General features: G+C 37.9%; 2 protein-coding genes across 2 annotated transcripts; one reads left to right on the plus strand and one right to left on the minus strand.

Moving 5' to 3' along the window:
• Positions 1 to 11,165: 11,165 nt before the first annotated feature.
• Positions 11,166 to 36,918, minus strand: LOC115231271 (polycystic kidney disease protein 1-like 3). The gene is made up of 2 exons (XM_029801332.2): positions 35,817 to 36,918; positions 11,166 to 12,307 (listed from the first exon to the last, which is right to left on the minus strand). The coding sequence occupies exons 1-2, from the start codon at positions 36,916 to 36,918 to the stop codon at positions 11,166 to 11,168; spliced, it is 2,244 nt and encodes a 747-aa protein (XP_029657192.2).
• A 1,617-nt stretch (positions 36,919 to 38,535) lies between these two features.
• LOC115231272 (general transcription factor II-I repeat domain-containing protein 2-like) lies at positions 38,536 to 38,946 on the plus strand. The gene has a single exon (XM_029801333.1). It carries the CDS (start codon positions 38,536 to 38,538, stop codon positions 38,944 to 38,946), a length of 411 nt encoding a protein of 136 aa, XP_029657193.1.
• Positions 38,947 to 72,089: the final 33,143 nt, after the last annotated feature.

Consider the following 72,089-nt stretch of genomic DNA (forward strand, 5'->3'; position numbering starts at 1 on the left):
GATAAGTCATATGACGACTGCCTTTCCAAAAACACATTAATGCAGTACATTGAAAAAGACCAAATTATGTCATTTCATACTTTACTGAGGTTTTAGATTAAGTTGATCTGATTACTTAGAGGCATTACTAGGGCCGATGCATTGATCACGTATTTGAAAATCGCTGAAAAGCTTCCGCACTATGGAACAACTTTCTATCCTGCAATAGTTTCGTATTTTCAGACTAAAATTAAAGATTTCAAAAATGACGGGAAAAATTGGCGTAAATTCAACTGGAATTTTAGTTTATGTTCAAAATATCCGTCTTTTTCGTTTTCTATGGCCTGCAATATTAAAATTTGAAGCACGGGGAAATAAATTTTTCATTAAAACAAGAACATATAATTTGAATAACATTGTTCATATTTTTGAACTTCAAAATTGGTCTAATGCAAATAAACTAATGAAGTATACGAAAAATATCCATCAATTTTTCAGGTATTATACAATGATTATTTTAGATTGTATCGAACTGCAGATTCGTGGGAACATTCAAAATCATTTTTCACCATGAAGTCATCGGCTCCGACGTTAGGTGGGACTATGACAACAAAAAGTAAACAAAAAAATGAAGAAAATAAATACAGTATGTAAAAATATAATACATTATAGAAAATTCCTACTTTTCTTTAAACAAGACGTGGCTGGTAAATATTATTTATGACACCTGATTTAGAGCAAAATGTCATTAAATAAAAGTTTGAATAAAAAATCGGTTTCTCCATTCATCTCAAGTGAAAACAAAAATGAGTATTCGCAAGTTGATGAAACAACTACCGAAAACAATTATGAACATGTTGAAATACCATATTATTCAAATTTGAAACTGGACAGTTCATCATATAACACCAAGGTATTAGAATGTTTAATAATGAATATAGAAATTAATTGAAGCCGTAAAAAAAGCTTGTAATTGTCTTAGTACCGCATGTGTCACTAAGATATTTGAATAAATACATTATGTCTCAATTAAAATGGAAAATGTAATTTACTAACAAAATTTTCAAATATTTATTTTTGACTAAACTAGCTTAGCAGTAATCGTGATTAGTATTGGAAATTTAATTTATTAATATTCGGATGTCGGATTTCTGTTGTGTCCAAAAGATAATATTTTCAAACGATTAAATAAGAACAGGGCGTATAATAACACACATTTTTAAGAAACCAAAAGTTTAACACCGCCCGCTAAGAACCGCCTTAAAATAATCGATTGTATGTTTCACAGTCCTAAACATTCGGCCTCTGTATTTGAGACCCATCCAGGTGGCGGAAATGTATTCCTTTCGCACTTTATTGTGAACAAGATAACAAATAACAGCTCGGCATGGATTGTCTTTTAATAAACTTAGTCCATAAGGAATTCTAGATGATTATACTGGACTAACCTCGCAGGCTGCTTCTTCTTCTCTACCAACAAGTACCTCTCCATCTGACGATCATCCCCATCCAAGTAATATTGGAAATTAACAATCTCCCGAATATAAATCGCAATCGACTGCACATATCGAGCTATTATTTCGTCCAAGTCCTCAAATACCTGAAAGATCACTACACAAAAAACCTCTCCGTCTATTTTAAGTACTTTCCCTAATCCCAAGTCCGAACTGTTCTTTTCAGATTCCACAATATCAACATGCGAATATATATCGTCAGCCACTTTCCAGGACAGTGTCAGATGATCGACTCCCTTCGAACATTACCAAGCTTAACTCTACTTTGCTACTAGGCCGAAAAATGCAATCCCCGTTGTCCATATTCTTGAGTAACTGGCAACACATTTTGTACGCAACGTGCTTATAATTTGGGTGCATTATCGGGCGGGGGACGTATGTCTCTACACGTCAATAAACCAGACCAACTCCCAACAGTCTTCTTTCTACGTTCGGCTCGTCTATTCCTATCAATCCTCTCTGACTCATAATCGAAATGCTCGTCTTTCCTAACTTTGTACTTTCCAGACAAGTCATTAAGGTCAGAAGACCTACAAACCAACTCACATTGGAGTTTGAAATAATCCAATTTGGATATTCTAGCAGACAACACAGAACCAATCTTGAAATAGTATTATTCAGTACCTGAATCGTCTCCAAAGTGTCATACTTCTTATCACTCACGTATCTGCCGTGGATAAAACCTGTGAGTCCATTGTCAAATGCCACTCGCAGACCAATAGCAGTTCCCGGACACTTGTCCTGATCGAAGTGAGACCACACGTCATCAATTGCTTCAAATGTACTCTTCAGGCAATATGGGCATTCCCATAGACCCGTCTCCTGATTCCTCCGTGGGTGAGCTCCTTCTATCTGCTGAGAAGTCGGCCTCCGTCTTGCATATCCAATCACACGACATACCACCAGTTTTCCTACCGTTTATTATAAAACACTCCAACCAATGTGCAATGTTTCGGGAGTCTCCTTTAATAATGTAAAAAACCGCTCTTTGGTCGAAATTGGGTCAAATGACATTTTTGAGAGTTCTACACTCAACTGTTCCCTAATATCAAGTAGGGTGTTGATTTTGTTGCCAAAATTCTAGAATATAATAAAATTTGAACTTGTTTGGCTAATTCGTCACTGAATGCTTCCAAATCAAGATCCTTAAGCTTGTCTTTGGCCGTAATAAGTTCATCAATGATGACAGAACTGTCCATATCGCTGGCATCTTCATAGTCCAATGCATCAATCGCCATCTTTCTCGCCCAGTGATATACTTCCGGGTGTATCCTAAAGTAATCCAGCGGTTCAAATTGAGTGGAATAAACACTAATCATAATCCCCATTAACACCACCGATTGCTCACACAGTAGTACTGATCCACCAATAAGAACCCAGCACAGTTCACAAACACAATGGGACCAATACGGTAGTTAGTCACCAGTTCAATTCGTGAGATTATATCTTTGTACTCATCCTTGTGCATTACACTCCTTGCAATACCTTCATTATAACCTGGGCCTTTATTGGACCAAGCCCTGACACGAATTGGAGAATATTTTTAGTATGTGGGTAATGACGGACCCGGTTTACATCAACACCAGTCAAACTCACCGCATCAATTACTTCACGTTGTAATTCTCGACTCAGAATATCCGACTCGACATTATTCTGCAGTGGGTCGTAACAGAATGATAGGAAATCGTCGTTCTTGTTGATTAATTGAGCATATTCGGCCAGTGGATCAACCAACAATCTGCCCATTGAGATAGCCTCTCTCAGAAGAATGGGATATTCAGGATAATCAGTCTATTTACATCACAAGTTTTGCTTATACAGCCCCCTTCGTTGATTTGGAATATATCTTTGCCAATTCGTTACTAAATAGTTCCACGTCAACTGAATGTTCGCTATCCAGTACTAATGAATGGATATCCTCCACCACGAATGTTGCCAGTCTAAAATAAGCCACTCTCATACACCTGTCCTCAGTCGACACTATTATCAGAGATGGCTTGTGCTTGTCGATAAAACTGCGTAATTTGACCAATGAAGCTTTCTACAAATTAATGATCACTATTACTTTATGAGACAGAAATAGACTATTTCTGCCTCCACTAGACTCGCCAGTTTAATATACTCCTCCACTTCACCGTCCATGTTTATGATCACCCCAAATGATGCCATGCCACTACATTAAGAACAACACAACCAACCGAGATGATGAATAAGACACTGATAACACATTCTGGTCTGTCTTTCTATTTGGACGGTACCCGAAATACGGGCATTTCCCAATAATCGACCTCAGTCTGCTTCGACATTTCTAAATATTAGCAACAGTCAAACTGAGATCATTGCGTTGGATGCTTCACTTAAAAGGCGATCCTTAACTTCTTTCACTATGAGGGGATATATGCTCTTATAGAATGAGCCGAGTATGTCATTTATCATGCTTTTATCACCCTTCACTCTCCCCTGTTGAGATTATAGTCACTCACCAACTTTAATAAAACACGAAATCCAGTCGTTGGAGCAATTCAAATCATCAATGTTGAAAGATATCGACATTTTTAAAAGCCCGTCCTTCTCTGCTGTCAGTAAATGGAGATAACAATCGTCCACCAATTCACACACGGGCTTGTCTTTCAAATACATCATCGAATAACAGGCATGTCCTTCATCCAGCTCCTACAATATATTCCCATTTGTTACCTTTAATCCAGCATTTGTCGGTCGGACAGTCAAAGTAGCACAGCTGTGGAGAATTTTTCTCAAATAATCAGTCAAATCTGGTTCGACCGACATCTCCATTGCAACCATGTAAGCCAACGCCTCCATTACTTGCTTTGTCGACTCATAACGATTTCCGACAAAGCGTTCAGCCATTTCGACCATAGTCTGAGTGTCAGGATCACGTTGGAGAGGAAGACAGTTAATAATATCAGAAGATAATTTTGTACAAGACATTTCACAAGCCAAAAGAATGCTTCCTAAATGAGAGTAAGTTGAATACACCACCAAGTCCATCGTCTACACAAATACGATAACAACTGCGGGATAGAGCAGGCTTGTGGAGTGGCGTGTCTCCACTCGAAAAATACTCCTTCATCGACTCCAACTCATGTCCGTAATAAAACATGAAATATCGATGATAATCTTTCAACACCAACTCACTGTCGGCCTTCTCCAGACTCACGATTAATGACATAATATACCCATCAAGCACATTTTCTGTGATTTTCTGATAGTAATGGGAAGAACCAGCATATTTGAACTCCCCAAATTCCTTCATTCTCTTAAAAAGTGAAAGAAGCGACTCTTTGAATGAGCGGAAGTGACACCACTACAATAAACAAACCACAACACCTTCTCATCCCAGTCATAAATCAACCACAAATCGGCAACTTCAAGGACTGGCAAAAAGTACTCCTTTCTGAACGTTGCAATGAAGGGAACCTAATACTTAAAAATCACTCAAAACTTCTGATTTGTCATTTCTAATCAATTGTAGGCAAGCCTGTATTTTCGCAGTCACTTCCTCGCTTGGATACGAACAAATCCGACTAAGCGAGGCTTTTTTGATTGTCTACTCATATTCCAAGATAAAATGACCTGAGAAGAAAGAGGACGGACACAAAACGAGTTTCTATAAATCCAGCCTGCTTCTGACTCCAATTCTTCGGGGGTGGCGTCGGACACAGGAACTGACCTCGCCTAAAAATATCAGGAAATCTCAAACTTGGAATCTTTCTGGCATGTCCATATTCCGAATTGTGTGTTCTTTGGTCGATTTATAAACCATTTCCTTCTCTTCGTTACAAAACTAACAAAACTAGAGAAAACAAACCAAACCGTGTCTCTCTCATCATCGGAGTAATAATCCACGGCAAAAATCTTCTGAGCCTCGTCTAGAGCACTAAAAGTCACAAAATCACGAATCAACGGATCGTCCGTGTAGATTCTCCGTGAATTCGACTTTCCGCGATCATCGTCGACAATAAAGTCGTCCATTTCTACGGAAATGAGTACAACACAGACCATCTAGTTCGGAATCACATTCATTTGGTCGAGATTTTCGATCGTTTGTGGATTTTTCTGATTTTCGAATATGTCTTTGATCTCCTTCTTCGTCTTCTGAGACAAATTTGACTCTTTTGAGCCTTTTCTACGAATTTGGCTGGGTTGACAAGACGAACTTTTCGATTGAACTTTTTGCCAGTGTTTTGTTCGATTATTTCAATATCATCGTCGTCGATTGAGTCCAACAAGTCGTCGCTGGACAATTCTTGTGATTGAGACTCGTATTCTTCAATTTCGTCGTCGTTTATTAGATCTTTCATCTCTTCGCGGATTTTCTCGTCGTCTATTGATGTCTAGTTATCTGATTACCCTCCTCCTCTTCTTCGCTGCTTGAATAAACTCTTCTTCGTTTGCCACTTTGAGAGTATGTCTCACTTTGTTCATCGTAGGATTCTGAAGCTTCTGCGTCGATAAAATCTTCGATTCTTGAAATTTAACAAATTCAAGCACCTCATCAATATTAGCAAATCAAAGCCTAGAATTTATTATTTATTTAGAATCATTTATTATAAATTTAATACAATTTATATTAAAAAATGACTTTAATGGATTTTTAATTCTTTTCTGTTAAAATTTTATGGCGTTAAGTTCGACATCGAGATTTTGAAAGCATTTGTTAGAACACTTACGAATTCCACTATTACTCTGTTTTCTTGATTTTAACGCGCAATCGAAAATAACACGCAAATAAATTTTGGTCCAAAAACATTCGGTAAAACGCAGTATTGCGCATCTTAACTTTCCCGCTGACGAAATTCAGAAATTTTATCTTTTTTTCGTCGCTTCACGATTGTTTTGTTCAGAACCGGATTGAGAAATCTTAGATAGAAAGGGTATGCTTATGATGTTTTATGCTGTTAAAGAAAAAATATTTTTTTTTTGAAACAAGAAAATTAGAGAAGAGAAGTTAACTAAACTAGATGAGTCGCCGAGCGGATGGACAGGCAATTTCCACGTAATATCGCGAACGATATCCGCTGAAAAAGCCAGCTCGTTTCACGACTGTCGTGGCTCCTCCTCGAGATGATTGAACCAATCTCTGAGAGGAGTTTGAGGGCTTTGGGTCCAATTATCCCACTGGTCTCGAAAGCCAGGGGAATGAAGCAGCAGGTATCGGTCAAAGAGGCATATTTAGCGGCAAGGCTAGATGCAGATCCAGGACGAGAAGCGGAGTCGACCAACGATGAAGGAGAAAATGAGTCTACGCAGGTAACATCCCACACGAGTGCCATTCCCTTCCTGAACGGGAATAAGGTCGACCCGTCAGGGCGTTTTCCATCTCCACGGTCTAGTCCTATCGGTTCTAACATCGAGGGAAATCCAGCGGCGTTAAGCGCGCGCTTCACAACGTCATTTAATGAGGCGTGCCTGGGGATCCTGCCGGCACTGAGGCGACAAGAGAGAGGGTGTAAACCTCTCCTGTCAATGAGTTGTCCACATCTGCAATGGTGCGGCTGGCAAATCTCTATGCCAAGCCGTAAACAGATTCCGATGCGGACAGATTCGTCGTCCAGCAACATTCCAGCAGAGGAAATCGGCAAAGCGTCAAGCCAATCGCCCGAGTGGGGTTGACAGGCACAATTGATGCTTGCCAACTGAAATTGGTCAGCACGTAGGCGGATATCTTCGAGTACATGGGAGCAATGTATATCATCCCAGTTCTTTTGAACTGAAGGGACGTCCGGGATTTTAAGCCCACGAGAAATCCACATGTTGACACCCGCCGTATATTCCACCAACTCGGGCTGTTCAGGGGAGGGGAAGAGAACAGAGTTGAAGGAACTGGCAGAAGCAGACAATGAGGAAAAGTAACAGGGGAGGGATAAATCAACACAGGAACGAATGCCGATGCCCCCGTAACGAATAGGTAAATTAACCCGTCGCATGTCTGAAGGTTTGAATTTGATGTTTACGAGAAGCTCAAGAGCTTTGGAGACCATGTTGTCGAGACAAGACAAGTGATTTTGTTCAAGAAAGCAGGGCGATGAGCGCATGAGATAAGTTAGCTTCGGTATAAAGAGATAGTTCTTGAGCAAGAAAAGGCCTAAATGGGACTCAAGTTTGGAAATGCGGGAGATTAGACTTTCCAATTCTTCGAGCCTGTCACATAAAGCCTTCTTAGTAGCCTTGCTATTGATTGGGGAACCCAGAATGATAAGGTCATCAAGCTGGGTGATGCCCAGGCCTTCAATATGGTGAGATAAGGTGGAAAAAATAAGTTTGAATTCCGAAGGGCTCGCAGACAAGCATATCAGCTCGGATTTAGATCCATTCAAAGCGAGCCCAATGGAGGCAAAACCAGAAATAATTTTTTCTATATCATTCCTGACGGTCTCCAAAGCCCCGCCGAGAGTAACATCATCGAGGTACCAAATGTTTACCTCGGAGGACAATTGGCGGGCAATGTGATCAACACCGAGAGAGAATAAAAGGGGCCCAAGAGGGTCGCCTTGTTGAATGCCAGTTTCGGACATAATAACATTGTCGGCAAACAAGAGACAGCTGGGGGAGGCGTAAGACAGATGGACAATCGGGTATAAGGCAGGGAAACGACATCGGACAGTTTCAAGGATATGATCGCGCCGAATCGAGTTGAACGCGTTTTTGACATCAATTTTAAGGAGGAATGGGATTTCAGTACATTTTGCAGAAGACAGCTGCCGTATGCCATGGGCGGCTGCTTCGCAGGCTCCTTTCACGCCCACGCCCAGTTGAATTGGCATAAGCTTTGCACTTGCTTCCGGAACCACTGATTGACAAATAATTTTAGCAGCAAGGCGTCTGAAGATGTTGCCCACAGCGATAGGCCGTACGCCACCATCACTTTTGTTAAGAGCAGTCAGATTTGCAGAAAAGAGTACGTCCCTAGCGAACGGAGGGATCGTACCAGAGATGATTCTTAAGCAGAGGGAAGTGATGGCCAACAATAAACGTCTTCCACCCTCTGCAGTCACAGGGGAAATCAGATCTTTTATATGAATCGGTTTCAAGCCATCGATACCCCCACTGCTACTGAATGGGAAAGAGCCGAGGGCGGCAGTTACTTCCGTCGAAGAGACGGGATATATAGAATCAGTCTCCGGATCTGGGATTTCTGGTAAGTCATCCGGGGCGCCGGGGTGTTTAGAGCGCAATTGGTCGAGAATTTTGTCAGAAGGGGGGGCAATTGTGGTGTTCGAGGAAATAACACGTACTGCACTCCGAACGTCGCCTTGCATAAGCTTGCTGCGAACCATTCGAGAAATGTCCTGAGTGCTCAGAATTGGACGAGGGATCCTTTCAGAAGCATCAAGGGAAAAATAGCTCATATCAAATTCTGAATTGTTGAAAAACTCGCAGTTTGTTTTAATTTGCTGCGAGACGGACAAGCGGTCACCACGAAGAGTGCCGTTTAAAGGGCTGCCCAGACAGACAGGGACAAATGAGAGAAACTTGAGCCAATCGCTCCAAGAATTCGAGGCCAGAGCCCGCTCAATAGCCAGAGCCAAGGAGTTAGCAACTTGGATCCTGGCCGATTTAGGAATGCGTGACGGGATAAACTTCGATTTCCGGAAACGAGACAAAAGTACGAGGAATTCGCTAGCTTTGGAACAAGACAGGTCCTTGGGTATTTTGGGAAGAGTTGGGGCCTCGATGTACAGAGGAGTAGAAGAGCAGCGAAAACATTTCCAGTTTGCGATGCTTGCCGAGCTGATCTTCGATAAGCCGACACAGGAGAGGTGGAAGTAGAGTTGGCACGAAGAACAATACCTTCCCTTTTTCCGAGGGCACGTAAGTTCGCACTTGCTGCAGGGAGACATAGGATCAGAAAAAGAATAAACAGAGAATAATTATTAGATAGATGACAATTACAACAATGGATTATTGAATACCAAATTACAAAAGAACAAATGAAAAGAAAAAGTGCACCACCACAACAACGTGCCAAAAATTCTGTTCTTGAGAAAAAATATTGGCCTTGACCATTTTTCTTCATTGCCATTCCACTTTCCAGCTTATTAATGCAGGATTGTAATGTTGGTGAAGCTTAAAGATCTTCAATTTTTATGTATTTTGAATTAAAAGTTGAAAATTGCACAATTTTCGTGCGTCAAAGTGAGTTTGACAAACTTTTTCACTCGAAAATTTTAATTTAGGAAAGAAGAGAAATATTTATTTAAACAATTTTAGGTTCATTTGAGGAAATTTACTCTATTTATAAATGTAACAAATCGTGGATATTTCTATATACAGTGAACAAAAATAAAAACTAAACATGCTTTTTCTTATAAATTTACAATGGGACAACATTGCAAATATGTCTCAAATTTATTCTTTACATAAATTACAGTATTTTACATTTTTTAGTTTTTTTGATAAATATATATGCCCTTTTTATGAAATCGAAAATTCAAAACTAAAAAAAAACTGCGTATTGGTTGAGCAACATGATTAGAGCCACTTTGAATAAGAGGTCAGAACAACATTTTTAGCGGGGTATTGAATTCTCATTAGAACCTCTGACATCGTGACTTTCTCGTCAGGAAATAGTTCATAGATCGTAGTCTTTAATACCCTGTTGAGATTACAAATAAAGAAGCAAGTTATTCTAGACATTATAATTGTATTTAACATAATTATGGATATGTTCTGGGAATGATTACCAAATATTTAACTGCAGCATTCCATACAAATTCTTATTTAAATAAATATAACAAAATGAATATGATGCAACTCGATCTTTGTTTCCATGATAAAAAACAGAATCTCTTAGCTAACGAGACTTCAAAAAGTATATGTATTTCATAGGAAATTTATGGCTGTTTAAAAACCAACGTAATTTGTAAAATATGCATCCAAAAATAAAATTTGTTCAATATGTATTAAACCATCCAAAACAATAATTTTCTATAAAAACTTACAAAATAACAATTTTATGAAAAAATCATTAAGAGAAAATACGAGCTTCCCGACTGTTCAACGACCGAAAGCACCTGGAAATCCTCGCCTCAGTGGATGCTAATATAAAGAGCACACAACATACCAATACTATTATCAATCCAATCCATCGACCTGATCAAGGCAGATAAAACCTTCCTCACATTAAAATCCTACAAATCAAAAAACAGGTCCAAACCACACTGTCGGGGCAATCATTGTCATTTATCCTCATCACATTCTCAATATGATCGACATCCTTGGAGTAACCCCCAATCTTATTCTCAATGTCCTCCATCATTTGATACCTACATCACCTCACTCAACTACAAATATGTCTTGGATGTGCTCGACTTGTTCATTTTGGACACACTCACTTCGATCGAGTCCATCAACCTCTCCAGCATTTCCTGAGTATTCGAAACAAATTTGAGTTCGCTGTTTATATCCACCACACAATTCTCAATTTCACTCAACTTGGTCTCCATTTCAGTCAACTTGGATATTACATAATCACACAATACTTTTTCGTCATCCTCAATCAACTGGAAGTCAATCTCATTCAGTCGCTTTAATTTTTCATCAAAGATCTGCTTTTTCGAACTCAATTGCCTTATTCTCGTCTCCAAATATGCCTCCAGTTGATAATAATTCATGTTTTCGAAACTAAAATCCCTCACAAAACTCACCTCATTTGTGTTTGGCCTGGACTATCTGAATGAATTTGCCTATAATTGTATCAAACCTCACAATACGTTTGAAAATCGGCAGTGGAACATGATTTAGCCATATTAGGCTCAATATTTGGTAAGGAGGTAGGCAAAGTCGATGATTGAGGGACTCCACTCTCACCAGAAGCTGGGAAGGAGGCCAAATTTGATTCAAATGTAACAGTTGATTGAACTGGGACAGAAATTGGAGCTGCAGTGGTTGAAGGCTCCGAACTTTGGCCTGATTGTTGTGAATATATAAAGACATACTGAAAGGTTGAGAATAATTAGAGACAGATGGAATAATCGAGATTGGTTGTGTGGCTGAAGTAGTGAACATTGCTGATGTCTGGAGGGAAGGAATTTGAGATGAAGGAGTAGAAGAAAGAAAAGTTGTTTGGGTAATTCCAGGGGAATTCGAGTGCTGGGTAGAAAACAATGGAGCATTTGAAATGCCTTGTGAGGTGATATTTTCTGATATATTTGGAATTCCTTGTTGGGAGGTCACAGCTGATGGAATATTGAATAGACCTTGTTGTGTGGTCACAGTTGATGGAATGTTGAATAGGCCCTGTTGGGATGTCACAGCTGATGGAATATTGAATAGACCTTGTTGGGAGGTCACAGTTGATGGAGTGTTAAATAGACCTTGTTGGGAGGTCACAGTTGATGGAATGTTAAATAGACCTTGTTGGGAGGCCCCAATTGTTGGAATATTCGAAAATCCCAGTTGTTGAGAGGTCACAATTGATGGAATGTTGAATAAACCTTGCTGGGAAGTCACAGTTGATGGAGTGTTAAATAGGCCTTGCTGTGAGGTCGTAGTAGATGGAATGTTGAATAGGCCTTGTTGGGGGGTCCCAATTGTTGGAATATTCGAAAAGCCCTGTTGTTGCGATGTCGCAATTGATGGAATGTTGAATAAACCTTGCTGGGAAGTCACAGTTGATGGAGTATTGAATAGGCCTTGCTGTGAGGTCGCAGTTGATGGAATATTGAATAAGCCTTGTTGGGAGGTTCCAGTTGATGGAATATTGAATAAGCCTTGTTGGGAGGTTCCAGTTGATGGAATGTTGAATAGACCTTGTTGGGACGTTCCAGTTGATGGAATATTGAATAGACCTTGTTGGGATGTCACAGTTGATGGAGTGTTGAATAGGCCTTGTTGTGAAGTATTTTGTCCTTGGATTGGGAAAGGAGCATTAAAAGATTGTTGACAGGTCACAATTCCAAAGGGCTGTGAAATAATTGAATTGGTTTGTGCCCCCGAGTTAGGAAATGTTCCAAAAGATTGAGAAGTAAAACCAGATTGACCCGTTGACTGAAAACTTTGATTTCCTTGACTTTGAAGGGTTCCAAAACTTCCTGTGGCCGGAGAAGTTGGAAATGCTTGATTTTGACCCCAAAGGCTCTGAGAAGTAGAAAATCCTTGTGGTTGAGTTCCAATATTTGAGATGTTTGGCCAAATATGCTTTGATTTTGAGACCCGAAAAATCCTGTTTGAGTAGTTGCAGGGTTTCCAAAAGAAGTGTTTGAAAATAAGTTAGTTTGAGGCTGAATTCCGGATAAAGCAGACGATTGAGATATATTTTGGTTAGGATTTTGATTATTACTCAAGAAGAAAAATTCATTTGAAATATAGTCTAAATTTAATTTACCAAAAAAACAAACCACAACGTGATATTGACTATTATTTTAATATATTTTTATTTTGATTTTATTCCATAAATATCTGCATATTATATAAAAAATTTGTTCGATTTAAAGCTATTATCCTCTTTTTATATCCTCTCTTTTTTATTCACTTTGCACACTGTCTTTATACAAATGACTGACTTGAAAGTAAATGTACCTTACTACTTTGTTATATCTTCTAACATGATCGTTGTTAAGTATTTTCCGACATTGAGGTGCCTCATTTCGAGACAATGTTTTCTTCCATAGTCGACAATTTAAAATTTCTACATTTACATTTGAATAGTTGGAAATGAATTCTTTATAAACAAACATTTAAGCAGTATTAATTATTTTGAAACTTTTTTCCCTTAATTTTGTATTTAGATTGATCGCTTACTGTAATTTAGAAATTATCATAATTTGATATTTTACATTCATCCGACAATTATCACCAAATTTGGTAAGCCCGATCCTTTTTGATTACAACTAATTTAGATCACTGGTCTCGACCTATTATTTTAAATGTTAATAGTTCAGTTGTTTGGACGAAATTCTATTCAGACTTTTATCATTAATTTCCTTTTGTTAGATTTGATTTAGAACAGGGGTGTCAAACACTCGGCCCTCAGCGTACTTTGGCAAACATAAATGCGGTCTGATTCTCTTTGAATATGGGTTTGATTTGAAGAAGCGTGTATGTTTATGCACTGATGGTGCTCCGAATATGGTTGGACGACATGCTGGCGTTTCCGCCAAATTGCGAGCTGAAATAGAAAAGGTAAATCCCGGGTCATCATTTGCTCATTTTCATTGTATTATTCATCAACAATATTTGTGCTCAAAGATATTAAAAATGGAAAATATTATTAGTTTGGTCACGAAAACAGTAAACTATATCAGAGGTCATCCCCTCAACCACCGGCAGTTTAGTAAACTGCTGACAGATATTAATAATCAGTCAGCAATGCAGATGAAAGTTTACAAATGGAACTATTGGTAATCCAATCAGATTCTATACTTAAAGCTAAATATTTGGAGGTTGGAATACCTGCTTTTTTTCATATCTTCCTGGAAAGTTTAAAAACTTTAAAAAGTTTGCGACAAAATCATTGCTATGTTTAATTCGACATAACTTTTTCATTTATGAAATTGACAAAAACTGCTCAAAGAACAAGACTAACTGATGAACATTTATCATCTTTAATAAAAGTCGGAAACTACACGAATAGCTCAGCCTGACATATCAAAAATTGTATCTAAAAAAGATGTCAATCCTCTGAAAGCAGCTCTCACCAAAATTAAAGGGTGATGATTGAATAATTTAGTTTCTCTTATTTTGGCTATTCATCATAATAAATATCAGAACTAATCTTCCATTAATGAGAAATTAGTATAAATGCAAAATATTTCAGCGACCTCAGGTCCGAGACGAGGGTTCCATCAGAGCGTTTAAGGCGCACTGAATTTGCCTCCCCTCTCTCTGACAGGCTCTTCAACTGTTTCCAGAAGTCCGGGAAGCGGGCGTCTACGCTTCTGCAGGCCCGCTCCCACCGTGAACTTTCGAATTCGCGGATTTCTCTTCGGATCTCCCTCTGAAGCCGGCTAATCTAGCCACGAAACCAAACACGGTTTTCCTCGTAAACGCATTTGTCCCGTAGTCTGGACAGCCGGCGCTTAATCTAATTTTATTTAAAACCCTGTACGGGAGTGTGGAAATGTGACTTACCCTCCAGGATTCTCGATGCATAATTTGATATTCTGATTAGAAAAGGAGTTCACACACGTGACGTCCCAAACCAGACACTTTCCCCTCTGGAATGGAAATGTGGTCATCCCATCGGGTCTTCTGCCGTCCTCTACGAAAATCCCTACAGGTTCCAATTGTGTGTGGAATCCAGCAGTTCGAAGAGATCGACAGATGATCTGGTTCAGTTCGGAATGCCGTGAGGAACGTCCAATTCCGTTTCGACATGAGAGGGAGTGATATCCAAACTTGTCAGTCCACACGCCGCACCGGCATTAGTGTTTTTCATAAACGCGTAGACCGAGGCGCAGACAAACTCCAATTCTTACGGCTTCATCGTTAAGAAGGCAGCCAGTTGTATTACAAGGGTAACAGTTTAGCCACGCGCCGCTTAGGGGCTGGCTGCCCGCTTGTAAACAAGCCAACCTTCTCTGGTCCATGGTTTTCTTTAGGCATGTTGTTGTATCTAATATTAATCTGTTGTTGTATCTATATTTCTGATTTCTCTAATCCTTTCTATCCGTAGAATTTTTCTTTGTCTATTTCTTTCTATCCATTATTCGTTCTGTTATAATCTTTTCATATGGTGATCTCTCATTCAACTCTTAATCCTGTTTCCCCCTGCTCAATCTGCAACATGGTCAACAAAAGAAAGAAGGGCCGTCTCTGCTCATCGTGTTATCGGTTCTTTCATCTTTCTTGTGTCTCCCTTTCCCACCGCACTTCGGAACGTATCCCATCTTGGGTCTGTCCCGCTTGTCTTTCCGGCACCCCATTATTTTCATCCACCCCATCCGCCACTCTCGGCACTCGCTGCTCCGCTGATTCCTTCCCTTTCTCTGACCCTTATATTCGGGACCCATTCTGTCCCTTTCGTTCTCAAATCTATCAAACTCCTCCGCCGCCTCCGACAAATCCCGCACAGAATCCAAAAGGCTGCTCGTATCCCAGCTGCTTCCTCTTTGTCCACCGCAATTGACGACGCTCTGGCCTCCGACAGGGAATCCCATTTGCTTAAGTTGTTCTGCTTTGCCTCTTTCGGCCTCGGCTTTCTCCCATCCGTTAACAGAACCTCCCCCTCGCTTGCTACGACCGTCAAACATGAACTGTCCTCGTACGACGGGAACTGTTTTTCTCCCGGCTGGCTCCAGGCCTATCTCGCCAATTCAGAGCCTCTTTTCGGCGCAACATCCCCAAATCTGACTGCAGCTCCGCACGATGTCGACTACCTCTACAGAAAAGTTAATTGCAAACTTATGGACGGCGACGTCCGCGGTGCTGTCAGGCTTGTCGCCTCCTCGAGTTCCCTTTTGTCATCATCACCCGCCGTCCTGAAATCTCTCAGAGATAAACACCCTTCTCAGCCCCACGACTTCAGACCTCAGCCGCCTCCCGCCACTCTCGCTGTCAATCCCTTCGTGGTCTCGGAAGACCTCGTACTGAAAGCCTTGAGGAATTTTTCCCCAGGAAGCAGTGGGGGAGTAGACGGCCTGAGACCTAATCATCTAAAAGATCTGACTTCTCCCACTACCGCCGAAGCTGGACGGAGGTTGTAAAAGGTCCTCCGTGAGTTGTTAGAGCAGAAGAAGGTCCTCCGTGAGTTGTTGGGCTTGGATAACAATATTGAGATAATAAACGTTTCAAAAAAATTAATTGTGAAAATTAATTCAAATAAATGTATTTCAATATGGATGTAACCTTTTCGGTCTTTTACTAAATATTCATTTCAGAACGAGAGCATCGAAGAGAGGCCAATAAACGAATTGCTCAACTCACACAATTTTTTGGATATCAGTAATACTCAATTTGATTTTCAGTGAACAAAAATGCAGCGATCGCGTGGAATTTCCGGAAGCCGAGGACTACTACCGACGTACATTAAAGAACTTGTCAGGAGTGTCTCTGAAGACTCGTAAGAACGCATCTTCCCCTTCGAGAGAAGTCACTTTGGTGTTATCCACAAAAGACGTGACAATCCTAACTCATTACAAGCTGGTAGACTCGACAAAGATTGAACGAATCGCGAAAGGATTTCTTTCTTAAAATTTGTCAAAGAAATCAGTGATTGATGGGAATTTATGTCTGAGGTTGTGTTGAGTGTAGACCTGCCATTTGTGGCATAAAAAATCTGTTCGTCAATCTCGAGTTGGAACAGAAAGAATACGTCATGAAGGTTGTCTGCTATCCAAAATGGGGAGGTTATAAAAATTGAAGCCCCGAGCGAAATCTGTTTCAGGAAATTCACAGTCCTGACGGCCTTGGTCGAACGAGTGATACAAATGGAGTGAGGAAGTCATAAATCCACGAACTAGCGCTTACTGTCGGGATTTGATGCAGTTGTGCCGACTGTACAACATTGAGCGTAAAATGCATTTTTACTATTCGGTTTTCTACTGATATACGACGGAATTGTACAGCCATAATTACATTACGGCGTCCTCTCTGAGAATAGAACTGCTTGTCGGGGGGTCGACGGTGTCTGAACAGAAGTATTTGTTATGCGTCCGAACGAACAATATGAGATATAAGGTTAAAACAGTTTAGATTTCTTTTTTTGGATTATATTGTGTACATTCCACTATCATGCAAATTCATGAATGGATAAATAAAAACCCGTTTGATTTTGACGTGTGGTTCTATTCTGATGAGACAGGTCGGCCAATTTCGGGAAGGACTCAGAGGGATTGCAATCCTCTTGATTTTTGATTAAGTCGAAATTTCAACGTGCATCCGTTTCCTCCGTCGAAATTTCAAACTATATCTGTGATGTTACATAATTATGATCTAACAAAATGTAATCAAAAAAGTTAATATCTCGAGACTTGCTAGTAAATTTTCTGAGTGTTTTCTTGGCGAATGTTGAATGACCTTTCATTAAGAAAACTCATCTGATTTAGTTTGTGATATGGCCATAATCAGAGATCACGTTGTACATCTTTGCCATTTGTAGAAAAGTCTAAGCTCTTTTTATTACATAATTCTCAAATATGTTTTCCCTGCCGAACAGAAAGTAACAATCAATGAATAGACCTTTGATTATTTAAAAATGTTGTTTGATTTTTGTAAAAACGTTAATGCTAGCTTATATGCGGTTTAAAATCTGATGTTTAGAGCTTTGACATTAATTATTGATATGTCATACTAGTGTTTGATGTGTCAGCACTAATACTTTATTCGTCAAACTAATGTTTGATGTGTCAGCACTAATACTTTATGCGTCAATACTAATGCTTGATGTGTCAGCACTAATACTTTATGCGTCAATACTAATGCTTGATCTTCTAAAGTACACTAATAATCCATTATTGACACTATCAAAGTTCTAAAATGCTATTTTCTGAATATCAATAAATATTAGTATGAATACTATTAACAGATGTCTCAAGGAGTTTCTCTACACCGTGAGACAAATTGTAAAGATACTAGTAAGGCAAAATATTGACACTACCATTAAACTAAGGAAAAAATATTAAGATAATTTTCAACGTTTACAAATTGAAATCAAAGTTAAGAGCATTATTTTCTCAAGTAATGCTTCAAGCATTAACGTTAACGTTTCAAGCATTATTGTTGATGCTCCAAACATTAGCGTTCAAACCGCATATAAGCAAGCATTAACGTTTTCAGGAGATTCTGTGATAGAATAAGAGCTATATATGGGGAAAAACAGAAATACAATATCTGTTTCAACAAAAAAACTGATTGTTGAACATTCAATTAATGGAAAATCTAATAAAGAAATAAGTGACTATCTAAACATGCCTCAATCCACAATAAGTCGAATACTTTGTCAATGGAGAAAATCGGGAGATATTGAGAGCAAACCGCGTGGTGGAGATTATTCTTCCAAATTAAATGATTTACAAAAGCAATACATTTTTAGTTTGGTCGACGATAATCCAGTATTGACACTATCAAAGTTAAAAGACATGTTGTTTTCCGAATATAAGATAAATATCAGTCCGAGTACAATTAACAGATGTCTTAAATGTCGAACAAAAAGTAACAATTAATAAACAGCTACCTTAATGCTTTCAAAATGTTTTGTGACTTGAAAACTTGCGTAGGACAGACTAAGTAATGTAAAACTAATGTTTACATGAAACCTCCTCCACATAGGCCCTCAAAGTTCTCATTAAAGTAGATGCTAGTACCACTAAGATTTGCACCCGCAAACGGCTTACCAGCACTCACATGCTAAGTTTCCATGCTACCGCCAAAATTATCTTTATATTTTTTTCTTAGTTTAATGGTAGTATCAAAATTTCTCTTCACTGGTATTTTCACAATTTGTTTCACTGTGTAGTGAAAGTCTTTAAGACATCTGTTAATAGTACTCGGACTAATATTTATCCAATATTCAGAAAACAGCATGTCTCTTAACTTTGTTGTCTGAATTTCCCGAAAAACATTAATTCTTGCTTATATGTGGTTTAAAAGCTAATGTTTAGAGCTTAGGCATTAATGCTTGAAGCATGAACACTAAAGCTTGGTGAATTAACAACTAATGGTTGCGTTTACAACATTAAAGCTCGGAAAACCTCAAAAACTTTTGAATTATAATATTATCAGTATTTATTATTCCAATTCAGTTTCAATCAAATGTCACGAGTCTTTTTCTGATATATTATTAACATTCCATCTAGCCGATAAATCATGAAAATTGAAATATTCTGAATAGAAATTTGTTTGATTAACTGTTAAATTAATTTTTATTCTTGTAATGAAAACTGAACGATTGGTAAGACCCTTAAAATCCAAAAAGACATATTCCTTGTAATAACTTTAATTTTTCTGAAGTCCTCGTCGAATATTCCATAATTTATGGTTATATTTTTGTGAACATTTAAATACAGTATCAATTTGATTATCTTGCACAGTTAAAAATTAATTAGAAGTCAGTTTAAGAGTTTCAATGTTGAAAGTTGTTGGTTTATTTGAATGATCAAAATCTAAAAAATTTGGAATTTGAATTCTCCAAATTTATTGGTTTATATGTTTAGTTCATGTCCAAAAACAATTCTTGGCTATTTTCTGATTTCCAAAATGATTCTGTGCTCATCTCTCGAGATTAGTAGGAAATTCTTTTTATTGAGTCCAACCAAACTCTGTCTTTATGTGAGTTTTTTCAAGTATTTACTGAAAATATAACAGTCAAAAAGCGATAATATAAAGTTTTGTGTACAAAAATAAAATTAATTTATTCAAAATTTTGTTTGATAAAAATAATGAGTATCTTTTTCAAATCTGCAAAATAATGACTTTAATTTTTCTGAAGGCCTCGTCGAATATTCCATAATTTATGGTTATATTTTTGCAAACATTTAAATACAGTATTAATTTGATTATCTTGCACAGTTAAAAATTAATTAGAAGTCAGTTTGAGAGTTTCAATGTTGAAAGTTGTTAGTTTATTTAAATGATCAAACATCTAAAAAAAATTTGGAATTTGAATTCTCCAAATTTATTGGTTTATATGTTTAGTTCATGTCCAAAAACAATTCTTGACTATTTTCTGATTTCCAAAATGATTCTGTGCTCATCTCTCAAGATTAGTAGGAAATTCTTTTTATTGAGTCCAACCAAACTCTGTCTTTATGTGAGTTTTTTCGAGTATTTACTGGAAATATAACAGTCAAAAAGCGATAATATAAAGTTTTGTGTACAAAAATAAAATTAATTTATTCAAAATTTTGTTTGATAAAAATAATGAGTATCTTTTTCAAATCTGCAAAATAATGACTTTAATTTTTCTGAAGGCCTCGTCGAATATTCCATAATTTATGGTTATATTTTTGTGAAAATTTAAATACAGTATCAATTTGATTATCTTGCACAGTTAAAATTAATTAGAAGTCAGTTTAAGAGTTTCAATGTTGAAAGTTGTTGGTTTATTTAAATGATCAAAATCTAAAAAATTTGGAATTTGAATTCTCCAAATTTATTGGTTTATATGTTTAGTTCATGTCCAAAAACAATTCTTGACTATTTTCTGATTTCCAAAATGATTCTGTGCTCATCTCTCAAGATTAATAGGAAATTCTTTTTATTGAGTCCAACCAAACTCTGTCTTTATGTGAGTTTTTTCGAGTATTTACTGGAAATATAACAGTCAAAAAGCGATAATATAAAGTTTTGTGTACAAAAATAAAATTAATTTATTCAATATTTTGCTTGATAAAAATAATGAGTATCTTTTTCAAATCTGCAAAGAATATCTTGTTAATAAAGATTTCTTTACAAATATCATTTATTTCTCACAATATTAAATATTGAATAACAAAGAACTAATAAATTGAACAATTCAAAATTTATTATTTTTATAAATAATTGGTCATCCATTCTGATATAAATCTTATTCTTAAAATTATATTATTTACATAAAAAATTTAGATCCGAATGAAATTAGTTTTTAATTAATGCGTCAGTCGATTTTTCTCTTTCAAACCAGACCCAATCTCTTCGATTGTTACACTTATCCATCTCACAGGGCTACTTTCTTTTGTGGTTGTTCTCAAATCTGATTCAATGTCACGCTCAGAAGAGATCTCTCATTTGTTCTATTTGTAAACCGAGATTTTTGGCATTTTTCCGGGGAGATCATTCCAAACTTATGTTCTGCGCGCATACTAACCGCCGACTGAGTGTACGCTCATGTGGGTCCTTCAAGACCGATTGAGTCGCAGTAATTTTTATAAAATTTACTCACATTACCCTGAAGTATGAGAAAGAATTACTTTGGGTATGCTACTTTTTATTTTGACTTTTTCAATTACTTCTGGTTTCAATTACTTCTATAAGCTCAATTCTCTATTTTGTGACAAAGTTTTTCACGAAATTTATAATCCAGCAAAGAAGTCCAGAGTTTTCAAAGATCTGAACAGAAAGTTATGATTTACCGAATCGAACGTTTTCTTGACATAAATGGAATAGTATAAAGTGTCTTACGATCTATGATTCTAGTTATCTGTATTAATCACATTAAATCACTAATTAAATTCCATAATGCTTACAATCCTCACCTACGCATGCTAAGCAAATTTGCGATGATAGTGCATTTGAGATGAAGTTTAAATTTGTCCGAATGCAGAAAAATGTGCAAAAACGTCTCTTAATAATCAAAAATTCGTTACTAAAAGCATTAGTAATAAAATTCCGAGTAAATATCTGGAAAAAACCAATTACTAGCAATTAACATCATAGAAACGAATTTATATTAAAAACTTTTTAATACACTGCCACGGTGTTTTTTTCTAGGAATAGTATTTGACAAATTATACAAGCATAAATAATTAATTGTGTAATCAAATTAGGCGGGAGCATTCTTTAATCAAAGTGAGTTTTAGGTCAAATTTTGTTTCATTGAGAGTTTTATAATTTATTGGCATATCTGAGAACAAATTTATAAACTATACTATTTTCCATACTTAATAGGATTAACACAAAACTAAGTAGAATCAATAAAAAAAGAAATGGGATTAATAGCAAACTAAATAAGATTAACACCTAAAAAATCTTTGTTTCGAATTTAATATTAACCAAATTTAGTGTGTCAGCTATATTTCCATTTCAAGTATTCGTGTTCGATATTTTTTAATTGATAAACCTTCTCCCTATTAGTCTAAAATTTGGTTTTTAAGAGAAGCGATGCTTTTTTAAGTGAGCTTTTACTTTTGACTACACATTTTCGATGGGATTAAGCATTCGTACGGACCGAGACGAAGAATATGAAAATCATTAAATTCTTCCAATTGAAGAACTTATTCGATACTACTGTGAGCTGGTGGATTGTCCAAAACCTTAATAACTGGACCACCATGTTTAATTCGTGCTTGCCTCAACAAGTTTTAATCTAATGACAAGTCGGCTCTTTTTTAAAAGCTCCCCTTTTGATTTCATAGTAAATGAGTCCTAGATTTGAAATGTATCCAATTATATGTATATTTGACCTTTTTGATGCAGCAGCTAGAGTATTGCATTTTTTTCCTTTTAGTGATCTTCCTCCTATCTTGCTGATATGGCTAGAATAGTAAACTTCTTTAATGTATAAAAGCTTAGATCGAGATGTCGAGAGATACCTGCTTTTGATATTGATAATTGCAAAAAATGTAATTCAAATATTTATTTTATTCCACGAAGGGTAATTTGTTATCGTCTTCGATGCATGATATAAAAAAGTCGAAATATTCTTTGTTGAACTTTTTATATAATTTCCACCTCTTGTGTCAGGTTTAACTCCATCAATTATCCAACGATATGCTGTTGTTCTTGAATACAATAGCTTAGAAATTAAGTGCTAATATTTATTTTTCAGATAAACAGTTAATTTTGATCTAAAACGATTTTTTCAACTAAACGCTGTTTAGTATTTTTTTCGAAGATATAAAATTCATTTAATTTTTTAGGGTAAGGGTTAGACTGTATTCCTGTAATCTATATTTCTGTAATCTATATTTTCTGATGCATATTCTCCTTGCATCTATGCTTAGCTAAGGATAGCTGTTTCTTTTTTAAAATTTTTTAGTTTAAATTGCTTTGATAAGAGTGGCATTCCAATTTGTATTCTATCCAGGATTAAATTTGTAAAATCTATAAGAATTAAAAAAATTAACTAATAACTCAAAAAATCCTAATTAATTTTATTCTAAAAAAATATTAAGTTTTGTTTTATTAAAGTTTGATAAGTTTCTAAATACTATTAAATATATTTTTAATACATTTATATCCTGTTAAAAAACGTAGATGAACGATAAGACGAATTACAGCAATAATGATTATGAGCTTGAAAAAAACGGATACTCAGTAGACAAGGAAAATTATAGCAATAGCGGAGGATACAGCACCAGCAGTTTAATTTTGACACAAAGTTATAGACAGCATCAAATTATTTGTATTGCCAGGCAAGTTCAGCAGGATATGATGAATTTTCTGCTATAAAAAACTGCATCAAGGTGATCCATTTAACTGACGAACACATTTTTATTGAAATCGATGTGAATTTAATTCAAAATAATACACAGAGTAACACCACCGGACAATCCCTGTTGTTCATGTATTGTGATCAATTCAGCATTCAAGAAACAAAATATTTTTCTTTCTGTTATCTAAAAAAATATGGAAGGAAAGTAAATTTCTTGTAGTGTTTTAAGGAATGGATTGACATGGATCTCGGTGTATTTAAACAATTTTCTAAAAGTATAAAATGTTCATTTTTATGCTAGAACGAGTCGAAAAAATGATTTTCTATTTCGAAGTTAAGTACTACGTCTTAAATATACAGCAAGTTTCAGATGAAACTACTCGGTTGGTAAATTGATACTTATTTGTAGTAAAATGATTTTTTTGCAAGTCCGTAAAAATATTTTGAATGAAAAGTTTAATCATATTTCTAAACTAAATTAAAGAATTGAAACATCTCTCAACGTACAAACTTATTTGAGCGCTTACGCCATTCAGAGCGAATACGGCGACTGTCCTTCGAATGCAGATAAGTCATATGACGACTGCCTTTCCAAAAACACATTAATGCAGTACATTGAAAAAGACCAAATTATGTCATTTCATACTTTACTGAGGTTTTAGATTAAGTTGATCTGATTACTTAGAGGCATTACTAGGGCCGATGCATTGATCACGTATTTGAAAATCGCTGAAAAGCTTCCGCACTATGGAACAACTTTCTATCCTGCAATAGTTTCGTATTTTCAGACTAAAATTAAAGATTTCAAAAATGACGGGAAAAATTGGCGTAAATTCAACTGGAATTTTAGTTTATGTTCAAAATATCCGTCTTTTTCGTTTTCTATGGCCTGCAATATTAAAATTTGAAGCACGGGGAAATAAATTTTTCATTAAAACAAGAACATATAATTTGAATAACATTGTTCATATTTTTGAACTTCAAAATTGGTCTAATGCAAATAAACTAATGAAGTATACGAAAAATATCCATCAATTTTTCAGGTATTATACAATGATTATTTTAGATTGTATCGAACTGCAGATTCGTGGGAACATTCAAAATCATTTTTCACCATGAAGTCATCGGCTCCGACGTTAGGTGGGACTATGACAACAAAAAGTAAACAAAAAAATGAAGAAAATAAATACAGTATGTAAAAATATAATACATTATAGAAAATTCCTACTTTTCTTTAAACAAGACGTGGCTGGTAAATATTATTTATGACACCTGATTTAGAGCAAAATGTCATTAAATAAAAGTTTGAATAAAAAATCGGTTTCTCCATTCATCTCAAGTGAAAACAAAAATGAGTATTCGCAAGTTGATGAAACAACTACCGAAAACAATTATGAACATGTTGAAATACCATATTATTCAAATTTGAAACTGGACAGTTCATCATATAACACCAAGGTATTAGAATGTTTAATAATGAATATAGAAATTAATTGAAGCCGTAAAAAAAGCTTGTAATTGTCTTAGTACCGCATGTGTCACTAAGATATTTGAATAAATACATTATGTCTCAATTAAAATGGAAAATGTAATTTACTAACAAAATTTTCAAATATTTATTTTTGACTAAACTAGCTTAGCAGTAATCGTGATTAGTATTGGAAATTTAATTTATTAATATTCGGATGTCGGATTTCTGTTGTGTCCAAAAGATAATATTTTCAAACGATTAAATAAGAACAGGGCGTATAATAACACACATTTTTAAGAAACCAAAAGTTTAACACCGCCCGCTAAGAACCGCCTTAAAATAATCGATTGTATGTTTCACAGTCCTAAACATTCGGCCTCTGTATTTGAGACCCATCCAGGTGGCGGAAATGTATTCCTTTCGCACTTTATTGTGAACAAGATAACAAATAACAGCTCGGCATGGATTGTCTTTTAATAAACTTAGTCCATAAGGAATTCTAGATGATTATACTGGACTAACCTCGCAGGCTGCTTCTTCTTCTCTACCAACAAGTACCTCTCCATCTGACGATCATCCCCATCCAAGTAATATTGGAAATTAACAATCTCCCGAATATAAATCGCAATCGACTGCACATATCGAGCTATTATTTCGTCCAAGTCCTCAAATACCTGAAAGATCACTACACAAAAAACCTCTCCGTCTATTTTAAGTACTTTCCCTAATCCCAAGTCCGAACTGTTCTTTTCAGATTCCACAATATCAACATGCGAATATATATCGTCAGCCACTTTCCAGGACAGTGTCAGATGATCGACTCCCTTCGAACATTACCAAGCTTAACTCTACTTTGCTACTAGGCCGAAAAATGCAATCCCCGTTGTCCATATTCTTGAGTAACTGGCAACACATTTTGTACGCAACGTGCTTATAATTTGGGTGCATTATCGGGCGGGGGACGTATGTCTCTACACGTCAATAAACCAGACCAACTCCCAACAGTCTTCTTTCTACGTTCGGCTCGTCTATTCCTATCAATCCTCTCTGACTCATAATCGAAATGCTCGTCTTTCCTAACTTTGTACTTTCCAGACAAGTCATTAAGGTCAGAAGACCTACAAACCAACTCACATTGGAGTTTGAAATAATCCAATTTGGATATTCTAGCAGACAACACAGAACCAATCTTGAAATAGTATTATTCAGTACCTGAATCGTCTCCAAAGTGTCATACTTCTTATCACTCACGTATCTGCCGTGGATAAAACCTGTGAGTCCATTGTCAAATGCCACTCGCAGACCAATAGCAGTTCCCGGACACTTGTCCTGATCGAAGTGAGACCACACGTCATCAATTGCTTCAAATGTACTCTTCAGGCAATATGGGCATTCCCATAGACCCGTCTCCTGATTCCTCCGTGGGTGAGCTCCTTCTATCTGCTGAGAAGTCGGCCTCCGTCTTGCATATCCAATCACACGACATACCACCAGTTTTCCTACCGTTTATTATAAAACACTCCAACCAATGTGCAATGTTTCGGGAGTCTCCTTTAATAATGTAAAAAACCGCTCTTTGGTCGAAATTGGGTCAAATGACATTTTTGAGAGTTCTACACTCAACTGTTCCCTAATATCAAGTAGGGTGTTGATTTTGTTGCCAAAATTCTAGAATATAATAAAATTTGAACTTGTTTGGCTAATTCGTCACTGAATGCTTCCAAATCAAGATCCTTAAGCTTGTCTTTGGCCGTAATAAGTTCATCAATGATGACAGAACTGTCCATATCGCTGGCATCTTCATAGTCCAATGCATCAATCGCCATCTTTCTCGCCCAGTGATATACTTCCGGGTGTATCCTAAAGTAATCCAGCGGTTCAAATTGAGTGGAATAAACACTAATCATAATCCCCATTAACACCACCGATTGCTCACACAGTAGTACTGATCCACCAATAAGAACCCAGCACAGTTCACAAACACAATGGGACCAATACGGTAGTTAGTCACCAGTTCAATTCGTGAGATTATATCTTTGTACTCATCCTTGTGCATTACACTCCTTGCAATACCTTCATTATAACCTGGGCCTTTATTGGACCAAGCCCTGACACGAATTGGAGAATATTTTTAGTATGTGGGTAATGACGGACCCGGTTTACATCAACACCAGTCAAACTCACCGCATCAATTACTTCACGTTGTAATTCTCGACTCAGAATATCCGACTCGACATTATTCTGCAGTGGGTCGTAACAGAATGATAGGAAATCGTCGTTCTTGTTGATTAATTGAGCATATTCGGCCAGTGGATCAACCAACAATCTGCCCATTGAGATAGCCTCTCTCAGAAGAATGGGATATTCAGGATAATCAGTCTATTTACATCACAAGTTTTGCTTATACAGCCCCCTTCGTTGATTTGGAATATATCTTTGCCAATTCGTTACTAAATAGTTCCACGTCAACTGAATGTTCGCTATCCAGTACTAATGAATGGATATCCTCCACCACGAATGTTGCCAGTCTAAAATAAGCCACTCTCATACACCTGTCCTCAGTCGACACTATTATCAGAGATGGCTTGTGCTTGTCGATAAAACTGCGTAATTTGACCAATGAAGCTTTCTACAAATTAATGATCACTATTACTTTATGAGACAGAAATAGACTATTTCTGCCTCCACTAGACTCGCCAGTTTAATATACTCCTCCACTTCACCGTCCATGTTTATGATCACCCCAAATGATGCCATGCCACTACATTAAGAACAACACAACCAACCGAGATGATGAATAAGACACTGATAACACATTCTGGTCTGTCTTTCTATTTGGACGGTACCCGAAATACGGGCATTTCCCAATAATCGACCTCAGTCTGCTTCGACATTTCTAAATATTAGCAACAGTCAAACTGAGATCATTGCGTTGGATGCTTCACTTAAAAGGCGATCCTTAACTTCTTTCACTATGAGGGGATATATGCTCTTATAGAATGAGCCGAGTATGTCATTTATCATGCTTTTATCACCCTTCACTCTCCCCTGTTGAGATTATAGTCACTCACCAACTTTAATAAAACACGAAATCCAGTCGTTGGAGCAATTCAAATCATCAATGTTGAAAGATATCGACATTTTTAAAAGCCCGTCCTTCTCTGCTGTCAGTAAATGGAGATAACAATCGTCCACCAATTCACACACGGGCTTGTCTTTCAAATACATCATCGAATAACAGGCATGTCCTTCATCCAGCTCCTACAATATATTCCCATTTGTTACCTTTAATCCAGCATTTGTCGGTCGGACAGTCAAAGTAGCACAGCTGTGGAGAATTTTTCTCAAATAATCAGTCAAATCTGGTTCGACCGACATCTCCATTGCAACCATGTAAGCCAACGCCTCCATTACTTGCTTTGTCGACTCATAACGATTTCCGACAAAGCGTTCAGCCATTTCGACCATAGTCTGAGTGTCAGGATCACGTTGGAGAGGAAGACAGTTAATAATATCAGAAGATAATTTTGTACAAGACATTTCACAAGCCAAAAGAATGCTTCCTAAATGAGAGTAAGTTGAATACACCACCAAGTCCATCGTCTACACAAATACGATAACAACTGCGGGATAGAGCAGGCTTGTGGAGTGGCGTGTCTCCACTCGAAAAATACTCCTTCATCGACTCCAACTCATGTCCGTAATAAAACATGAAATATCGATGATAATCTTTCAACACCAACTCACTGTCGGCCTTCTCCAGACTCACGATTAATGACATAATATACCCATCAAGCACATTTTCTGTGATTTTCTGATAGTAATGGGAAGAACCAGCATATTTGAACTCCCCAAATTCCTTCATTCTCTTAAAAAGTGAAAGAAGCGACTCTTTGAATGAGCGGAAGTGACACCACTACAATAAACAAACCACAACACCTTCTCATCCCAGTCATAAATCAACCACAAATCGGCAACTTCAAGGACTGGCAAAAAGTACTCCTTTCTGAACGTTGCAATGAAGGGAACCTAATACTTAAAAATCACTCAAAACTTCTGATTTGTCATTTCTAATCAATTGTAGGCAAGCCTGTATTTTCGCAGTCACTTCCTCGCTTGGATACGAACAAATCCGACTAAGCGAGGCTTTTTTGATTGTCTACTCATATTCCAAGATAAAATGACCTGAGAAGAAAGAGGACGGACACAAAACGAGTTTCTATAAATCCAGCCTGCTTCTGACTCCAATTCTTCGGGGGTGGCGTCGGACACAGGAACTGACCTCGCCTAAAAATATCAGGAAATCTCAAACTTGGAATCTTTCTGGCATGTCCATATTCCGAATTGTGTGTTCTTTGGTCGATTTATAAACCATTTCCTTCTCTTCGTTACAAAACTAACAAAACTAGAGAAAACAAACCAAACCGTGTCTCTCTCATCATCGGAATAATAATCCACGGCAAAAATCTTCTGAGCCTCGTCTAGAGCACTAAAAGTCACAAAATCACGAATCAACGGATCGTCCGTGTAGATTCTCCGTGAATTCGACTTTCCGCGATCATCGTCGACAATAAAGTCGTCCATTTCTACGGAAATGAGTACAACACAGACCATCTAGTTCGGAATCACATTCATTTGGTCGAGATTTTCGATCGTTTGTGGATTTTTCTGATTTTCGGATATGTCTTTGATCTCCTTCCTCGTCTTCGGAGACAAATTTGACTCTTTTGAGTCTTTTCTACGAATTTGGCTTAGTTGACAAGACGAACTTTTCGATTGAACTTTTTGCCAGTGTTTTGTTCGATTATTTCAATATCATCGTCGTCGATTGAGTCCAACAAGTCGTCGCTGGACAATTCTTGTGATTGAGACTCGTATTCTTCAATTTCGTCGTCGTTTATTAGATCTTTCATCTCTTCGCGGATTTTCTCGTCGTCTATTGATGTCTAGTTTTCTGATTACCCTCCTCCTCTTCTTCGCTGCTTGAATAAACTCTTCTTCGTTTGCCACTTTGAGAGTATGTCTCGCTTTGTTCATCGTAGGATTCTGAAGCTTCTGCGTCGATAAAATCTTCGATTCTTGAAATTTAACAAATTCAAGCACCTCATCAATATTAGCAAATCAAAGACTAGAATTTATTATTTATTTAAAATTATTTATTATAAATTTAATACAATTTATATTAAAAAATAATTTTAATGGATTTTTAATTCTTTTCTGTTAAAATTTTATGGCGTTAAGTTCGACATCGAGATTTTGAAAGCATTTGTTAGAACACTTACGAATTCCACTATTACTCTGTTTTCTTGATTTTAACGCGCAATCGAAAATAACACGCAAATAAATTTTGGTCCAAAAACATTCGGTAAAACGCAGTATTGCGCATCTTAACTTTCCCGCTGACGAAATTCAGAAATTTTATCTTTTTTTCGTCGCTTCACGATTGTTTTGTTCAGAACCGGATTGAGAAATCTTAGATAGAAAGGGTATGCTTATGATGTTTTATGCTGTTAAAGAAAAAATATTTTTTTTTTGAAACAAGAAAATTAGAGAAGAGAAGTTAACTAAACTAGATGAGTCGCCGAGCGGATGGACAGGCAATTTCCACGTAATATCGCGAACGATATCCGCTGAAAAAGCCAGCTCGTTTCACGACTGTCGTGGCTCCTCCTCGAGATGATTGAACCAATCTCTGAGAGGAGTTTGAGGGCTTTGGGTCCAATTATCCCACTGGTCTCGAAAGCCAGGGGAATGAAGCAGCAGGTATCGGTCAAAGAGGCATATTTAGCGGCAAGGCTAGATGCAGATCCAGGACGAGAAGCGGAGTCGACCAACGATGAAGGAGAAAATGAGTCTACGCAGGTAACATCCCACACGAGTGCCATTCCCTTCCTGAACGGGAATAAGGTCGACCCGTCAGGGCGTTTTCCATCTCCACGGTCTAGTCCTATCGGTTCTAACATCGAGGGAAATCCAGCGGCGTTAAGCGCGCGCTTCACAACGTCATTTAATGAGGCGTGCCTGGGGATCCTGCCGGCACTGAGGCGACAAGAGAGAGGGTGTAAACCTCTCCTGTCAATGAGTTGTCCACATCTGCAATGGTGCGGCTGGCAAATCTCTATGCCAAGCCGTAAACAGATTCCGATGCGGACAGATTCGTCGTCCAGCAACATTCCAGCAGAGGAAATCGGCAAAGCGTCAAGCCAATCGCCCGAGTGGGGTTGACAGGCACAATTGATGCTTGCCAACTGAAATTGGTCAGCACGTAGGCGGATATCTTCGAGTACATGGGAGCAATGTATATCATCCCAGTTCTTTTGAACTGAAGGGACGTCCGGGATTTTAAGCCCACGAGAAATCCACATGTTGACACCCGCCGTATATTCCACCAACTCGGGCTGTTCAGGGGAGGGGAAGAGAACAGAGTTGAAGGAACTGGCAGAAGCAGACAATGAGGAAAAGTAACAGGGGAGGGATAAATCAACACAGGAACGAATGCCGATGCCCCCGTAACGAATAGGTAAATTAACCCGTCGCATGTCTGAAGGTTTGAATTTGATGTTTACGAGAAGCTCAAGAGCTTTGGAGACCATGTTGTCGAGACAAGACAAGTGATTTTGTTCAAGAAAGCAGGGCGATGAGCGCATGAGATAAGTTAGCTTCGGTATAAAGAGATAGTTCTTGAGCAAGAAAAGGCCTAAATGGGACTCAAGTTTGGAAATGCGGGAGATTAGACTTTCCAATTCTTCGAGCCTGTCACATAAAGCCTTCTTAGTAGCCTTGCTATTGATTGGGGAACCCAGAATGATAAGGTCATCAAGCTGGGTGATGCCCAGGCCTTCAATATGGTGAGATAAGGTGGAAAAAATAAGTTTGAATTCCGAAGGGCTCGCAGACAAGCATATCAGCTCGGATTTAGATCCATTCAAAGCGAGCCCAATGGAGGCAAAACCAGAAATAATTTTTTCTATATCATTCCTGACGGTCTCCAAAGCCCCGCCGAGAGTAACATCATCGAGGTACCAAATGTTTACCTCGGAGGACAATTGGCGGGCAATGTGATCAACACCGAGAGAGAATAAAAGGGGCCCAAGAGGGTCGCCTTGTTGAATGCCAGTTTCGGACATAATAACATTGTCGGCAAACAAGAGACAGCTGGGGGAGGCGTAAGACAGATGGACAATCGGGTATAAGGCAGGGAAACGACATCGGACAGTTTCAAGGATATGATCGCGCCGAATCGAGTTGAACGCGTTTTTGACATCAATTTTAAGGAGGAATGGGATTTCAGTACATTTTGCAGAAGACAGCTGCCGTATGCCATGGGCGGCTGCTTCGCAGGCTCCTTTCACGCCCACGCCCAGTTGAATTGGCATAAGCTTTGCACTTGCTTCCGGAACCACTGATTGACAAATAATTTTAGCAGCAAGGCGTCTGAAGATGTTGCCCACAGCGATAGGCCGTACGCCACCATCACTTTTGTTAAGAGCAGTCAGATTTGCAGAAAAGAGTACGTCCCTAGCGAACGGAGGGATCGTACCAGAGATGATTCTTAAGCAGAGGGAAGTGATGGCCAACAATAAACGTCTTCCACCCTCTGCAGTCACAGGGGAAATCAGATCTTTTATATGAATCGGTTTCAAGCCATCGATACCCCCACTGCTACTGAATGGGAAAGAGCCGAGGGCGGCAGTTACTTCCGTCGAAGAGACGGGATATATAGAATCAGTCTCCGGATCTGGGATTTCTGGTAAGTCATCCGGGGCGCCGGGGTGTTTAGAGCGCAATTGGTCGAGAATTTTGTCAGAAGGGGGGGCAATTGTGGTGTTCGAGGAAATAACACGTACTGCACTCCGAACGTCGCCTTGCATAAGCTTGCTGCGAACCATTCGAGAAATGTCCTGAGTGCTCAGAATTGGACGAGGGATCCTTTCAGAAGCATCAAGGGAAAAATAGCTCATATCAAATTCTGATTGTTGAAAAACTCGCAGTTTGTTTTAATTTGCTGCGAGACGGACAAGCGGTCACCACGAAGAGTGCCGTTTAAAGGGCTGCCCAGACAGACAGGGACAAATGAGAGAAACTTGAGCCAATCGCTCCAAGAATTCGAGGCCAGAGCCCGCTCAATAGCCAGAGCCAAGGAGTTAGCAACTTGGATCCTGGCCGATTTAGGAATGCGTGACGGGATAAACTTCGATTTCCGGAAACGAGACAAAAGTACGAGGAATTCGCTAGCTTTGGAACAAGACAGGTCCTTGGGTATTTTGGGAAGAGTTGGGGCCTCGATGTACAGAGGAGTAGAAGAGCAGCGAAAACATTTCCAGTTTGCGATGCTTGCCGAGCTGATCTTCGATAAGCCGACACAGGAGAGGTGGAAGTAGAGTTGGCACGAAGAACAATACCTTCCCTTTTTCCGAGGGCACGTAAGTTCGCACTTGCTGCAGGGAGACATAGGATCAGAAAAAGAATAAACAGAGAATAATTATTAGATAGATGACAATTACAACAATGGATTATTGAATACCAAATTACAAAAGAACAAATGAAAAGAAAAAGTGCACCACCACAACAACGTGCCAAAAATTCTGTTCTTGAGAAAAAATATTGGCCTTGACCATTTTTCTTCATTGCCATTCCACTTTCCAGCTTATTAATGCAGGATTGTAATGTTGGTGAAGCTTAAAGATCTTCAATTTTTATGTATTTTGAATTAAAAGTTGAAAATTGCACAATTTTCGTGCGTCAAAGTGAGTTTGACAAACTTTTTCACTCGAAAATTTTAATTTAGGAAAGAAGAGAAATATTTATTTAAACAATTTTAGGTTCATTTGAGGAAATTTACTCTATTTATAAATGTAACAAATCGTGGATATTTCTATATACAGTGAACAAAAATAAAAACTAAACATGCTTTTTCTTATAAATTTACAATGGGACAACATTGCAAATATGTCTCAAATTTATTCTTTACATAAATTACAGTATTTTACATTTTTTAGTTTTTTTGATAAATATATATGCCCTTTTTATGAAATCGAAAATTCAAAACTAAAAAAAACTGAAAAAACTGCGTATTGGTTGAGCAACATGATTAGAGCCACTTTGAATAAGAGGTCAGAACAACATTTTTAGCGGGGTATTGAATTCTCATTAGAACCTCTGACATCGTGACTTTATCGTCAGGAGATAGTTCATAGATCGTAGTCTTTAATACCCTGTTGAGATTATAAATAAAGAAGCAAGTTATTCTAGACATTATAATTGTATTTAACATAATTATGGATATGTTCTGGGAATGATTACCAAATATTTAACTGCAGCATTCCATACAAATTCTTAGTTAAATAAATATAACAAAATGACTATGATGCAACTCGATCTTTGTTTCCATGATAAAAAACAGAATCTCTTAGCTAACGAGACTTTAAAAAGTATATGTATTTCATAGGAAATTTATGACTGTTTAAAAACCAACGTAATTTGTAAAATATGCATCCAAAAATAAAATTTGTTCAATATGTATTAAACCATCCAAAACAATAATTTTCTATAAAAACTTACAAAATAACAATTTTATGAAAAAATCATCTAAGAGAAAATACGAGCTTCCCGACTGTTCAACGACCGAAAGCACCTGGAAATCCTCGCCTCAGTGGATGCTAATATAAAGAGCACACAACATACCAATACTATTATCAATCCAATCCATCGACCTGATCAAGGCAGATAAAACCTTCCTCACATTAAAATCCTACAAATCAAAAAACAGGTCCAAACCACACTGTCGGGGCAATCATTGTCATTTATCCTCATCACATTCTCAATATGATCGACATCCTTGGAGTAACCCCCAATCTTATTCTCAATGTCCTCCATCATTTGATACCTACATCACCTCACTCAACTACAAATATGTCTTGGATGTGCTCGACTTGTTCATTTTGGACACACTCACTTCGATCGAGTCCATCAACCTCTCCAGCATTTCCTGAGTATTCGAAACAAATTTGAGTTCGCTGTTTATATCCACCACACAATTCTCAATTTCACTCAACTTGGTCTCCATTTCAGTCAACTTGGATATTACATAATCACACAATACTTTTTCGTCATCCTCAATCAACTGGAAGTCAATCTCATTCAGTCGCTTTAATTTTTCATCAAAGATCTGCTTTTTCGAACTCAATTGCCTTATTCTCGTCTCCAAATATGCCTCCAGTTGATAATAATTCATGTTTTCGAAACTAAAATCCCTCACAAAACTCACCTCATTTGTGTTTGGCCTGGACTATCTGAATGAATTGGCCTATAATTGTATCAAACCTCACAATACGTTTGAAAATCGGCAGTGGAACATGATTTAGGCACATTAGGCTCAATATTTGGTAAGGAGGTAGGCAAAGTCGATGATTGAGGGACTCCACTCTCACCAGAAGCTGGGAAGGAGGCCAAATTTGATTCAAATGTAACAGTTGATTGAACTGGGACAGAAATTGGAGCTGCCGTCGTTGAAGGCTCCGAACTTTGGCCTGATTGTTGTGAATATATAAAGACATACTGAAAGGTTGAGAATAATTAGAGACAGATGGAATAATCGAGATTGGTTGTGTGGCTGAAGTAGTGAACATTGCTGATGTCTGGAGGGAAGGAATTTGAGATGAAGGAGTAGAAGAAAGAAAAGTTGTTTGGGTAATTCCAGGGGAATTCGAGTGCTGGGTAGAAAACAATGGAGCATTTGAAATGACTTGTGAGGTGATATTTTCTGATATATTTGGAATTCCTTGTTGGGAGGTCACAGCTGATGGAATATTGAATAGACCTTGTTGTGTGGTCACAGTTGATGGAATGTTGAATAGGCCCTGTTGGGATGTCACAGCTGATGGAATATTGAATAGACCTTGTTGGGAGGTCACAGTTGATGGAGTGTTAAATAGACCTTGTTGGGAGGTCACAGTTGATGGAATGTTAAATAGACCTTGTTGGGAGGCCCCAATTGTTGGAATATTCGAAAATCCCAGTTGTTGAGAGGTCACAATTGATGGAATGTTGAATAAACCTTGCTGGGAAGTCACAGTTGATGGAGTGTTAAATAGGCCTTGCTGTGAGGTCGTAGTAGATGGAATGTTGAATAGGCCTTGTTGGGGGGTCCCAATTGTTGGAATATTCGAAAAGCCCTGTTGTTGCGATGTCGCAATTGATGGAATGTTGAATAAACCTTGCTGGGAAGTCACAGTTGATGGAGTATTGAATAGGCCTTGCTGTGAGGTCGCAGTTGATGGAATATTGAATAGGCCTTGTTGGGATGTTCCAGTTGATGGAATATTGAATAAGCCTTGTTGGGAGGTTCCAGTTGATGGAATATTGAATAGACCTTGTTGGGACGTTCCAGTTGATGGAATATTGAATAGACCTTGTTGGGATGTCACAGTTGATGGAGTGTTGAATAGGCCTTGTTGTGAAGTATTTTGTCCTTGGATTGGGAAAGGAGCATTAAAAGATTGTTGACAGGTCACAATTCCAAAGGGCTGTGAAATAATTGAATTGGTTTGTGCCCCCGAGTTAGGAAATGTTCCAAAAGATTGAGAAGTAAAACCAGATTGACCCGTTGACTGAAAACTTTGATTTCCTTGACTTTGAAGGGTTCCAAAACTTCCTGTGGCCGGAGAAGTTGGAAATGCTTGATTTTGACCCCAAAGGCTCTGAGAAGTAGAAAATCCTTGTGGTTGAGTTCCAATATTTTGAGATGTTTGGCCAAATATGCTTTGATTTTGAGACCCGAAAAATCCTGTCTGAGTAGTTGCAGGGTTTCCAAAAGAAGTATTTGAAAATAGGTTAGTTTGAGGCTGAATTCCGGATAAAGCAGACGATTGAGATATATTTTGGTTAGGATTTTGATTATTACTCCAAGAAGAAAAATTCATTTGAAATATAGTCTAATTTTAATTTACCAAAAAAACAAACCACAACGTGATATTGACTATTATTTTAATATATTTTTATTTTGATTTTATTCCATAAATATCTGCATATTATATAAAAAATTTGTTCGATTAAAGCTAATTATCCTCTCTTTATATCCTCTCTTTTTTATTCACTTTGCACACTGTCTTTATACAAATGACTGACTTGAAAGTAAATGTACCTTACTACTTTGTTATATCTTCTGACATGATCGTTGTTAAGTATTTTCCGACATTGAGGTGCCTCACTTTCGAGACAATGTTTTCTTTCCATAGTCGACAATTTAAAATTTCTACATTTACATTTGAATAGTTGGAAATGAATTCTTCTTTATAAACAAAACATTTAAGCAGTATTAATCATTTTGAAACTTTTTTCCCTTAATTTTGTATTTAGATTGATTTGCTTACTGTAATTTAGAAATTATCATAATTTGATATTTTACATTCATCCGACAATTATCACCAACTTTGGTAAGCCCGATCCTTTTTGATTATAACTAAATTTAGATCACTGGTTAATAGTTCAGTTGTTTGGAAGAAATTCTATTCGGACTTTTATCATTAATTTCCTTTTGTTAGATTTGATTTAGAACAGGGGTGTCAAACACTCGGCCCTCAGCGTACTTTGGCAAACATAAGTGCGGTCTGATTTAATGGCTATAAAATACAAAAAAGGCCGAGTCGGTGAGCGAATCCGATGCGCATGGCAGCATCGTCTAGCCACGTCTCGATACTGGAGAGAGAGAAAGCATTCAGCCAGCTGCCTGAGTGTTTTTAATTGTATTTTTAAATCGTGTTTTCAATGTCATGTGCTTCTTCTAAAATAAAAAAGAAACGCTCCTTGAAAGATGAACGGAGAGTGTTTCAAGATAAATGGGAACTTCTCTATTTTTGCACAATGGTTGATAGAAATTTAACGAGTTTATCGCTATACCGAAAGAATACAACCTAGAGAGGCATTATCAATCTAATCATCTATCATACAATTATTTTGAAGGTATTAAGTTGCTTATAAACCAAGAAGGTCCAATGCGTGTTTTAAAGCTAAATGAATTGCGAAAAATTTATCTGCGTTACAGACTCATTTCACGAAAAGTCATAATCGAAGTACTGCATTAGTCACTGAAAGCTATGAAATCAGCAGAATGCTTGCAGTATATGGAAAATCATATTGTGATGATGATTTCATTGAGCAATGCTTTGTAAAAACAGCGAATATTATTTGTCCAGACGACGCCCACTTGTTTAAAGATATTTCATTAACAAGAAATACTGTTGCCAAACACATTAATGAAATGGTATTGAATTTGAAACACCAATTAAAGTCTGATTTGTTAAAATTCGATTATTTTTCAATTGCAATCGATGAAACAGTCGACGTCGTTGGAATTGCACAATTAGCAATCTTTTTTAGAGCCTGTGATTCAGATTTTAATATTTATGAAGAATTTCTCGAACTGGTACCAATGCACGATACTACTACAAGTAAAGATATCTTTATAAAACTACTACAAATTCTCTTTGAATATGGGTTTGGTTTGAAGAAGCGTGTATGTTTATGATTGTGCTCCGAATATGGTTGGACGACAAGCTGGCGTTGCCGCCAAATTGCGAGCTGAAATAGAAATGGTAAATCCCGGGTCATCATTTGCTCATTTTCATTGTATTATTCATCAACAATATTTGTGCTCAAAGATATTAAAAATGGAAAATATTATTAGTTTGGTCACGAAAACAGTAAACTATATCAGAGGTCATCCCCTCAACCACCGGCAGTTTAGTAAACTGCTGACAGATATTAATAATCAGTTCAGCAATGCAGATGAAAGTTTACAAATGGAACTATTGGAAATCCAATCAGATTCTATACTTAAAGCTAAATATTTGGAGGTTGGAATACCTGCTTTCTTTTCATATCTTCCTGGAAAGTTTAAAAACTTTAAAAAGTTTGCGACAAAAATCATTGCTATGTTTAATTCGACATAACTTTTTTCATTTATGAAATTGACAAAAACTGCTCAAAGAACAAGACTAACTGATGAACATTTATCATCTTTAATAAAAGTCGGAACTACTCGAATAGCTCAGCCTGACATATCAAAAATTGTATCTAAAAAAGATGTCAATCCTCTGAAAGCAGCTCTCACCAAAATTAAAGGGCGATGATTGAATAATTTAGTTTCTCTTATTTTGGTTATTCATCATAATAAATATCAGAACTAATCTTCCCTTAATGAGAAATTATTATAAATGCGGCCCTCAAAGCGAAATGAGTTTGACACCCCTGGTATATAATGTATGAGAATGGCTCACAACCTACAACAATGTCTCTCTTGCCACTTCTACCACCATTCCTACCAAGAACGTTCTGACTTCCGTCAGTTCCAGAGATGTCATTGAAGTGGGCTGAAAATATTTCAGCCACCTCAGGTCCGAGACGAGGGTTCCATCAGAGCGTTTAGGGCGCACTGAATTTGCCTCCCCTCTCTCTGACAGGCTCTTCAACTGTTTCCAGAAGTCCGGGAAGCGGGCGTCTACGCGTCTGCAGGCCCGCTCCCACCGTGAAGTTTCGAATTCACGAATTTCTCTTCGGATCTCCCTCTGAAGCCGGCTAATCCAGCCACGAAACTAAACACGGTTTTCATCGTAAACGCATTTGTCCCGTAGTCTGGATGGCCGGCGCTTAAACTTAATTTTATTTCAAACCCGGTAGGGAAGCGTGGAATGTGACTTATTCTGCACTGAGTTCTGTTTGAAATTATCTCGCATTTAATCAGTCAGGGCAGCATTGATTCCATTATCTAACGCCTCCAACTCACGTATGTTGGCACAGGTATTTCCCACCAGAAGTGAGGTCAACCTGCCGGCAATGAACCTCTCCAGGTTGGCCCAAGAACCCGACCGGAGGTCAAAGTATCCTGGAACCCATTGAGGGACTGGCTCGCGGAGTTAGTGCAATAGAGGCAGATGATCGCTTCCGATATCGGGCAATAAAATTGTTTTACTAACCCAATTTAGCATTCCAGGACTGACCAGAGCAAGCCCTAGCCAGTCTCGTCCACCTCGCGAGTCGATGTGGTTTGGCTCACTTGAAGATCGGACTTTCACAGATAGCATATCTCGACATCAATCAAAGAACCATCTCAGATCACTTGTGTGCCCGTATAACAGAATGGTGACCAATAAGTTAAAGCAAAGTGTCGTTTAAGAGAAAAAGAATTTATTATGGAAATTAGTTAACCTTCAATGTCAATGCATTTAATTTTGGCCAATTCCGTCTTCTCGCATAAGTAGGGGGCAAGGAGGTTGCTAACCGACGGAAAGAGCAACATGGAGATCCACCATGTCCAAGAATTGGGGAATTTGCCAATGTAAAGGCTGCAGATTACCACGTGTATCGCAAAAGTGGAGGCAATGTAGTCAAAGGACACCTGCGATCGCCCGATCGTGTTCCAGAAGACCAGCGCCCTACAAATACAGAAAATTGATACAAGGCAATCGAGGACATTAAATATGACATGAACACCGATAATGGAGTAAAGTCAAACAGTTCAAAGGCCTGAGCTTAATTAACAACTGTTTACGTAAGGACTAAAAATCTGACTGAGTGACATGGGAAATTTGAACATAAGAGAGAAAATGAATAAATGAACGACAATGGATAAGTATAGACTGAAGAGTAGTATTATAAGATCGCAGATCACCAAAGTTGGGTTGGTGTTAGGCCTCACAAAATATTGTAGAAATTTCCGTAGCATACAACAAGAAATTAATAAACTAATCGATTCCAACTAACAAAATAAATACAATTTACTAAAATAGGATACAAAAATAAATTAAATAAATAGCTGTATTTCGACCTTGGATTTTCGGATCTTGAACTTGACGGAATTGCTTCCCCCCAATCGTGTGCTTGTTTACCGATTTAATTTCCAGATTTAAAGCAAAAATAATGTTTAGTTTAATCAGAAGAAAACAATGAGAACTGTCACATTATCGCCTCCGAGTCCTCTGACTGCTTCATGGACGACATTGTCACATACCCTCGAGGACTGGTCTGACTAAACCATCACGATGTAATTAGACTCCAATTTTTTTTACGACTTGATCTGCACTCAGACTCGTCCACAAACCATCACAAGCAATTACCAAGAATTTGTCTGTCTCCCTGTTGATGTTGTACTTTCGGACTTGTGGAAGAGCTGTCACTCCATATGCCTTGAAAAACCCATCGCCGATCGACCGAGTCACTGCTAGTTTGCCTATCACTCGTCCATCTCTACAAATCAGTTCACAAACAAACTTAATGTTCCCCCCACATTTATGTATTCGAGTTCTTTCGCTGTAATCACTCGGACTGTGGTCGTTTGTGAGAGTCAGGGCAATCCAGTCGTCTTGTTCCTGTCGGGAGATGACTGCCTGAAATGAATCAGCAACCTAACCTTGCTATCCCCCACATGGGCTACATAAATGACGTCATTTAATATTAATACTGCAGTGGCAGTGCTCCCGTCCTTCCATTGGGGACTGTTCTTGCTTGCTTCGGTCATAAAGGCTCGGTCTGTCTTGATGAAGGCTTCAATGAGTGACTGTTTGACTGTTTTGTCAGTCCACTCTGAACAGGTTGGGAGAGCAGTGGCAAGGTGAGTGTGGAGATGCTTCGCTGCGAACTGTGCGGCTCGAGGACCCGAATGTCCATCATACACAGCATAGAAGGCAGCTGTCGTTATGTCCGACGGTCTGGGAATACATTTTGAAGAGTACTTGGAGATGTGGAAATGGTCGTAGAGGTCGTCGATTATTACATGTGCATCCTCCATTTCTCTGCGTTCCCCCTTGGTGGAGGACACTTTGCTTATAAGAAGGGACTCAGTTCGTGCACGTTTATTGGGATACACTGATTCGCCACTTAGTGAGTGTTTTGATGCACACATGTTCAAACACTAAATAAATTAATTAATAGTTATTTAGATTCCGTTCTCGTATTAGTGCAAGGATAGGGAAATTTATGTCAGCGCGGGGTCTAGATTCGGGGGCTACCTCCTCAACATGCATCCGTGTCTTGACTCGGCTTAAATGCTTTTTAAAGGTCTTCCGCAACATCATTGTCTGGATAATTTGCCTTAACCCCTGTTTTCCACTCCGACTGCCTCCAGATGATTCGTAAAGAATTTTGACATAATTCCGTCTCAGGTCATAACGACAGGGACGATCTTTACTTTCGCCTTGTGGATTGCTCCCAGTTTATTTGCCAGCAAGTCGTATTTGTGGAACTGTTCTACTTCGACCTGCTTGATACAATTTTTAAAATGATCCCCACCTTGATAAGTGTAATTGCTCAGTTTTTCGTGAACAAATATGTCGGTTTTGTTATTCGGGATAACATTATTAGTCTGAAGGTTTGTGTCAACTCGATTTTAAATTTGTTGGTGGTAACAGATTGGACTGAAGTATTTTAAATTTTTTGACTTTTTAATTCCATATTGGCGACATAGATGCAGATGCGAGCATTTGATTACTTCGTTATGGCGTCTGAGATAGGGGCCGGTAAGCATTTGCCCACATCTGGTGATAAAGTGATCAACGGTCTTTTTGGATGAGTTCTAGTGGTAGCATTTATTTTCTCCGTTATTGAAAAGCAAGTTTCGGTCCTCCAGCTGGGACAGGCTTGTTTCAATCCATGGGGAATTGTTTCCGAGAATTAGCTATTCGCAGGCCTCATTAACTCAATTTCAGTATTCTTTAGACATTGGAACAAAATAGAGTGTAAGGGTTTCTTTTTAATTTGTTTCCATATTTTTTATCAATCTGCTTAAACTCCCCGGGCTCAATATCAATTCGTCCAATATAATAGTTATAAAGGGAAAATGTGTGCTCGTTTATTGCCTTGAACAAGTTGACTGAGCTTTACTTTATTTTTTAGAACGTTGCTATTCTTATCTTCGAGGACCCTTAGATAATGGTATCTATCCACACATCGAGTAACCAAGCTTTCATAGACAAAGACTTGACACTCGTCGCAGATTTTTTAACGTTTCTTTCTAGCCTAGCTAGGTCAAAAACGATTAATTTTTTTTCACCATCATTTTCATTACGTCATTACGATGCGAAAATAACTCTAAAATTTTTCTATAGCGTTCATAAAAAGAAGATAGATATATTTATTTTAACTTTTCCTAGTGTTCTATTTTCCAAATTTATATTGATTTTCCATTGCTATTCTTATCTTCGAGAACTCCCAGATATTAGTATCTATCCACCCATCGAGTAACCAAGCTTTTATAGACAGACTTGACACTCGTCACAGATTCTCCTTCAAAGACTACTACGCTCTCGCAGGACTACTAGTTGGGCCATGTTCCTACTACCCATAATTACAGGCCCACTACCCATCATTAATGGACTCTCTAAGCCGAATGCTCATCAGGAAATTCCCGAAAGTAATGATGAGCTCAATCCCTGACACATTCTTCGTGTTCCAAGTTGATTGTCTCCAACAAAACCATAAGCTTCGATATATTCCGATAGTTTGTTATTCACACACTTTGTCATCAGTGTATACAGGCTAGGTATGCACGTAACTGATTTCAGATTTTTTGGTGATTCATCACATCCATTTTGGTATAAAATACGTAATTTTGATGTAAAACCAATCTTCGGGCGTATTGAATTGAATGTTTTATTTAGCACAAAACCGAGGAAACAAAAACAAGTTATATGGTTAAGGAAACGGTCTTGTTATGAAACATAAAAATGTCTCTTACCAGTGTTCAGATTCATCTTTTATTATTTTCCATATCTCCTCGCATAGGGGTCACGGACATCAGTAAAGCTCTTTATAAAAAAAAGTTTTAAACTCCATCGCAGCCGCTTGTAAACCCATTTTTTTCTTCGAACTTGATATCATCTATGAGTAAAGAGACAATCCTATCGAACTCTCCTAATTCCGAGAACATAATGGATTTTCTTTTAGGAGACCTCCGTAAATTGGTCGTCAGAAAGTTTTCTATTAACATCGTCAGAAACCAACAAACTCGTCAACAAAAAAATAAGAACCCAAACTAATTTATTTGAAACTAGCTCAGCAGTTCGCTTCGCTCACTGCGAGCTAGCTCCTGCGGAGGCCCTGCTCGCTACGCTCGCAGTTTCCTTAAATAACTATAAATTTATGTAGATATATAAATGCGACCTGCTTTGATATAACCTTATTCTAAGGCCTGTGGATAAACGATGTTTGCAGTCCGTCCATCCTTGGCAAATATAAATAAATTTTCTCTTCTACCTACCCTTGAGCACCCCACATACACCTGGCCATGTGAAAAGCACTCGTTCTCTAAAAATAAGCCTACTACCTTTAAAGACTGTCTCTGGGCCTTGTTTATTGTCATAGCAAAACTTATCTTAAAAAAAATGATAATCAGCTTCATCTTTCTAGTATTCTAAGGAAAAAAATTAAAGCCTGTTAAATCAAGGAGATTTAAATATAGGCAAATTGAAATTTACATGACTAATTTAAATTTTATTTGCCTCTATCTTTTAAGAAAACTAAACAGTAGCATAATCGAATTTGTCAGTTTCGGCAGTTAAAAAGAATCAATTATGTAAATCTCTAATAATTTTTGCTTTTTCCTTTTTAGTGGTTTTCAAAATCTGATAATTGCAGAGTCTATTCATGGTCGATAACAATTAGAGCTTTTATTTTATTTTTTTAACGAAAATTTAACAAAAAAGAATTTATGTCAACGAAAAAAGATAGATAAGCTAATTAATGGCCTCACGAGGCTTGAAGGTTGTGGGGGACCTCATCATGTGAGTCGAGGACTTTCTGTTGTTCATTTTAACAAAAACGCAGAAAATAATTTTTTTTAATTTTTTGGCTTGAAGGTTTTGGGGGACCACATCATGTGAGTCGAGGACTTTCTTGTTGTTTATTTTAACAAAAACGCGGAAAATAATTTTTATAATTTTTTGGCTTGAAAGTTTTGGGGGACCACATCATGTGAGTCGAGCACTTTCTTGTTGTTGATTTCAACAAAAACGCAGAAAATAATTTTTTTTAATTTTTTGGCTTGAAGGTTTTGGGGGACCACATCATGTGACTCGAGGACTTTCTTGTTGTTCATTTTAACAAAAACGCAGAAAATAATTTTTATAATTTTTTGGCTTGAAGGTTTTGGGGACCACATCATGTGACTCGAGGACTTTCTTGTTGTTCATTTTAACAAAAACGCAGAAAATAATTTTTATAATTTTTTGGCTTGAAAGTTTTGGGGGACCACATCATGTGAGCCGAGCACTTTCTTGTTGTTGATTTCAACAAAAACGCAGAAAATAATTTTTTTTAATTTTTTGGCTTGAAGGTTTTGGGAGACCACATCATGTGACTCGAGGACTTTCTTGTTGTTCATTTTAACAAAAACGCAGAAAATAATTTTTATAATTTTTTGGCTTGAAGGTTTTGGGGACCACATCATGTGACTCGAGGACTTTCTTGTTGTTTATTTTAACAAAAACGCGGAAAATAATTTTTATAATTTTTTGGCTTGAAAGTTTTGGGGGACCACATCATGTGAGTCGAGGACTTTCTTGTTGTTCATTTTAACAAAAACGCAGAAAATAATTTTTATAATTTTTTGGCTTGAAAGTTTTGGGGGACCACATCATGTGAGTCGAGCACTTTCTTGTTGTTCATTTTAACAAAAACGCAGAAAATAATTTTTATAATTTTTTGGCTTGAAAGTTTTGGGGGACCACATCATGTGAGTCGAGCACTTTCTTGTTGTTGATTTCAACAAAAACGCAGAAAATAATTTTTTTTAATTTTTTGGCTTGAAGGTTTTGGGGGACCACATCATGTGACTCGAGACTTTCTTGTTGTTGATTTCAACAAAAACGCAGAAAATAATTTTTTTTAATTTTTTGGCTTGAAAGTTTTGGGGGACCACATCATGTGACTCGAGGACTTTCTTGTTGTTTATTTTAACAAAAACGCAGAAAATAATTTTTATAATTTTTTGGCTTGAAAGTTTTGGGGGACCACATCATGTGAGTCGAGCACTTCTTGTTGTTGATTTTAACAAAAACGCAGAAAATAATTTTTTTTTTTTTTGGCTTGAAGGTTTTGGGGACCACATCATGTGAGTCGAGCACTTCTTGTTGTTCATTTTAACAAAAACGCAGAAAATAATTTTTATAATTTTTTGGCTTGAAAGTTTTGGGGACCACATCATGTGAGTCGAGCACTTCTTGTTGTTGATTTCAACAAAAACGCAGAAAATAATTTTTTTTAATTTTTTTGCTTGAAGGTTTTGGGGGACCACATCATGTGACTCGAGGACTTTCTGTTGTTCATTTTAACAAAAACGCAGAAAATAATTTTTATAATTTTTTGGCTTGAGGTTTTGGGACCATCATGTGACTCGAGGACTTTCTTGTTGTTCATTTTAACAAAAACGCAGAAAATAATTTTTATAATTTTTTGGCTTGAAAGTTTTGGGGGACCACATCATGTGAGCCGAGCACTTTCTTGTTGTTGATTTCAACAAAAACGCAGAAAATAATTTTTTTTAATTTTTTGGCTTGAAGGTTTTGGGGGACCACATCATGTGACTCGAGGACTTTCTTGTTGTTCATTTTAACAAAAACGCAGAAAATAATTTTTATAATTTTTTGGCTTGAAGGTTTTGGGGACCACATCATGTGACTCGAGACTTTCTTGTTGTTCATTTTAACAAAAACGCAGAAAATAATTTTTATAATTTTTTGGCTTGAAAGTTTGGGGGACCACATCATGTGAGCCGAGCACTTTCTTGTTTTGATTTCAACAAAAACGCAGAAAATAATTTTTTTTAATTTTTGGCTTGAAGGTTTTGGGGGACCACATCATGTGAGTCGAGCACTTTCTTGTTGTTCATTTTAACAAAACGCAGAAAATAATTTTTATAATTTTTTGGCTTGAAAGTTTTGGGGGGACAACATCAGTGAGTCGAGCACTTTCTTGTTGTTGATTTCAACAAAAACGCAGAAAATAATTTTTATAATTTTTTGGCTTGAAAGTTTGGGGGACCACATCATCATGTGACTCGAGGACTTTCTTGTTGTTGATTTCAACAAAACAGCAGAAAATAATTTTTTTTAATTTTTTGGCTTGAAGTTTTGGGGGACCACATCATGTGAGTCGAGCACTTTCTTGTTGTTCATTTTAACAAAAACGCAGAAAATAATTTTTAGATTTTTTGGCTTGAAAGTTTTGGGGGACCACATCATGTGAGTCGAGCACTTTCTTGTTGTTGATTTCAACAAAAACGCAGAAAATATTTTTATAATTTTTTGGCTAGAAGGTTTTGGGGACCACATCATGTGACTCGAGGACTTTCTTGTTGTTCATTTTAACAAAACGCAGAAAATAATTTTTATAATTTTTGGCTTGAAAGTTTTGGGGGACCACATGTTAGTCGACCACTTTCTTGTTGTTGATTTCAACAAAAACGCAGAAAATAATTTTTTTAAATTTTTTGGCTTGAAGGTTTTGGGGGACCACATCATGTGACTCAAGGACTTTCTTGTTGTTGATTTCAACAAAAACGCAGAAAATAATTTTTTTTAATTTTTGGCTTGAAGGTTTTGGGGGACCACATCATGTGACTCGAGGACTTTCTTGTTGTTCATTTTAACAAAAACGCAGAAAATATTTTTATAATTTTTGGCTTGAAGGTTTTGGGGGGACCACATCATGTGACTCGAGGACTTTCTTGTTGTTCATTTTAACAAAAACGCAGAAAATAATTTTTATAATTTTTTGGCTTGAAGGTTTTGGGGGACCACATCATGTGACTCGAGGACTTTCTTGTTGTTCATTTTAACAAAAACGCAGAAAATAATTTTTATAATTTTTTGGCTTGAAAGTTTTGGGGGACCACATCATGTGAGTCGAGCACTTTCTTGTTGTTGATTTCAACAAAAACGCAGAAAATAATTTTTATAATTTTTTGGCTAGAAGGTTTTGGGGACCACATCATGTGACTCGAGGACTTTCTTGTTGTTCATTTTAACAAAAACGCAGAAAATAATTTTTATAATTTTTTGGCTTGAAAGTTTTGGGGGACCACATCATGTGAGTCGAGGACTTTCTTGTTGTTGATTTCAACAAAACGCAGAAAATAATTTTTATAATTTTTTGGCTAGAAGGTTTTGGGGGACCACATCATGTGACTCGAGGACTTTCGTTGTTCATTTTAACAAAAACGCAGAAAATAATTTTTATAATTTTTTGGCTTGAAAGTTTTGGGGGACCACATCATGTGAGTCGAGGACTTTCTTGTTGTTGATTTCAACAAAAACGCAGAAAATAATTTTTATAATTTTTGGCTTGAAAGTTTTGGGGGACCACATCATGTGAGTCGAGGACTTTCTTGTTGTTGATTTCAACAAAAACGCAGAAAATAATTTTTTAATTTTTTGGCTTGAAGGTTTTGGGGGACCACATCATGTGACTCGAGGACTTTCTTGTTGTTCATTTTAACAAAACGCAGAAAATAATTTTTATAATTTTTTGGCTTGAAAGTTTTGGGGGACCACATCATGTGAGTCGACCACTTTCTTGTTGTTGATTTCAACAAAAACGCAGCAGAAAATAATTTTTTTTAATTTTTGGCTTGAAAGTTTTGGGGGACCACATCATGTGACTCAAGGACTTTCTTGTTGTTGATTTCAACAAAAACGCAGAAAATAATTTTTTTTAATTTTTTGGCTTGAAGGTTTTGGGGGACCACATCATGTGACTCGAGGACTTTCTTGTTGTTCATTTTAACAAAAACGCAGAAAATAATTTTTATAATTTTTTGGCTTGAAGGTTTTGGGGGACCACATCATGTGAGTCGAGGACTTTCTTGTTGTTCATTTTAACAAAAACGCAGAAAATAATTTTGTTTAATTTTTTGGCTCGAAGGTTTTGGGGGACCACACCATGTGAGTCGAGGACTTTCTTATTGTTCATTTTAACAAAAACGCAGAAAATAATTTTTATAATTTTTTGGCTAGAAGGTTTTGGGGACCACATCATGTGACTCGAGGACTTTCTTGTTGTTCATTTTAACAAAAACGCAGAAAATAATTTTTATAATTTTTTGGCTTGAAAGTTTTGGGGGACCACATCATGGAGTCGAGGACTTTCTTGTTGTTGATTTCACAAAACGCAGAAAATATTTTTATAATTTTTTGGCTAGAAGGTTTTGGGGACCACACATCATGTGACTCGAGGACTTTCTTGTTGTTCATTTTAACAAAAACGCAGAAAATATTTTTATAATTTTTTGGCTTGAAAGTTTTGGGGGGACACATCATGTGAGTCGAGGACTTTCTTGTTGTTGATTTCAACAAAAACGCAGAAAATAATTTTTTTAATTTTTTGGCTTGAAAGTTTTGGGGGACCACATCATGTGAGTCGAGGACTTTCTTGTTGTTGATTTCAACAAAAACGCAGAAAATAATTTTTTTTAATTTTTTGGCTTGAAGGTTTTGGGGGACCACATCATGTGACTCGAGGACTTTCTTGTTGTTCATTTTAACAAAAACGCAGAAAATAATTTTTATAATTTTTTGGCTTGAAAGTTTTGGGGGACCACATCATGTGAGTCGACCACTTTCTTGTTGTTGATTTCAACAAAAACGCAGAAAATAATTTTTTTTAATTTTTGGCTTGAAAGTTTTGGGGGACCACATCATGTGACTCAAGGACTTTCTTGTTGTTGATTTCAACAAAAACGCAGAAAATAATTTTTTTTAATTTTTTGGCTTGAAGGTTTTGGGGGACCACATCATGTGACTCGAGGACTTTCTTGTTGTTCATTTTAACAAAAACGCAGAAAATAATTTTTATAATTTTTTGGCTTGAAAGTTTTGGGGGACCACATCATGTGACTCAAGGACTTTCTTGTTGTTGATTTCAACAAAAACGCAGAAAATAATTTTTTTTAATTTTTGGCTTGAAAGTTTTGGGGGACCACATCATGTGACTCAAGGACTTTCTTGTTGTTGATTTCAACAAAAACGCAGAAAATAATTTTTTTTAATTTTTTGGCTGAAGGTTTTGGGGGACCACATCATGTGACTCGAGGACTTTCTTGTTGTTCATTTTAACAAAAACGCAGAAAATATTTTTATAATTTTTTGGCTTGAAGGTTTTGGGGGACCACATCATGTGAGTCGAGGACTTTCTTGTTGTTCATTTTAACAAAAACGCAGAAAATAAATTGTTTTTAATTTTTTGACTTGAAGGTTTTGGGGGGACCTCATCATCGAGGATATTCTTTCTTATTAATTTTTTGACAGGAAGGTTCTTAGAGGATATCAACCTTTTGTCATGCGTGGCAACAGCTGTTCCCTCCGTCTCGTCTGGGAGAATTTATTAGTTTGTTGACTTTACTTAGTAGTTTGACCTTAAAAAAAAAAAAAAAAAAAAAAAAAAAAAAAAAACCTTTTATTGTGCCTCATTATCGAATAACTACAAAAGGGAAGGTTTTGACAATTTGATCTGGTTTGTAACAATTTGAATGTGGGTGTGCACAGACAGACAGACAGACACACACCATACCATTTTATTATTAAGAAAGTCCAAATAAAATTGATTTTTAATTATTGCGTCTGCTTTCAGTCGATTCTCCTCCTATCGAACCAGAGCAAATGTCTTTGACGGGTACACTTATCCATTTTACAGACCACTTTTGTGGTTGTTCTCGAGTCCGATTTAATTGCATGCTTCGCCACTGTAGGAAGGAGTTTATACTCAGGGCGCATGCTTTCCAATGTTCTCTTGATCAATTTGTTTGGACTTGTAAGGAGTTCTGGTAGTGCTTATTCCATCCCACGCGAGAACCAACTGTACGATATTCACCTTTGCATTATGCATTAACCTCAATTCGCTTGTATTTATGTAATTTCTCAACTACCAAATTCTCCTTCAAAGACTACTACGCTCTCGCAGGACTACTAGTTGGGACATGTACCCATCATTACGGGCCTGTCCGGATGCCTGGACTACTAACTTGTGGCATACAACAAAATGAATTAAGAAATATCACTCTTCCTCTGAACTCTCGTAGGCTGCCAGTCCTTCAATCCGCCGCTGTACATCCTTCGCCTCAATTCCACGCTTGGGAGGGACAGACACCTCAACCACGTCATCTTCGGCCACCTTCCTCTTCAGTCCCAACACCAAATTTTTTCTGGTAGGAGTGCGACTGACTGGACACTCAAACTCTTCGAAATCATCATAAAGGGCCAGTTGCTTCACTCTGTCGTCGTTCTGTATTTTCTAGGAATATACGCCTGTGGGTGACCTTCTGTCGGTCTACATATAACTTAGTTTCCTGGTTTTTGAGGAAATCCTGCTGGTAGGTGTCGATGGCCAGCTTGGAGAGGTAGCATCGGTCACTCACGCCCATGTTGTTAATGATCTCCACCAGGCGTATTTCACAGTCAATGTCCTCCACGTCGTTGACTTGTTCCATTCGGGCAATTGCTGGATACGTTATGAATGATGGCAAACCATAAGTTTTGGATTTGTTCTGACTGCCTTCCGAACCGTGGGAGAAACTTGGGTCGTCTTTTTTGATTATAATATATTCATTTCCAGTTGTAAAGGATTTCATAATATAGATTCACTTCTAGCTATCTACATAATATTATCTCTCAAAAAGACACCACTAGAAAACAATGGTAACCAATTTTATTTATTATTTAAATTATAATTAATACAGTATTAATTAATTCAGTTAAATAATTATTGAAAACTTGTTGAATCTACTCCAAAGTATTCCAATAATTCTCGTAACAATTATATCAGTCGAATTACTAGCCAACAAATGAACCAAAAATATTCCATCGTAGTTAAGAAATCTGACAAAATTGTCGACTTGTCTTTTATGTACCATATTGGGATCATTTCCAGCCAATGAGAGGTATTTGGATATCAAATCGACGTGTTTTCTCCTCGAAATGAATTTAACAAAACAAAGAACGAGATGAACAGCAGTCATTGATATCAAAATGACAAACCAAAACCAAATAAAGGCAAACATTTGATGGTTGTATAAATTGACCGGCAACACACACTGAACTCGATATACGTGGACGGTTCCCATTTTTCTGAGCGTGCAATCACACATCACGACTGTGGGAAACAAGTCATGCCATGTCCTTTGCAGTCCATACAAAATGTACTTATTTCCAATAATTTTGTCAAGTATTACCAACTGGACTATCAGATTGACCAAGTAGAATGCGGTCATGGCCAAGTAGGTCACTGTGACATATCCGCCCCAGTTCTTGCTCCACAAAGACTGCCCAAACTTACTGTCTGCCACTTTTTTTCGGAAAAGCAAAAATTCTTCAATGCACTTGGTCAGGTGACAAAGATCCTGATGGTTTTCAAGTTGTTTTAATTCCAGTTGGGAGGTGTTGTGGTCATCAGATTTGAGTGTGTTGTGATAGTTGTTGGCAGATCTGACAATATTTCCCAAAGAAATCCCCGCCTTGTTGTTGACAATGTTCCACACGAGTGACGGCAAGTAGAAAAAGAATGCTTGTGCCAGGAATATGAGCGGCACCCATTGGTAGTAACGGATGGTGGGTTCCCCTTTATGAGGCAGTTTCTCATCGAGAGGATGGAAATAGACGTTGTTGGTCCAGCAGTGTTGGTTGATGTATTCAACCTGCCACTTTGTGTCGCAGCCCTCCACACAGAGACAGGCAATAGGGTCGTTTACGAGTTGGCGAGTGGTTGAGATTAGGCTGAACACGATCAGAATGAGTGTTGTGTATCGGTGATTCAGTCTGTCAACTTCAAAGTCGTTTTCCGATCTCCTTCTGTTTACTATTTTTGTAATTATTTTTTGGATTAATGGTATGTGGATAAACTTTTTTTTGGACTGGAATAAAGGTTTGTCATCACTAGAAATGTCTCAATCAAACTACGTGGGGTTCAACAGCTTCTCGCGAGATCCGTACTTTCTGACCATTTCGCTAATTCGCAAATAACACGATTTGTAGTAATTACATCCAAATCAATCATAATTTGATTATACACTTATCATTCTTACTCAGGTAACTTTGATTCCGTAATACGTCCGACAAGTACTTCAAATTTTGTGATCGAATTTTCTTTTACTTCAAATACGCTACATTCGTTGAATAACAAGATGTATAAGAGAAATCGTCAAAAAAAAATCTAGCTACTATGAACTGGCTCGCAGGATTGAAAGACAATTCCCGCGTTTTTTGAGTTTTTTACTTTTTAGAAATAAAAAATCTCAGGAAAACTAAAATCCTGACTCCCAACTTATTTAAAAGTAAATTAAGCAAAAATCGGACGAAAATTGCTGACAGCAGAGGATCTATATTAGTGGTTCTCTACCTGGGGTCGATAGTAAACCCAGATTAATCGTAACCGGGTCGAAAATAAATCTAATGATTTAATTTTTTTCAATTTAAACTAAGTTAGTTAATTTTCAAGTGGTAAACCTATGTTTCTTTAATTTTTAAAATTACTATGCTTTTTTATTTTTGTATGAGTCTTTTTTCTACATTACAAATCTGTCAATATAAAAATGAATATTTGGCATTTAGATTTATAAAAATTCTTTTGATAATATTGTTTACTGTGTAATAAGTCATTAAGAACCGATCAAATTGTTGATTTAAATATTAAGGTGGGTGAACCGTTTAAATTGTTGATTTAAATATTAAGGTGGAGGTCGACGAGTAAAAAAGGTTGAGAACCACGCAGTTATATAATGTTAGAATGAGGGCCAGAAACAAGTAGGCGTTGACAAAGATGGCGTGGAGGAGGCCGAAATACATGGCTCAACCGAAACTTTTTGTGGGCTACCCGAAAACGCGCTTAACTAACTAATTTTTCTTCTCGATAATACTCTTTTTTAAGCAGCCACATTAAAGTTCACTTCTATATTCTATTCGATTTGTTGTTCTCATTTGGGGTCGTTTCATCCACTCATTTGAATTATAGTATCTCTCGGTCTTTTCATTTATTCTTCTTTAAATGTGTTCTAACCTTAATTGGAATTCCTGTATTACCAGAATGGAATATATTTTCAAATCAATATTTTACAATCATGCTCTCCAATGGTTTTTCAACCCGGCTGTCTAAATATATCCTTGGCACATCTTTAATTTTAGATATATTTGAATTCATGGTTTTATGCGTTCTTTGTGAATTGGATGACTAGTAAATTGCCTGTAATAGAAACGTGACGCAAATCGTTCAGAAAGAATGCCTATCCACGACAAATATTGTTAACTTTGTATACAAATCACAAAACTTGTTATACAAGTGGCAATGTTTAAGAAAATCAACATAGAAAAACGCTATTCTAGAAATATTTTGATAATGTCCAAATGGTATTACAACCAATGAAGACTGGACATTCGTCACACTAATTGTTGCACTATTCCACTCTTCGCCGCAGGGAAGCTAAATTAACGATTTCAATCACGAATGTTGTCTTGCGGGGAAACAAGCGATTTGTTGCATTCTCGTGAAAATTTCAATTTAAAGTGGACTACTATTACAAAAACAAAGAATTCACACGGCGATCACTTCCAAAAAATCATTTTTATAACAAGGCGGTCAAATTTATTTGATTTCAAAAGAAAGTAATCGATTTGCGTATTTCTTAGAAATTTAATATGAATCAATACGCGGGTTAGCTTTACAAAGAACACTCAGATTGTACCTCCGGGTTATGAACAGGTTCTGTCTCCCAGTCTGTTTTATCGGTTATTGCCAGTCCTCGGAGGAAGGTCAGACTCTCATAAATTCAATTTGCCAAAAAGTCACAATCCTCAGTTTACGAACTGAAAAAATCAAGTTAAAAGAGACTCTTAGCATTTTTGAAAGAACTGTGACTCTGACAAATAACGAATCGAATAATATATGTCTACCACTAGACGTGGTTGGTTTGTGGAACACACTTTGCCTCTCATTTGATCACAAAAAAGCACGAGTTGACATTTTAATGGTCGGGACAAACATCAGTTGGTCCAAAAACATGGTAGAACTTGGACACAAGACCAGTCACCATCATACAGTGGCTGTGCTAGAAGAGAGAATCAGTCAAAGTGACTGTCTCTATTATTTTGTTGTGATCGATTCAATATATGAGGGAATTAACCTCCTCAGACAACTTCAAAAAAGCTGTCACAATCTCAAAAGACCATACTCTGCATTCATATGGTGGAATGACGACCCGAATGCCCACAAATCTCACAGTCTGTTCCTCGAGCACAGAATTTCAAATAGACCTTTCACTAAAGTGATGAACAAGTCGATAGTCGAATTAACTAATTCTTTTCAAGCGAGTGACTTTGAAAGCAAATGGAGTGTTCCCTTGGCATCAGTTGAAAGTAAAATGTCACCAACCAGGCAATTAAAGCCATTTTTGTCGTGTGACAAAAGCACTTGTTCTGTCAATAAAATTAGTGATGATTTGATTTGGCAGTCCACTCCTTCTCAAAATGAGGATATTAAAAATGATTGGTTTGTGCCGGCTATTACCAATGAAATAAAATTTTACGATTTTTGCAACATTCTTGGATTTTTTCCATAAAAATCTATATATTTACTATTGTTTAATATATTTTTTTAATAAATAATATATTGTTAATTAATCAATTTGTGTCACATCTTGTGGGGATATTCAAAGACACAAAATGAGGAAATCAGTTTTCTGTGTTCATTTAGTCAATTATATTCTATTCTTTATTTTATATATGAAATGTTTCCGAATAAGCAAACTACAAAATCGAACTTTTCCCTTTTTCACAAGCTCAGTTATTTAAGTGACATATTATTTAGGTCAAACAAGTTTTAAACATTTCCTTCCATACATTTGCCGAGGAATCAGTCGAAATCGCCGAAGCATTTCAAAAGGCATTAAAAACCCCCAAAACATTCGGAAACGTGGCCGTGTCTTTCTCGACGGCCACCAATCCCACCAATTCAAACAAATCCCTTCCAATCCGTCTTCTCCCTGCGAACAATTCTGCCAAATTGGGCTTACTGGAGTTGTCTTATTACAGACACGAGGGAACTGATTACTTCACAACGGTCAGCCATGATCTTGTCAGTTGTTCTTGTCTTTCTAATTTGGAGACACACAGGTGGATAAATTCTCTTTGGGACTCGAAAGGAGGCTCAGAGGAGCGATCAGTGGTGGCAGTTGCCGAGGATTTCAGTTATTAAACGAGGTCAGAGTGTCCTTGGTCGTCTCCAATGATAACCAATTGAGCTGGCCTCAACTGGATGGTGTTTTGGGGGAGTTGAGGCGGACTTTGATGGACCGTTTTCTCAAAAATGAGATAATCGAGTCCTTTTTTGATTTGTCGTTTGTGGGTGATGTATGGTTGTGAATGACTGGCAAGGTCACCCTGAATATGTCGGTCATTGATTCCAGGGATATGAGGGATGTGGGGGAAAGGGTTATGAGGGATCTGGAATTGGCCAGAGGTCACGTTCATTTCACATTCATAGCCGGATCGTTGAGTCAGGCGAGGGAGTGGAATTGTGTAGTGGTTGTTCTGCCTCGGAATGAGTCAGTGCGTGTGTTCAGTCGTGATTTTGGGACAGTCTATTTTGTTAATTCGACTGACGTGCTGGATCCAATAATGGACGTCTTCCTCAGTGATTTCCTGTATTTGAACGGGATCGACCCCTTCGAGGTATTTGAATAGGGAGAGTTGCCAGAACGAGTCACTGCAGAGACTCCGGGTGGTGGAATGTGCACTAAGGAGTATTAAGGACAACTGTGAGAGCATTGCAGCCTATTCTCTTCTCGAGTATTCATTTCAGTCTTCCTTTTCTGAACTGTCCGACCATATCCAGTCACTGAGTGAGTGTGTCGGCGGGTGCGAGAAATCAGTGCGTGAAGTCTATCGTTATTCTAGTCAACTGGTGTCTGACTACAGTTCCTTAGAGTTTGTATCCCCTGGATATGACATGAAGTATTTGTGTGTGTATATTCTAGGTTTTTTCTCTTTGTACCCCATTTGAGCACTATCCTTCTCATTATTTACAATTTCTTTTCTAACAAATGACATTAATATGTGGCTATCCTGTCACAAAGCATTCTTAAAAGAATTTGTATACTTGGAGATTGTTGCAACTGTCAAGAAGGCTAGAGAACGCGTGCTTGTTGGCGAAAATTGAATTCGTAGAGAAGGAAACTGACGTCAAAGATTTTCTGCTTAATTGGCGTATCGTTTCCTCTCAGCACGTCGATGATAGATAAGTTAGCAGTTTAGCTGCTAAGAATCATTATTCAACCATTGCAGCAGACCAATCGCAAAGCATCTAAAAAATTATCGGAAGGTTGGCAGAGAGGGCTATCATTTACGAAATCTATATAATCTTTTTCTGCAGATGAAGTCTCCCAATGTATTAAAAATATGGAAAACTTCCCCCACGGGTCTGGACTACATTTCACTCTGCCACCTTAAGAGACTTGGCCTTAACGACATCAAAGCCATAGTCTCTATTTACAATAATTTTGTTGGAAAAAACCAAATTCTGTCTGTCTGGAAGAAATCACGCATTATTCCACTGACCAATCTTATACCGCCCAATCTCTATTTTTTGCACACTAGATAAAATACTTGAGATTATTTCCCGACAGAAGACGATCAAACACACATTCCAAGCTATCTCTCTTTGATTCTGACCTTCCGCTATTTAAGCACCCAACTGTTCTCGGACTTATCTTTGATGCAACCATGTCTTTCAACAAACATGTTTCGAACATCTCAGACAAAACAAACAGGCGTACAAACATTGTAAAAGCAACAAGTGATCGGTGCCCGGGAACTACTCTGATCCCCCTGTCTATCTGCAAGCTTTACCGAGGGACTCTAATTCGCTATTGGGATCCGTTGTTTTTTCAGGTATTTATAAACAGAACAGAAATTTTTATTGTAAAAAACAAGAGACTGGGACAGAAATTTTTTGACACCGATAAAACGAGACGACTACTTGAGGCAGTCGAACTCTTCTGAGGAAACGTCTATTTGCTGTCTGGAGCAAGTTGGGCGGTTACTGATTCCGATCGATAAATAGGTCGGTCACTTGAAATTGTTTCCGGAAAGACCGAATAGATTTCTCAATGACCTGTCGAATCTCTGGGGACCTGGTCTCCGTACAGATTAGGACAGGGCCTCGTGAGTCAAGCCTGTAAGCTAGCTTCACAACGTAGCGCCGGATTTTTTCGCATTTCCTATTAATTTTCTCGAGATCTTTCGAGTAGTACCACGCTTCCATCTCGTACAGCTAGCTGGGTAGGATGGTTGCGTGGGGACGAAGAGGAAAGTCCCTAGGTCCAGATACATGCTTCTTAGGAGACAGAGAGCTGCGATGGCTTTCGCTCTCTTTTTCTTGACATGCAGACAGTAACCCGAGTTAGAGTCAATTGTAAGCCCCAGGTAGCGTATCGAGTTGAGGCGGTTAATTTCAGCTAGGGGCTCTAATCTGGTGAATTTTTCGAGTTGATTTGCAAGTAAGCTGATTTGTCAATTGCTAACGAGAGCCGCTTGCTGGTGAACCACTTCTTTATCACCTCAATGTAGGTGGAAAGCCTTCTTTCTGAGGTCTTTGCATCCTTTGAGGTGTCAACGACGAGGACGTAATCTGCATATAAAAGCATATATGTCCAGGCGTAGGGGGCAAAGGAAAACTGTTCATTAACAATTGAGGAAAAGTGGACTGAGGGAGGACCTTTGCGGCACTCCCTGAGGAGTTTGATGTTCAGGTATTTATCGCATCAATTGTTTCTTTTATAGTGATTCCATCATATTTATTTGACAAGTATTTCATGGAGTCTTCCAGGCGCATTTCTATCCCTTCAACAGTATCCACAGATACTACATATCGTGGGTCAAGCTCTTGGACCTTTTCTAACTGTTCCCGAAATAAAGAAGGGACATACTCATGTTTTAAAGAAATCTCATTCCCTTTGGAATCCCTACCATTTAGACCAGTGTAGGCATCCAGTTTAGATTCTTTTTAGTTCACTTCAAATATTCGTTCCTCCAAGATTTATTCTTCCCTTCTTTAGCTTTTGTAATAATGATCTCTTGAATATTATAAATTCTGATTCTGAGGTCATGACGATCCAAAGCATCCACAGATCTTTGTAATTTTCTGTATAATCTTTGTTTTTCTTTTCTCAATTTGTAGATCTCTTCAATTTAAGCGTCCTTTGAAGGATAACCTTCCGCAAATACGTTTCAAGGAAAACCAAAATTAGGTTCCTGAGATCCAAATCACTTTTTCTAAACGTTCTATTTATTTAATTGGTTCGATTTTCTTCATATCAAGCTCCATGTGATGTATATTTGGAAAAGAGCTCAGTCTGTTATATCTAACGAAAAAATATTTTTCAAAGTGATTTCTGAATTAAAAACATAATGATGTAGGTATATGATCACTCGCAATTTCGTTCTCAAGATTGGTGGTTTCGCAATATTGGATTAGCGATGCAGAGACAAGGTTGACTCTAAGCAATAAAATCCATGCCGTAATAATGGTTCGGAACTGGCGACGTTAGAATATAAAATCCATAATCTTCAGAAAGTTTTAGGTTGTGCTTTTAAAGCAACGTGTTTGGAATTACCATCCCGTAATTATTCCATTTGAAAAAATTCCGAATGATTTTTGAATATCTCCTAGATTTTCGAAAACATGGCCCCAATAGTGACCCATCCAATTTTTAACTCGAAATTGAAAAGTATAATTTTACTTGATCGGACATTCATGTCACCAAATTGATTAGGCATAATATATTTGCAATTTTGATTGGTAGTGTGGGATACGGGGAATGGCCAGTAACAACGACGTGATTTGTCTAAACGCGTTTATTTCAATCAAATTCTCTACCTAGACAAATGAATTCTTCAATTTAGTTCCCAACTGAGTAAAATTGAAGAATTTGTTGGGACTCGTTGTCAATTGCACCACCAGCATAAGCTTCACTCACGTGATTAAAAACTGTCCTGTCTGTGAAAACGGAGTCAATTCAGGTACTTCTCATCTAAAGATTTCAGGCCACCTTATTTCGAAGTGTCTGTGACGTTGGTTAATAACCCATTTCAGTTTTACTGTGATGAATTGGCAATGGTATACCGAACTGTGAGTGTCTATTGCATTTTGTTATTTCATCAAACAAATGATGTTATATTAGACACTCATATACTGTAGATAGAGCCACAGTGATTCTCGAGCGAAATTCTGTCAGGTTATTGAGGATTATAGTGCAGTCAATGATTGACTTGTTTAAAGAGATATGTAGACAGAGTCCTTCCCAGTAAGACACCATGTTGACTCCCATAATTCTCGAATAATGGTGAGAGACACGTAAAGAAGAGTATTGCATTGTTTTGGGCATCTCGACTAAAAAGTGTAACTGCTTACTCAGTCTGTAGATTTTGTAATTCCACTCAGTTAGTCAAATTACACAGTTCCCAAAACTGCCCTGTCCTCATAATAAATGTGAGTGAAATCGCGCAAGAAAAATCTGTTTGATGTCATTTTGCCCAATGTAGTTGACTTGTATATAATTCGACTGAAGAATATTGTGCCATTCCAGACCTCATACGAGATGGTTCGTATTTCGCGAAAAAGCTACTGGGTGTGTTATCGATTTGCATTATCAAATTTAATAATTCATTTAATTAAAAATATTATTTGAATGATAACCTGATTCCAATTAAATATACAATTGAGGTTTGACTGATGAGTTTAAAATGCCTGCGCTTTAATCAGGACCACGGTGTGAGGCTGACCCATAAATATTAAGAGTGTTTCATATGTGGGACAGAACACGGCCTTCGAATCTTCAATATGGAAAACTTCCCCCACGGGTCTGGACATTTCACTCTGCCACCTTAAGAGAATTGGCCTTAACGACATCAAAGCCATAGTCTCTATTTACAATAATTTTGTTGGAAAAAACCAAATTCTGTCTGTCTGGAAGAAATCACGCATTATTCCACTGACCAATCTTATACCGCCCAATCTCTATTTTTTTGCACACTAGATAAAATACTTGAGATTATTTCCCGACAGAAGACAATCAAACACACATTCCAAGCTATCTCTCTTTGATTCTGACCTTCCGCTGTTCAAGCACCCAACTGTTCTCGGACTTATCTTTGATGCAACCATGTCTTTCAACAAACATGTTTCGAACATCTCAGACAAAACAAACAGGCGTACAAACATTGTAAAAGCAACAAGTGATCGGTGCCTGGGAACTACTTTGATCCCCCTGTCTATCTACAAGCTTTACCGAGGGACTCTAATTCGCTATTGGGATCCGCTCAAAACCAGGAGCGTTGTTTTTTCAGGTATTTATAAACAGAACAGAAATTTTTATTGTAAAAAAACAAGAGACTGGGACAGAAATTTTTTGACACCGATAAAACGAGACGACTACTTGAGGCAGTCGAACTCTTCTGAGGAAACGTCTATTTGCTGTCTGGAGCAAGTTGGGCGGTTACTGATTCCGATCGATAAATAGGTCGGTCACTTGAAATTGTTTCCGGAAAGACCGAATAGATATCTCAATGACCTGTCGAATCTCTGGGGACCTGGTCTCCGTACAGATTAGGACAGGGCCTCGTGAGTCAAGCCTGTAAGCTAGCTTCACAACGTAGCGCCGGATTTTTTCGCATTTCCTATTAATTTTCTCAAGATCTTTCGAGTAGTACCACGCTTCCATCTCGTACAGCTAGCTGGGTAGGATGGTTGCGTGGGGACGAAGAGGAAAGTCCCTAGGTCCAGATACATGCTTCTTAGGAGACAGAGAGCTGCGATGGCTTTCGCTCTCTTTTTCTTGACATGCAGACAGTAACCCGAGTTAGAGTCAATTGTAAGCCCCAGGTAGCGTATCGAGTTGAGGCGGTTAATTTCAGCTAGGGGCTCTAATCTGGTGAATTTTTCGAGTTGATTTGCGAGTAAGCTGATTTGTCAATTGCTAACGAGAGCCGCTTGCTGGTGAACCACTTCTTTATCACCTCAATGTAGTGGAAAGCCTTCTTTCTGAGGTCTTTGCATCCTTTGAGGTGTCAACGACGAGGACGTAATCTGCATATAAAAGCATGTATGTCCAGGCGTAGGGGGCAAAGGAAAACTGTTCATTAACAAATTGAGGAAAAGTGGACTGAGGGAGGACCTTTGCGGCACTCCCTGAGGAGTTTGATGTTCAGGTATTTATCGCATCAATTGTTTCTTTTATAGTGATTCCATCATATTTATTTGACAAGTATTTCATGGAGTCTTCCAGGCGCATTTCTATCCCTTCAACAGTATCCACAGATACTACATATCGTGGGTCAAGCTCTTGGACCTTTTCTAACTGTTCCCGAAATAAAGAAGGGACATACTCATGTTTTAAAGAAATCTCATTCCCTTTGGAATCCCTATCATTTAGACCAGTGTAGGCATCCAGTTTAGATTCTTTTTAGTTCACTTCAAATATTCGTTCCTCCAAGATTTATTCTTCTCTTCTTTAGCTTTTGTAATAATGATCTCTTGAATATTATAAATTCTGATTCTGAGGTCATGACGATCCAAAGCATCCACAGATCTTCGTAATTTTCTGTATAATCTTTGTTTTTTTCTCAATTTGTAGATCTCTTCAATTTAAGCGTCCTTTTAAGGATAACCTTCCGCAAATACGTTTCAAGGAAAACCAAAATTAGGTTCCTGAGATCCAAATCACTTTTTCTAAACGTTCTATTTATTTAATTGGTTCGATTTTCTTCATATCAAGCTCCATGCGATGTATATTTGGAAAAGAGCTCAGTCTGTTATATCTAACGAAAAAATATTTTTCAAAGTGATTTCTGAATTAAAAACATAATGATGTAGGTATATGATCACTCGCAATTTCGTTCTCAAGATTGGTGGTTTCGCAATATTGGATTAGCGATGCAGAGACAAGGTTGACTCTAAGCAATAAAATCCATGCCGTAATAATGGTTCGGAACTGGCGACGTTAGAATATAAAATCCATAATCTTCAGAAAGTTTTAGGTTGTGCTTTTAAAGCAACGTGTTTGGAATTACCATCCCGTAATTATTCCATTTGAAGAAATTCCGAATGATTTTTGAATATCTCCTGAATTTTCGAAAACATGGCCTCAATAGTGACCCATCCAATTTTTAACTCGAAATTGACAAGTGTAATTTTACTCGATCGGACATTCATGTCACCGAATTGATTAGGCATAATATATTTGCAATTTTGATTGGTAGTGTGGGATACGGGGAATGGCCAGTAACAACGACGTGATTTGTCCAAACGCGTTTATTTCAATCAAATTCTCTACTTATACGAATAAATTCTTCAATTTAGTTCCCAACTGAGTAAAATTGAAGAATTTGTTGGGACTCGTTGTCAATTGCACCACCAGCATAAGCTTCACTCACGTGATTAAAAACTGTCCTGTCTGTGAAAACGGAGTCAATTCAGGTACTTCTCATCTAAAGATTTTAGGCCACCTTATTTCGAAGTGTCTGTGACGTTGGTTAATAACCCATTTCAGTTTTACTGTGATGAATTGGCAATGGTATACCGAACTGTGAGTGTCTATTGCATTTTGTTATTTCATCAAACAAATGATGTTATATTAGACACTCATATACTGTAGATAGAGCCACAGTGATTCTCGAGCGAAATTCTGTCAGGTTATTGAGGATTATAGTGCAGTCAATGATTGACTTGTTTAAAGAGATATGTAGACAGAGTCCTTCCCAGTAAGACACCATGTTGACTCCCATAATTCTCAAATAATGGTGAGAGACACGTAAAGAAGAATATTGCATTGTCTTGGGCATCTCGACTAAAAAGTGTAACTGCTTACTCAGTCTGTAGATTTTGTAATTCCACTCAGTTAGTCAAATTACACAGTTCCAAAAACTGCACTGTCCTCATAAATTAATGTGAGTGAAATCGCGCAGGAAAAATCTGTTTGATGTCATTTTGCCCAATGTAGTTGACTTGTATATAATTCGACTGAAGAATATTTTGCCATTCCAGACCTCATACGAGATAGTTCGTATTTCGCGAAAAAGTTACTGGGTGTGTCCATCGATTTGCATTATCAAATTTAATAATTCATTTAATTAAAAATATTATTTGAATGATAACCTGATTCCAATTAAATATACAATTGAGGTTTGACTGATGAGTTTAAAATGCCTGCGCTTTAATCAGGACCACGGTGTGAGGCTGACCCATAAATATTAAGAGTGTTTCATATGTGGGACAGAACACGGCCTTCGAATCTTCAACTGCGACCCTCTCCAAATCAAGGAAGTCAGATGTAACATAATCCGTGTATTTCCCAGCCTTCCCAAACACAGGCATCAATTGCGTGGAAATGTTATTTCGGAGCAATTTGATCGCATTTTCCGGAGATGGAAACAACGAGTCCTTCCTCCCTTCGGCAGGTGTGACTTGAGTCTAATGTAGTGTACATTTGGGACGACATAAAGAGCAGTGTTGTCATCTCTGTGGAATTGGACAGACCCGTCCTCTCCATTCGTCTCACCCGGGATCGGTAGCCTCCCCGCGATATTGCAGAATTATTGTGGTTACTCGGACGCAGGTGACTGTCTATCCTTTCCAGTTCAGTCCAAAGCCGATCAAGAACTACATGACTAGTGACAATCCTCTGGGTGTGTTTCCTGGCTTATTCCAGGTTTGTGTGCTCTCCCTGCAATACCATCTGGGGGGATGATGGCCATTCTCGGGAGGTCTGATGGAGAGGTGTGTCTCCTTAACCCTCCGTCCACCATCGCTCACTACATCCCTGCCCATCGAAATCCCATTGGGGCAATTGCTCTCAACAGGGATGGAATGCTCCTCGCTACAGCCTCAGTGAAAGGGACATTGATAAGAATCTACGACGCCCTCAACTGTGTCCTCATCTATGAGTGTAGAAGAGGTCACAATGCTGCAACAATTTTCTGGTCAGTCCCCCTTGTGATCCTCCAGTGTCAATTTTAGCAGGAATTCGGAAATGCTGTGTTCTACAAGCGATCACGGGACTGTCCACGTGTTCATGCTCCCCAAGACTGGGCGAAATAAGCAGTTGTTTGTTTATTACTATTTCCTTAGAAAGCACTTCAAATCAATTCACAGTTTTGCCAGACATTCAATTTCACACGCAATGTCTATTTGTGCATTCGGTGACTCGGCAGATTGTGTTATTGGTCTGATCCTTTCTCTATTGGTAGTGCTCACATCCGAGGGGACTTACCATAAAGTAGAGTTCGATCAAAACGGCAAAACAAATGAGCTCGTTTTGGATAACTTTCAATAGGATTTTTACTAATTTTATTGTTTTTCCACGCTTTATAGAACAATTAATTTTTTAACCACACCAAAATGGTCTTTACACAGGGAGATTCAAAAATGAAAAAAGACATTCTATGTTCATCCAGACCCAGTTTTTTTAGATGTTTCACTCGGAATACTTGGTTTCGAAAAGATACACTACAAACCTATGTCTCTGGCTAGTTTCGACCTACGAGCGTCTCCCTCACTGTCAATTGCATTGTCACATCACAAAAATTAACACTCAAACTAATCAAAGTAATCCTCAATGTCAATGTCCGAACTGAGCAGTTCATCTCCAAAGCATGACAAGTCCAACTGGTCGAGAATCAAATTTTCGAATGTCTCTGCCAAATCCGTGTTCCCAACAAGAATTGCCCCGACCATTTTGCCATCCGAAAGAACAGCCTGCCACTAACCCATCGAACAGAACCTTGATGTACTCAACTCCCTTCTTCACACGCAAATGGACTACCGACCCTTCCAGTCCTTGTCCATTGAACAGTCCCAACAAAATGACCTTAACCCTGGTCAGGTAAAAACAACGTTAAAGCCGAAAAAAACGGTCTTATGCCAGAAAACCTCGAATAGCATATCAGTCCTCTGCACACAAAGATCAAAGCTCTCAAGAACAGACTGAGCAGCCACAAGTCCCATGTCTCGAGCCTGATTCCAAGTGCGGATCTGAAGCCAGAGTGCCGAGTCAGTCCAAACTGCAGAGGCGCAGTCTCCAGCCGCATATATGAGTGGGTCGCTCGTCCTCATTGAACGCCCTACAGCCAGGCCACCCTCATGCAGGTCAGGGGGATCCACAAATAGTCCTTCAAGAGAGGGCTCCACTCCAACAGCGCAAATCAGCAGGTCACACTCCACGGATTCCCCATCCGTAAAAATAGCCCTTCTCCGTTGTCCAGAGGAGACCAAATCGTGCAGTTCTGAGCAGAATTTGACGTTTATTTCCCCGTCCTATTTGAGGACATTTGTCCTAACTCTATCGAGACTGCCACTCAAGTCGGTCTGCCACTGAGCCCCCATTGCGCATCCAAACTCATTCTCCACCGAATCAAGTCTCACAGAAGGTTTCCGACATTCGGAATAAATATCTTGCAGTTTGAGACGTGGACTGAGAGACTCGAGCAAGAATTGCGAGGCACCCTCGTCGAGAAATCGACTGTTGATGTGGTCATGTCGGATAGACCAAACGACATCACAATTGGTGACAGTGTGACTGTGCATTCAAATAGGGCAACAACACTAATTCGGACGCAATTCCTCCATTTCCGAGAACGACGATTTTCGTTGCCTCGACTATCCGCTTTTGTAACTCCTTGGACACTCAGTGTTACAGAAACCTCACAGGTGGTGAGATCTCTCAAATATACCACAGACGACGGACAAGACACACAGACCTTCTAAAAGAATAGGGATAAACACAACTGCAGGGGCACAGCCAGTGCAAACACACAGTCGGCGATAACAGAGACTTCCACTTTTTGCAGTGTCGACTGTCTGGGAATGAGGAAAGTAATCCACCCGTTCGTGTCGTCTAATTTTGGTCACTCTGTCCACAAGAATATTCCCCGAAAAAGACGTGTCATCAACTTGTGTGTGAGCAATGTCAAATTGGTGAGTTAATTTGGTTTGCTTAAATATTTCAACCGACAAACTTGTTTGATGTTGATTACTTCTTTAACGACAGGAGACTGAGTTATCAGGAGGAAAGACAACTCGCGCTTACTTTGGGAGATCTGAAAACTTACTTAACAATTTACAGATTCAGCGATGGTCGTGCCGGCAATTCCACCACCGATGATGATCAAGTCATACTCACGACACCCACACTGCATGTCAATTTATTACAATTAACAATATAATCATTTTGAGTAAGTCCATTCCCGATAATAGGTAAAATAGTCTAATCTGATTCCTCAACAATCTTATGTGTCACTCCATTAGACACAACCTCATAGTTCGTCATCGATGGAGAGTCTTCAATTACTAGTGAGAATGACTATCTTTGCGAGAAGAATTTGAAGAGTTTTTAAGTCGCTAAAGTTGTGGGCTAGACCAGTGATTCTCATGTGTGCCCCCTAAGTTCTTATTTTATTTTGCGTACTTCAACCAATAAATTAAACTCAATTTTGATTTTTTAAGCAATAAATAATTGTTAATGTGCCCCCTGATTAAAAAAGTTTGAAAATCACTGGGCTAGCCCATTGAATGAATCAAACGAACATTAATTAGGACAAACAGGTGTCATTTGTGGGCTCGTATATTTCGTGGCGAAACAGCAGACCACCATCGTCGATGACTGGAGACACACTCCTCAGTCTTTCATACTCAAGAACAACTAACCTGCACGTGCTGATATCTGGAAAAAATGTGTCACAATCAAAGTCTTGGAGAATTCTGGTCAAATATATTTTGCTGACAGCAAACTGGGAGAGACAGGCCTGGGGAGTAGACGTGACCACTGACCTCGTACACCTCCTGTCCTCCTATTGAGAAGATGGTGTCAATGGTGGGCAATGCTTGCAGATGGGAGAGGGCATTGCTGAGTGAAGAGAATCCAAGTGCTTGATTACTGACAAAAGCGCCTCTGCTGAGTACTACGTTTAATCTGTTAGGAAGTGGTCGGTTCTTTTCAGGAATGGATTCCCACGTTTTGCGGCCCATTAAGACAGCATTTTGCATTCCTGCTTATTAATACTATTCTAACCCTCTCGACTGGAGGATGTCACATCCTTGAAATACCTCAACTCTTTCCTTCCATATTTTAGCCAAATATTTACTTGGAAAACCAAGGAATTCGGCCCTTGTAGCCAATCCCGTTGTTGGTACATGCCGCCACAATGAGACAAAGATTCTTCATTATTTAAATAAATCAATTTAATGTTATTAATAAAAAAACCAAATATCTATAATTAATCTATAAAATTAAGCTAATAATTAATGTTCGGTCCTCGCATTTTCAGTTTGGTTTGGATCTGAATGTCCTGGACTATTCAAATCAATGTGATCAAAATTGGTGACATCAACTTGGGGACCTTCAATTTGTCTGGAAGTATCACTTTTGGGGACGTTTTGATAACTTCGGAAATAATCTGCTGATGATAAATAAGCCTCACGGTTCCTTTGGACACAGTATTGGCATTGTGTGCTATTACATAGGCATCTAAAAGTGAGTTATAAGTCTTACGGATAAACAGACTGTCTCCAGTACTGAGACATTAGACCAGGATAGTGGTGTGGTTGTGCAAATCTGTTCAGTGGCTGGCCTAATTGCCTCTGGAAACGTGGGTTTACAGGATTCTCAAACTCGTATGGGTATTCCTGTGCGTAGGGATGTTCTCTGACCCGTTGATATCTCGGAATAACATTCGGGATATATTCGTGGGGCGGATAGTACATTGTGGATGTATATGGCACAAAAATACGACTTTGGTAGTGTTGGTCGTAATTGTGTACTGTTGAGGGATTGTCCAAATAATCCCCACTTTGGGCTGGCACGACATTCTGGGGTATCCACGTGGCAGGAAAATCGTGAGGATACACATTCGAGAGGACGGGAGTTTCTGACTCGTAGTCCGGATAAGGTACATTTACTGAGGGATAGGCCACGTTCTCCTCGGATTGTTCATTCCAAGATTCTGACCATTGCTGAGGATTCTGCGGCTGCTGACCAGAAAATGGTCTGTACACTCTTGGTTGTTGTATAAGATAGATCGGTTCTTGAGGATAGGGTATATTCCGATTTTGCAAAATACGATTTCTCACTCCAGCTTCGGTTTGATGTCGGTACCGTCTGGATAAAGGGAGACCGAATCGCACATGAGATGGCACTGCCCTATTTCGTCGTTGTCTGGACAAAGGTCTCTCCTCACGTTCATTTTGTGCAGGTGCCACATTTTCCGTATCTATTGACTCAACTTGTCTATTCTCCAATGTTGGTTCGACGTTTGGTCGGGATGACTGAATTGGCTCATTTCGAACTCTTCTCGAGGATCTAACCCCAGTCCTTCTATCTCGAGTACGGGCACGTGGCTGATCATAAAATAATTAAACACGACTTATACCCAGGATAAAAACTTGTACGCAAACCTTAAGTGTTTGATTTTGCGTAATTCGTTGGTCTGATATTTTGTCCGGATTGCTCTGCACAATTTGTCAACGTTCATTCTAGCGTTGTTTGTTTCTTCTCCCCACAAAAAGGCCACGTGTGCGGGGTTGCATATTAAAAATTCGCGTCTCTTTTTGTTGATCCATTTGATCCACGGGTTTTCTGTCTTTAACAAACGTCGCAAAAATGCCAATAAAAGCGTACGGCTTCGAAATACCCCTAAATTATTTTGGACAGAAAAAAACACGTTTTTGTGGAGGCCATGAAGAACTGTCGTCTTGGGAGTCACTGTTTGAGCTGGTGCTTGTTGACATCATGAATTTAGGAACTTTTGGATAACGGAATTGTACTTTTTTATGTTTCAATAATTTTTTGGAAACTACTATTTCTATAAATAAGAAAAAGTAACGTCATTATGGAAGTTACTACAGGAAATGTAATTATTTCTAAACTCAGAACTTTTGCTTCAGTGAGACTTATTCTCTGATTTTACATACTTCAAAAGACATTTTTAATTCTTCATTTAAGAGATCTCACTCTCTTTGCCAGGTACAGTAAGACTAAATCCTAACAAAACTTCCGCCATTGGGCACCTTCTGTTTTTCGGGACGATTTTATTTTAGTACATAATTTCCAGATTTGGAAATTAAAATATTTATGAAAATATGGATAAGGTACAAAAACAACAATAATTAATTGTTGCTGGGGACCATGTGCGTATATTAAAATAACAGACAGAATCTGGATTCTGTAAGAAAAATTAGTTTAAGATATCAATTGCGGGAAAGAAGTCCTAGCAGAATAATAACTGAAGTAATATATCAGGAAACTAAGATCTAGTCAAGAGTTGCAAGTTTAATAATGGAATTGGCACATAAAACAAAACAATGAGATCAGAAACGTACAAAATGACAAATATGTCAGAATACATCTTTAAGACACTTCAAAAATATTATAAGTTCAGATTAAACAAATTAAAAAAATGAAATTGATTTATTATTTCAAAAAAATGTTTGACAAATAATGAGTTTTTACTAATCTATCAAACTATAAACTCTATAGTATAGAGCAGGGTTTCTCAGTTTTTAACGTCGCGGTAAAATCGTTGATTAAACATTATCTATGGGGCCGCAAAATAAATTAATTGAAAACTTTCATTAATTTTTAACTAATTTTTAATTAATTTGTCATAACACGGAATATAGGAGGCACATGTAGATCGAACAGCAGACATAAGTGATTATCAGTCAATTTATTTCGGTATTTATTTTTTATGTGAATTATTTTACTGAAAATTGACTCACAATCGGTCTAAACATTAAAGCATGTTTATAAGCATTTATAAGTATTTCTTTGGGAAATGAACTATAAAATTTCATCAAATTTTCAATATTTAGCACTAGGGTAAATTCCATATTTGATTGAAGGTCTATCAATTTTAATTAAAATGATGGCGGAGCATTCTCAGAATATAAAATTTTTATTGATGGCAAAGTTTTATCAAAATACTTAAAATTTTTTTTCAGATCAAACAACAAAGTAAATAACTACAAGTTAATTAATAAAAGCTTCATGGGCGGGAAGCCGACGCGATCGAGAAAGAATTAGAGCGTACTATCGCGAGGGATATCTGCTCGAAAAACCATCTTGATTCGCGGGCGTCGCCTGTGATAGCAGACATGCGGGACCCGATCTCCTGAACGAAGCTGATTGCCTTACTGCCCAAGGAACCGGAAGTCTCAACCGCGAATGAAAGGAATTGGAACTTCTCCATAAGTGAGGAGTACTTTCGCATCTTTTTGCATTCCGCGGTTGTGACAATCGATCCAGGGGCGGATGCGGACATCAGCAGGTTCTGAGGCGAGAAAGAGTCCACGCACGTGGCATCCCAGGTAAGAGGCTTCCCCCTGTTGAAGGGAAACACAGTGATCCCGTCAGGCCTTTTTCCGTCCCCCCGATCGATCCCAGAGGGTTCAAGCAGAGAGGGGATTCCGGCCACTTCCAGGGCTCTCCTGATAAGGTCGTTAAGAGCCGCGTGACGCGGGATGCGACCAGCACTGCGTCTATTCATAATTTAACGAAGCTAAATGAAAGGTTAGATGTACCAAAAAGAAAAATCAGGAATTTTCTACTGGTTTAAATATTGAGACTGATTTTAAATGACGTCTTTAATATATTGAGTTTTTTCTTGACTCTCCGAGATATAAATCGTACTTATTGGAGTGCTTCTTATAATGACTTTCAACAGTAATATTTTTCAATAAATTAATGACGCAGTTACATATCAAACAAACTGTTTTACCACATTGCTCAACAAAAAAACTTTTCTTCCCATTCTATTTGAAATTCCCTAGACACTTAATTTTATGGTGTCGGCGTCAACTGAAATGGTCCAACACTTTTTTGGAATGCGGAAAACTGTAATAAAGATTTCGCGGTCTACGTTGATCGTCACAAACGACTCCTTCCTATTGTTTCTGCACTCGATTAGTCATTTATGACTGTTTTTGTGCCTGAGTTGCCACTATGGTGTGTAACGTGGGGGTTATGAAGAAAAAATAATAAATACCTCTTTATCCCGTTTGCACAATATGAAAAAACCGT

Source organism: Octopus sinensis, unplaced genomic scaffold, assembly GCF_006345805.1.
Source record: "Octopus sinensis unplaced genomic scaffold, ASM634580v1 Contig18013, whole genome shotgun sequence".
NCBI lineage: Eukaryota > Metazoa > Mollusca > Cephalopoda > Octopoda > Octopodidae > Octopus > Octopus sinensis.

Bases quoted from the DNA above. Each gene is read 5' to 3' on its own strand.
- LOC115231271 (XM_029801332.2), bottom strand. From the start codon at position 36,918: ATGAATTTTTCTTCTTGGAGTAATAATCAAAATCCTAACCAAAATATA. The intron at 12,308-35,816 runs GTCTATTCAATA...CATCCCAACAAG, and splicing joins AACTGTGACCACACAACAAG to GTCTATTCAATATTCCATCA.
- LOC115231272 (XM_029801333.1), top strand. From the start codon at position 38,536: ATGGTTGGACGACAAGCTGGCGTTGCCGCCAAATTGCGAGCTGAAATA.